The sequence below is a fragment of the Bidens hawaiensis genome, unplaced genomic scaffold (assembly GCF_021521415.1).
Source record: "Bidens hawaiensis isolate Kalapana, Puna unplaced genomic scaffold, B.hawaiensis_p1.1 tig00001369_1, whole genome shotgun sequence".
Classification (NCBI taxonomy): Eukaryota; Viridiplantae; Streptophyta; class Magnoliopsida; order Asterales; family Asteraceae; genus Bidens; species Bidens hawaiensis.
This window is the reverse complement of record NW_027491077.1, coordinates 3,855,354-3,927,442: the sequence shown is the minus strand read 5'-3', so window position 1 is coordinate 3,927,442 and position 72,089 is coordinate 3,855,354. Positions and strand designations below refer to the sequence as shown.

General features: G+C 39.4%; 1 protein-coding gene across 1 annotated transcript; it reads right to left on the bottom strand.

Moving 5' to 3' along the window:
• Nucleotides 1–25,764: 25,764 nt before the first annotated feature.
• Nucleotides 25,765–26,499, bottom strand: LOC143572365 (uncharacterized). Its single transcript, XM_077057553.1, has one exon. The coding sequence runs from the start codon at nucleotides 26,497–26,499 to the stop codon at nucleotides 25,765–25,767; it is 735 nt and encodes a 244-aa protein (XP_076913668.1).
• Between the last annotated feature and the right edge of the window lie 45,590 nt (nucleotides 26,500–72,089).

Genomic DNA, 72,089 nt, shown 5'->3' with positions numbered 1-72,089 from the left:
TACATTTGAAGGACATATACGCGTATATGTTTGGTCCTGATATTTACTTGTAAAAATTCAGGAAAGCCATTTACCTGACAACGGAACGTAGTTGGGGCGATTGTTATGCGTTTTACTTTATTCTCTCGCTGAAAAGTATGTCAGTTATTGAAGTTTGTGGAACATGCTTGCATGTTTTGGTCCTGATTATCTACTTGTAGATTGAAAGGATAGCAATTAATCTATAGACTGAAAGTGACTAGGGCGATTGAATTTTTTATTTTTTTATGCTCTTAAAAATTTGAGTTTTGTAGCAAAAGAGACAAAATGATAGTAAATTGATCATCGGTCCCATATCTAGAGAGAAATAAGCTTAAGAGACTGAGTGCTTAATTGCATTGGTGCATTGATAAGTCTTAAACAAGCTACTAGAGTAAAGTGTGTGATATAAACATAAAGAAATGTCAAATTGAAAGAGGTGTTAGTCTCTAACAAAAATCTCGGTAAGGATGGCAGAAATGTAATAACCTATCATACTCAAGCCTTATATTTGTCTAATCACCAAAAATAAAATAAAACAAATAACAAGCGTTAGGGTTCTGGACACTGTGAGTCTTTATGCGTAATCATCAGGGTATTCATATGCATGAATATTTCAATCACTTTTAGAGCAAACCCAAAGTCATTAAACTTGATCACTGATGTACATTTTACAAACTAAACTACTAACTAGATCAAAATTCGATGTTAGTCATACATTTGTTTCTCCCTAGCGCGCGTCTCAATACCAGTAAGAAACGGACCCCAAGAGATACAATGTATGTAAGCCAACAGATTGCTTAAAAAGTTCTATAAATTCAAATTTTGAACGACAATATAATGATTTAAGTCAAGTTGGGATGATATGGTAAAAATCAAATTAAGTTTGAAACGAGATTAGAGGCTGATAGTTTCTGATATTCTGTGCTCTAATTAAAAAATTAATCATATCACAAAAACGCTTGAAAGTTTGTTATAAGATTTAAGTGGATAACAATATCAATGACCGACTTAACACCAGTCATAATATCGCTGAAATATAAATGTGTGAAGGAAGGGCAATTTGGTCAATATGATTCTATGCTTAAACTCACCAAAAATACAATATTATGTACTGCTTTTGAAAAATATACAAAAACACAAAAATATTTTATTTTCTACTTTATGTATTATTTTCTGATATTTTACCTGTAAATATTCTAAAACAAAAAAGCAAAATACCAAAAATATTTTACTTTTTCAATTACATATTATTTAATTCACATTAAGTTATGTGTTTTGAGCGTAAAACACGTTAAGGTATTACAATTTACCACATTGGGTAAAAAATTTTAAGGTATTTGATCATCGGGATACGGGATTTCGTTGATTTATTTATTGATTTTATATATTCTTTTATAAATTTTAAATTAAAAAAACATTAACTTATTTAATTATTTTTTATTTAATTTATTTATTCAATTTAAATTAAATCAATGTAATTCGTTACACATATATAACGAATGAAGGTTATTTATAACGAATTAATTTAATTCGTTACACTTCGCTCCCGCCACTCTGTAACGAATGACCTTAGTTCGTTATACATAACTTCACGAATTAATAGCATGAATTATTAACGAATTAACTTTTGATTCGTTTTCCACGTGTAATAATTATGATAACGAATCAACTGATTCATTATTTCAAATTTAAACGAATCAAATGATTCGTTACCTTGGAGACTGTGCCAAGTTGTTACTTATAGAGATTCGTAAAACCCCTTCGTTTCATTCACTATTCATTTTCTTCTCACTTAAGCAAAGAACCTCTGGCCAAATTTTCCAGAAAATCCGAACATCACTATACCCTACTTTGATTCGTATTTCAGATTCACAAGGTAATGGGGATCAAAACGTGACGGTTTTCATCAAATTATATAATCGTTTATGGGTTAATTGATTGATTATTTCATCGGGTTTTACCTTATACATATTACTGATAATTTATATGCTTTAATCCATGAATCAGTTACAATGGATTACATTAATCTTGTTTCGCTGTATTTCCGAGATCCTTAGGATCATTTAATTGGATTTACATCGTCGATTATGTGATAATTAAATCAGATTCGACCTTTGACTGTTCATGTTCTTGTTAATTTTGACTTGGACCTTGTTGGTAAAACATTAAGCTTATTATTGGCCATTCGTTATAATGTAACGAATTGAAACTACTTCGTGTTCAATTCGTTACTAAGATCTAACGAATCATCTCTTTCATGAAAATTGATAACGAATCAATACTTAATTCGTTATCTCTTCACCACTGATTCGCTAAGTCTAACTCGTATAATTTACTTGATAACGAATTAGTCGATTCGTGATAACGTCACATCAGTTTGTTATAACGAATCAGACTATTTAACGAATGACATTTCCAATTTAATATAAAATCAAGTTTTAAATTAATTTAATATTTTTAATCAGAAATTACTATTAAAAAAACTTTCTTAATTGTTACTAAGTAACGGGTTTATTTATTATTAGTTATGGCTGACAATATGGATCAAGATCCTCCTACTGCTGAGCCACAACAATAAGAACAAAATCTTCCATGGCTCCCATATGACAAAAGGCATAACGTTTGTGTTTTTGTTGGTACAAAATTTGCTGATGAGAATCTATTTGGAGATATGCTATCTTTCTTGAGGCGATCTTGTATACATTATGCTATTTCTGCTAGACCGAATGTTCATTTCAGCATTGTTCGTCCTTTTTGGAATTCAGCACGATACATCAAGTCCGAAAATTACATCGTAGCTGAAGTTTAAGGACAGTCTATCACGATTACTCATGGTGTGATCCGACGGGTTCTGCAGTTTGGGGATAACATGGATTGTCCGTGTGAATTTGACAAAGGTTTGATTAGGGTACTATTTAATCGTGTGTTTTACGCTGGTGATCTCGACATGTCCATGTACAATAAGGCATACTTGTGTCCCACATACAAGTATTTACTGCATGTTCTCATACACTGCCTTGATGGACTGAAATGTGGATTCGACGAGTGTCGTATCATGCTACAATCGGCATTCGTCGCGCTAATATTGAACAAGCCTTTCAATTTTTCGGAGATGATCTTCTATCATCTCAAAGAGAATTGTCTTGTGGTGAATCGACGCAAGAAATTCTTAATGTATCCACGTTTTATCCAAATGATTGTTCAAGACTTGATTCAAACTTGGTGATTGATTGAGATGTACTTGATGATGTGTTGCCTCTGGAACACATGACTGCTGCTACCATCAAGCGTATGAAGTCATATCGAAAAGATCCACGTCCTAGAACTAAACGCTAGATTGGTCATCTAGCTAATCCTGATTATGTATGTCCTTCTGATGATTGTTGGATTCACGATGATTCGGATTCTGAGCATGAAGAGGGTCAAGGTGGGAACAATGATGATGGTGATGATGGTGCTGAAGGTGGAGATGATCACCAAAGTCGTTCTGAGGTTGAGGCAGCTGCTGCTCAACGCTGCTCAACGCAAAAGGAAAGGGAAAGAGGTGGCTGATGTGATGAGAACAGTCAATTAAATATTAACTAAACTAAACAAGTAATAAAAACTAGACTTAAGACTCAACTACACAAAACACCGGCAAGTGAACCGGTCAATTGTACTAAAGCTAAGTAAGTCCGGAATATCGAACCCACAGGACTCTATAAATTACGTTAATTAACTAATTAGACTCGACTTACGACACGACTATATATTACTAATGTTTAAAGGGGGTTTTTTGTGACACCCGGTAAATTCCCAATCCCTTAAACTAAGTAATCAACCTAATAATTAGGTGATTGTAAATATTATGCGCGCCATATAGAATCAGCGCGGGCAATTGTTATGTTCGCCCTGCGCGAGCGCGCTATGTTAGAATCAGCGCGGGCATTTGTTATGTTTGCCCTGCGCGAGCGTGCCATGTTAGTCAGCGCGTGCATTTGTTATGTGCGCCCTGCGCGAGCGCACCATGTTAAGAACCAGCGTGAGCATATGTTATATGCGCCATGCGCGAATGTTTTGGCTTTATGTTTTCATGAAACTTAACGTTATGTTGTCTATGGGTTGACCATCCCGCATGATGCTAAGGCGGGTGCATCCTAAATCGTTTATGCGCGTGCGGAAGGGAACTAACCTCCCCGCATGGCGGGAACATTGAGAGCTAGTTTGTCTGAAGCTCCAAGATGGAATTGACTTCAACATGACTGATCACTATGTTGAAATACCAAGACCACCTGGAGAATCTACAAATGAAACTCAATATCCCTAACTGCGAGAAGGTTACGCACCTACCCGCAGCAAAGAAATGTCCTTCACGCAGAAAGCTATGCGCACAAAGTGATGCGCACGGAACACTTAGTCTATTCTCCAGACATAAGGAGATTACTCCCGCCCAAAAGGAAACAGTAGCGTGTTTCAGAGATTTTCCACTTTTTACTGTACACTGACAAAAGTACCTGAAAAAGCACACTGTAACATGAAAAGTCAACTGTCAGCCACCCTATTCTCACCAACCCCAGACCTGCATGTCCTGTCCAAATCAAATCAAGATCTTTTTTCCACTCCTCCACTTTTAAATAAACAATAAACAATAATAATTTCCATACTTTATCATCATTACACCTAGATATGAAAAGATTTCAATCCCCTAAAGCAAGGGATTGTGTTCCCTTGAGTTTGCCTATAAATATGTAACCTAAATTATCACTCAAAACACACTTCAAAGAACTGCAAACTTGCACTAATCATCTCCCGAGCATCCGTTATTTTCGATTCTGTTCCAGTTACTAGGTAAGCCGAGGTTATAAACTTGAGATCTACTTTCCAAACCTTATATTCTCCTATTTCTTGATCTTAATATATATACTTCTTGTTATTTAATCGTATTCTAGACCTTCGATTCCGAGGCCAACACCAAGAAAACCCGAATCTCGATTAATCCCTTAACAAGAACCACAGGTGAGTCTCACAGCCCCTATTTTCACTGTTTTCACTATTTTTAAACTGTTTTCGGGGCGAGGGACACGTACTTAAATAATGTTTTATCATGGTATACTTACAAGCTATGCAAGCAATTATGTGTTTAAGTTATGTTTCATGATGAGCAATGCAAACGGTTATCTAAGGTTTTCGATGTATGTGCGCTAGAACTCGAGTAAGTGATCACTTTACCATTGGAACTCTAAGGGTAGGGACTGCTGGTTTGATCCACCCACTCGTAGGGGTCGCACCTCTTTGCATGGACGAGTGCCTAGTATGGTCATGGGGCAGTACTATGGGTTTGAGCCCGCTCGTAGGGGTCGCACCTCTTTGCATGGACGAGCGCCTTGTTTTCCGGCACAACGTCCGCGCGTAACCCGCGGGACGGAATTATTGATTAGCTCGTAGTGGCAGCGCCACTTTGCGTGGACGAGCACATTTTCCTGAAACGTTCGCGCGTAACCCGCGGGACGGTATTACTTATTTTAGCTCGTAGTGGCAGCGCCACTTTGCATAGACGAGCACAGTTCCCTGAAATGTTCGCGCGTGACCCGCGGAACGATTTTATCAGAATATGTTGATAGGACTATGTTTTACCAAGCATGTGTTTTAATGATGCTATCAGAATTATGTTTCAGAATGATTTGTATCAAGATTATGATGCAATACGATTTATCAAGTTACTAAAACTTGTGAACTCACTCAGTTTATACTGATTCAAATGTTTTTACGTGTCTTTCAGGAGATAACTAGGTAGCGCATGGAGTCACACTTAGAGCACCTCACGCTGAACATCTAAAACTAGCTTTTTGGAAGATTTTAGTTCTATCCCTTCGATGCGCGTGGTTGTTCCCGCCGCGCAAGGGGATATGGCGTGGAAATCTTCAACAGTTTTTATACTTGGATGTTTTTATGTAATTTTTAAACAATGTAATGTATTTGTATTAAACATTTCATGCGCAATAAAAATCTTTGAATGTTTGCAATGGCCCGTGCTTAATTATCAATCCCCACTCGCGCGCGCCCGGCTGTTTCCGCCGCTCAGGGCCGGGTGTGACAGATTGGTATCAGAGCACTGGTTATAGCGAACTAGGAAAAGAAGTTTTAACCTAGACTATAACCGTTGGGGAATCGCATGAAATATTTTTCAAAGAAAATATTTTCAAAAGAAACTATACACACACTTAGGAACACGGGTCACACAGTGTAGTAAATAAAGAAAAACATTATGTGCTCAGAGTACATGCGCTAAGTTTAATATATTTTCACTCTTTTAAAGCGAGAATGCCTCCAACTAAAGCCAAAGGAATTACCATGACACCCGAGGAACTCGCGGAAATAATAGCGCAGGCGATTGCGACACATGAGGCCAGCAAGGCCGAATCAAGTCAGGGTCGTCAGAACGAGACCCCAGAACCCGAATCAGGAGCCTTGGACAAAGGATACTCCTATAAGACATTCATGGCCTGTAAGCCTTGGCCATTCAAGGGTACCGAAGGGGCCATTGGGCTCTACAACTGGATTGACAAGATGGAGACAGTTCTCTCCATTAGCGGATGTAGTGAGAACCAGAAGGTCCTTTACGCGACCTGCATGTTCCAAGAGGCAGCTTCGTCTTGGTGGAAGCTTCAAACAAAAACATTGGGGCGAGAAGTTGCTCTTCACAAGACCTGGGAGGAACTGAAGGAGATGATGATGAGAAAGTTCTGCTCTCGCGCAGAAATCCAGAGTCTGCAGCAGGAATTCTGGAACCACACCATGGTAGGAACGGATATCGACGCCTACAACAACCGGTTCAACGAGCTTTGCCAGTTGGTGCCAGACATGGCAAACACGGAGGAAAAGAAGATCGAGAGGTATATTTTTGGGTTACCTCCTGTTGTTAGGGTTCCGCTCAACGCCGCAGCGCCTCCAACCTTTGATGAGGCGGTAGCGCGGGCCATCACCCTTACAAGGGATACGGTCCGTGCGGGTATGTTGACTACGCGCGGAATCGAGCAGCGAACCTCTGATCCCAAGAGGAAATGGAACTCTCACCACCGAGGGTCCGACTCCAAGCAGCCACCGTTCAAGAAGCAGGAAAGCGCAAGGGTTTACGCGATTCAGGCCGCGGAGCCACCACGAAAAGGATACAGCGGGCCTCGCCCATGGTGCAGCAAATGCAAGTATCACCACGAGGGTGAATGCGCAAGAATCGAATGTGCCAAATGTGGCAGACCAGGGCACAAGACGATGAATTGCCGTGTCAGAGAAGCTGGAGCAAGCGACAACTGCTACGCATGCGGGAAGCCAGGGCATTTTAGTCGGGATTGCCCGCAAAAGGGGAACCAAGCTCGCGGGAGAGCTTTTGTGATCGGCGCAGGCGAAGCTAAAGAAGAGCCGAATGTGGTAACCGGTACGTTTTTGCTTAACGGACATTTTGCATCTGTCTTATTTGATACTGGCGCTGACCTAAGTTTTATATCCGCTGAGTTTAAAGACTCCCTAGGCTTAGCAACCAGTAGGCTAGACACGCCTTATACTATAGAACTAGCCAATGGTAGGCAGTTATGCGCGAACGAAAGAACTGAACAATGTGTTATAGTCATGGGAGGTCACGGGTTCAATATTAACTTGTTGCCAATAGACTTGGGAAGTTTTGACATTGTGGTAGGTATGGATTGGTTAGTCGAGAACCGCGCGGAAGTTATTTGCCATGAGAAGCAGGTTCGGATCCCACTGTTGAACGGAGAAACCTTGGTAATTCAAGGGGAAAGAAGGGGAGTTGCGACGAAACTGATTTCGTGCCTAAAGGCGCGTAAGTGCCTAAGGAAAGGGTGCTACGCCTTCCTGGCGCATGTAGTAGAGAAGAAAGGAGATGAGCGAAGAATTGAAGACTTACCAGTAGTGCGCGAATTTCCAGAAGTTTTTCCTGAAGATTTGCCCGGATTGCCGCCGCCGCGACAAGTCGAGTTTCGTATTGATTTAGTCCCAGGACCTGCGCCAGTAGCTCGAGCGCCTTATCGATTAGCTCCATCTGAGATGCAAGAGCTATCCAATCAGTTACAGGAACTATTGGATAAGGGTTTCATACGCCCAAGCTTTTCACCTTGGGGAGCTCCAGTACTGTTTGTTAAGAAGAAGGATGGTTCGTTCAGAATGTGTATTGACTACAGGGAGCTGAACAAGCTGACAGTCAAGAATCGGTACCCCTTACCGAGGATTGATGACTTATTTGACCAGTTGCAGGGATCCAGTTATTATTCGAAGATAGATCTACGGTCAGGATACCACCAACTTAGGGTCCATGAGGAAGATGTGCCGAAAACAGCCTTCCGAACTAGATACGGCCATTATGAGTTCTTAGTGATGCCTTTCGGGCTAACTAATGCGCCGGCTGTGTTCATGGATCTGATGAACCGCGTGTGCAAACCATACTTGGACAAGTTTGTGATTGTGTTTATAGATGATATTCTGATTTACTCTCGGACCAAGGCCGAGCATGAGCAACACCTGAGATTGATTTTGGAATTGTTGAGGAAAGAAAAGTTGTATGCGAAGTTTTCCAAGTGCGAGTTTTGGCTTAGAGAAGTTCACTTTCTCGGTCACGTTGTAAACGAGAAAGGAATACACGTTGATCCTTCCAAAGTCAAGGCCATCGAAAACTGGGAAGCGCCAAAAACCCCAACTGAGGTGAGGCAATTCCTAGGACTAGCTGGCTACTATCGACGCTTCATTGAGAACTTCTCCAAGATAGCTCTACCTCTGACCGCGCTAACTCAGAAAGACAAGAAGTTTGTTTGGGGCGAAAATCAGGAAGCAGCATTTCAAACGTTAAAACAGAAGTTATGTAGTGCGCCAATTCTGTCTCTGCCCGAGGGGACGGATGACATTGTTGTTTACTGCGACGCTTCACATCAGGGACTCGGATGTGTCCTTATGCAGCGAGACAAAGTCATAGCGTATGCCTCACGCCAACTCAAGACCAATGAAAAGAACTACACAACGCATGATTTAGAACTTGGAGCGGTTGTCTTCGCGCTAAAGATTTGGCGCCATTACCTCTATGGTACAAAGTGTATAATCTTTACGGATCACAAGAGCCTTCAACATATATTTGATCAAAAGGATTTAAACATGAGGCAACGAAGATGGGTGGAGTTGTTGAATGATTATGATTGTGAAATTAAGTACCACCCTGGAAAGGCGAATGTGGTAGCAGACGCGCTAAGTAGGAAGGAGCGAATAAAAACGCTACGAGTCAAGGCTCTAAGGTTGACCATTCACGCAGATCTCTCTACCAGCATCCGAGACGCTCAGCAAGAAGCCTTGAAACCAGAGTTTGTTAAAAACGAATCCCTTGGGGGTATGATTAAGGATTTGGAGCTCAAGGAGAACGGCACTCGGTATTTTGCTAACCGCATATGGGTCCCTCTCAAGGGAGGATTGCGCGAGAAAGTATTAAACGAAGCTCACAAGACGCGGTATTCCGTACATCCTGGCGCAGACAAGATGTACCAAGATGTTAAAACGCTGTATTGGTGGCCCAATCTTAAAGGCGCCATCGCGACGTATGTCAGTAAGTGCCTGACGTGTTCGAAGGTGAAGGCTGAATACCAGAAACCATCAGGGTTGCTTCAGCAGCCAGAAATTCCCATGTGGAAGTGGGAACAAATCTCTATGGACTTCATCACCAAATTGCCAAGGACACCTGGGGGTTACGACACGATCTGGGTTATTGTGGATCGGCTAACTAAGTCAGCGCACTTCCTGCCGATCAAGGAAACCGATAAGATGGAAAAATTAGCCCGATTGTATATTCGAGAAGTAGTTTCAAAACATGGAGTCCCAGCGTCCATCATTTCTGATAGAGATAGTCGGTTCACATCAAGGTTTTGGAGATCGTTACAAGGAGCTCTAGGTACTCGCCTTGATATGAGTACAGCTTATCATCCTCAAACGGATGGGCAAAGCGAGCGAACAATCCAGACGTTGGAAGATATGCTGCGCGCGTGCGCGATCGATTTCGAAGGTAGCTGGGATACTCATCTCCCATTGGTTGAATTTTCTTACAACAACAGCTATCACACAAGCATTAAGGCTGCGCCGTTCGAAGCTTTGTATGGGCGCAAGTGTAGATCCCCACTGTGCTGGGCTGAAGTAGGTGACAAGCAAATGACTGGTCCAGAATTGATCCAAGAAATAACAGACAAGATTTTTCAGATAAGGGATCGCCTTAAGACAGCGCACGACAGACAGAAGAGCTACGCAGATGTGCGAAGGAAACCATTGGATTTTCAAGTAGGGGATAAAGTACTTTTGAAAGTCTCTCCATGGAAAGGAGTCCCCCGTTTCGGCAAGCGAGGAAAGTTGAATCCGCGCTTCATTGGACCATTTGAGATCCTGGAAAGGATCGGTCCGGTTGCTTATAAACTCCGTTTACCCGCCGAACTCAGTGGAGTTCATGATACGTTTCATGTGTCCAACCTCAAAAAGTGCTTATCTGACGAAACGTTGATTTTGCCGTTGGAAGAGATTCACATCGACAAACAGCTGCACTTCGTAGAAGAACCTATAGCAGTAACCGATTGGAAAGAACAAAAGTTACGCAGGAGCAAAATCAAGTTAGTAAAGGTTCAATGGAACTCGAGGCGTGGGCCTGAATTCACTTGGGAAAGAGAAGACCAAATACGCAAGAAATACCCACACCTCTTTCAGAGCATGGCTTCTGCCAGCAACGTCTCCTAAATTTCGGGACGAAATTCGTTTAACAAGGGGAGAATGTGACACCCGGTAAATTCCCAATCCCTTAAACTAAGTAATCAACCTAATAATTAGGTGATTGTAAATATTATGCGCGCCATATAGAATCAGCGCGGGCAATTGTTATGTTCGCCCTGCGCGAGCGCGCTATGTTAGAATCAGCGCGGGCATTTGTTATGTTTGCCCTGCGCGAGCGCGCCATGTTAGTCAGCGCGTGCATTTGTTATGTGCGCCCTGCGCGAGCGCACCATGTTAAGAACCAGCGTGAGCATATGTTATATGCGCCATGCGCGAATGTTTTGGCTTTATGTTTTCATGAAACTTAACGTTATGTTGTCTATGGGTTGACCATCCCGCATGATGCTAAGGCGGGTGCATCCTAAATCGTTTATGCGCGTGCGGAAAGGAACTAACCTCCCCGCATGGCGGGAACATTGAGAGCTAGTTTGTCTGAAGCTCCAAGATGGAATTGACTTCAACATGACTGATCACTATGTTGAAATACCAAGACCACCTGGAGAATCTACAAATGAAACTCAATATCCCTAACTGCGAGAAGGTTACGCACCTACCCGCAGCAAAGAAATGTCCTTCACGCAGAAAGCTATGCGCACAAAGTGATGCGCACGGAACACTTAGTCTATTCTCCAGACATAAGGAGATTACTCCCGCCCAAAAGGAAACAGTAGCGTGTTTCAGAGATTTTCCACTTTTTACTGTACACTGACAAAAGTACCTGAAAAAGCACACTGTAACATGAAAAGTCAACTGTCAGCCACCCTATTCTCACCAACCCCAGACCTGCATGTCCTGTCCAAATCAAATCAAGATCTTTTGTCCACTCCTCCACTTTTAAATAAACAATAAACAATAATAATTTCCATACTTTATCATCATTACACCTAGATATGAAAAGATTTCAATCCCCTAAAGCAAGGGATTGTGTTCCCTTGAGTTTGCCTATAAATATGTAACCTAAATTATCACTCAAAACACACTTCAAAGAACTGCAAACTTGCACTAATCATCTCCCGAGCATCCGTTATTTTCGATTCTGTTCCAGTTACTAGGTAAGCCGAGGTTATAAACTTGAGATCTACTTTCCAAACCTTATATTCTCCTATTTCTTGATCTTAATATATATACTTCTTGTTATTTAATCGTATTCTAGACCTTCGATTCCGAGGCCAACACCAAGAAAACCCGAATCTCGATTAATCCCTTAACAAGAACCACAGGTGAGTCTCACAGCCCCTATTTTCACTGTTTTCACTATTTTTAAACTGTTTTCGGGGCGAGGGACACGTACTTAAATAATGTTTTATCATGGTATACTTACAAGCTATGCAAGCAATTATGTGTTTAAGTTATGTTTCATGATGAGCAATGCAAACGGTTATCTAAGGTTTTCGATGTATGTGCGCTAGAACTCGAGTAAGTGATCACTTTACCATTGGAACTCTAAGGGTAGGGACTGCTGGCTTGATCCACCCACTCGTAGGGGTCGCACCTCTTTGCATGGACGAGTGCCTAGTATGGTCATGGGGCAGTACTACGGGTTTGAGCCCGCTCGTAGGGGTCGCACCTCTTTGCATGGACGAGCGCCTTGTTTTCCGGCACAACGTCCGCGCGTAACCCGCGGGACGGAATTATTGATTAGCTCGTAGTGGCAGCGCCACTTTGCGTGGACGAGCACATTTTCCTGAAACGTTCGCGCGTAACCCGCGGGACGGTATTACTTATTTTAGCTCGTAGTGGCAGCGCCACTTTGCATAGACGAGCACAGTTCCCTGAAATGTTCGCGCGTGACCCGCGGAACGATTTTATCAGAATATGTTGATAGGACTATGTTTTACCAAGCATGTGTTTTAATGATGCTATCAGAATTATGTTTCAGAATGATTTGTATCAAGATTATGATGCAATACGATTTATCAAGTTACTAAAACTTGTGAACTCACTCAGTTTATACTGATTCAAATGTTTTTACGTGTCTTTCAGGAGATAACTAGGTAGCGCATGGAGTCACACTTAGAGCACCTCACGCTGAACATCTAAAACTAGCTTTTTGGAAGATTTTAGTTCTATCCCTTCGATGCGCGTGGTTGTTCCCGCCGCGCAAGGGGATATGGCGTGGAAATCTTCAACAGTTTTTATACTTGGATGTTTTTATGTAATTTTTAAACAATGTAATGTATTTGTATTAAACATTTCATGCGCAATAAAAATCTTTGAATGTTTGCAATGGCCCGTGCTTAATTATCAATCCCCACTCGCGCGCGCCCGGCTGTTTCCGCCGCTCAGGGCCGGGTGTGACATTTTTAAACTATTATTAAACTAAGAAAGCAAATAAACAAGTAAACTAGAAGACAAGCAAACCAACACAAGATCGAAACCAATAAGATAAGGAATCTACCTAGGTAAGAATCTCATGCATCAACAATCATCAAGCAATGGACATCTAACATGATTATGGAAACTTATTTCTAAACATATTCATCTAACAATACCCTAAGGACCCTTGACTGAATCAAACGAAATCCCAAAGAACAATTATTAGATTATTAAGCAATCAGTATTATTGATTTCCGCAAAGTCATCAATTAGAGTTAATTAATAGTATCTAAAGCAAGCAATCTTACGAAACACTAAACCCTAGATAACTTGATAAACTTAACTTAACATCATGAACACGGATCAACACAATAAGTAAGAATATTGTCACTACTATCCTAGCATGCAACTGACCAAGACACATGAACAACTCCTCACCTCACAGCTGTTGGAATTTAGCAAAACATTCAAAACCCTAATTAACGATTAATAAGCTTCTGTGATCTAATAGGCCTATTCAACCATAATAAACAAAAAACCAAGTAATGATTAAACATCCTAATATCTAAAGTAGACGTGCACAAAAAACCCGTACCCGGAACCGGACCCGAAAAAATACCCGGAACCGGTTTTTTTTATGCCCGGGTATTCTATACCCGAAAGCGGAACCGACCCTACCCGTAGGGTATGGATAGGGTATGCATTTTGAGGTCAATACCCGTACCCGGAACCGTACCCGATTTATACCCGTAAATACCCCGACCGGGTCATACCCTATACCCGATACCCGGTTATACCCGATACCCGATACCAATTTTCTAATACCCGAAATAATACATGAGTTTTTATAGTATAGTTTTATATTTACTTCACAACTTTTATGTTTATGTTTTTGTAAAATGCATATTACCCAGTAAATAATTCGTAATTAAGTAGATTTATGGTTTTTATAATATAGTTTAATTATTTTTATAAATTACAAAGCAAATTTAAATTTTAAACAAATTACAAAAATGCATAAAAAAATTACAAATTCAAAACCGGGCATTAATACCCGGTCGTACCCGGTTCCAATACCCGAACCCGATCATACCCTACCTGGGTACAAAGGGTTGAGTTTTTCTCCTCAATACCCTACCCGAACCCTACCCGATTTCTCTTAATACCTGATTTTCCAATACCCAATCATACCCGAAACCGGTTCCATACCCAAACCCGGTATTAGAAAAAACCCGATTTATGCACCTCTAATCTAAAGAACACAATCAATAGAAAGCAAGATCCATGTGAAGCAATAATTAATAATCAACCAAGATAATGAACATTCATATGCATCATGTAAACAAAATCAAGTCTTTTACTATTAATAAAACGAAACCATAATCAAAGCATAAGCCCAAAGCAAGAATCAAGTCTCAAACATGTTCATCAAACCTAGGTAGACATGAAGTCTAGCCTAGAATCATTATTGAAAACAATCCTAAACAAGTATTGAAAACAAAGAGAAACATCATGAAAGATAATGAAGAGGAACAAAGATAAAGAATGAGATAACCCTTCTTAATCGATCCTTGAACAATTGTATGAAAGCTGATGATCCTCCTTCTTCCTAGCCTCCAAAACTTCTCCAAACTTAGCTTAAACCCGTAGAAAATCGGCTGCCAACTTTTCTCCCCGTTTAGGTTTGATAAGAGATGTTTATATAAGCGATAACCGGGCTTGGGCTTGCAAAATCGGCTGACCAGAAGGCCTAGGCGCCACGCGGCCCCACTCTGAGCTTGCCTTCGCGCGGCGCGGCGTGGTCCTTGGATGGGCTACGGATTTTTGTTTATTATTTCTTGTTATTTGTTGCCAAATCTTGATATTTATCTTCCTTGAACTCCAAGTAATGCTTAGAACCTTCTAGACCTTTCTTCCCTTTCTTCTCCAAGTCACCATATACATGAAAACATAACAAAACATTAGTGAAGTAATCATGTAATCGTTAACGAGCAAAACAAGCATAAACTTCGCATGAAAAGATAGAAAGAATTAAGTTTAACATGCAAGACACCAAAAGGGTTAAAACACGATAAATGTATATAAACTTGACTCAAAAACCTTAAATAATAAAAGATGAACTAAACATGAACTAAAACGAACTTAAAACATTAAAGAAACACAACTTTACAAGGGACTCGAGATGTATAAATAGATGTATATCAAATATCCCCACACTTACTCTTTTTTCGTCCATGAAAAAGTCTTATGCAGTTGGATCAGAATCGGAAAATATAGTTTAACAAACATATAGCTTAATTTTTAAAGCTCGGAAAAACGCAAAAACTGCGATCACCGATATTGTTGTCCACTTAAACCCATGCCTTGATCTTTACCGGGACAAATAAGATCCGACAATTTTTTACTCAGTGGTTTACACAATTAAGACCCGCTTATTTTCTGCTTTTACCGGACCAGACCACCCCAACTTGACTTAAACCTCAAAATTAGCAGATTAAAAACTTTTGTTGCTCTATTTTTTTATGAATAGATAAGACGATCAAGGGTATTGTTAATCCACCTAAGCTTAAGCATCAAAGTCTACCAAGCAGCCATTAGATACGATTAAGGTTCAATTGATTAATAGCTAGTGCTCCCCACAACATGACATACCCCCGTTATCAAGCAATACCCCGAACCCATCACCATAGGTTAGCATGCAAAATTTCATCTGTAGGGCTTACATGTAGCGTGTCCCTTGTGGTCCGTTTCTTAATGGTAATGAGACGCGAGCAAGGGAACCCCACATGGCTAACAGCGTGGATGATCAAGTCTGTAGTGAATTTGTCCTTTTGTACTCTTGTGATCATGTTTATAGACTTATAAGGGTTTGCTCTTTTTCGCTTTATTTAAATATCCACAACCCCACTTAGGAATTGTGAATACCCAGATGAATAGATTGCATACAGACCCATGGTCTCCGGACCCGAAGCATCCCATCAATACAAGATTTAAGGTTATAAAACCATATGCCAAAGAGGTGTAAAACACTAAACTAGCAGTTTAAGATTTATATCACAAGCTACACGGCATACTCTAACGTTAAACCTACCCAAGCATCATATGATAATGTATTCAGATTTTAAAACTCATAATATTTCCATTTTTCATACCAAGAATTGAGGCTTGAGTATGGCCCGACCTTTCATTACATATTTTCTACGGACAAAACGCTTTACCCACAAGAGATTTCCGACCCATTTTATCAAATTGCCCTTTCATTTTCAAGGCTGAGCCTACCGACACATCCCAAGTTAAGTGCGCTTTCTTTTATTTATCTCATATTATTAGTAGTTTGAAAAACCAATTTCCCGATAAATATCACCATCTCCCACTTTAACGCAAAAAAACTAAAATCAAGGGACAATTTTAAATATATTTCATTTTTTTTCAAATTTAAAAAAAATTTAATAATTTTTTATTTCTTTTTCTTCTTTAAATTTAAACTCGATTTAAACTACTACTCAAATATCCTATCCCCACACTTAAATTTTGCATTGTCCTCAATGTAAGGATAAAGACAACTTAAAACAAAAAATAAAATAAAATAAAATAGGAATATAAAAATTAAGACTCTAAAAATTAAAAATAAAAGCAAAATAAACAGTTAATAAGCTAGATAAATGGAAAAGACTTAGCTGCTAATATGCGAATGGAACATGATGCTAAGGTCTTCTTCCATGGATGCCCTCCAACTAGGAACGTGCTCAGCAAATGGTAACTCCTTCTCTCACGAACGTAAGCGGCAAAACAAAACAAACATTTCTAAAAATGTATCTTATCGTAACGATAGAAATTAGGCAATTAAAGTATTTCACTAATAAATATATAAAATATAATAATCAAGAGCAAATAAATAATCATGAAGTATACGGCTCCACTGCTACTCCATCCCCACACTTGTCTTTTTTAGTAAAGTCTTCATTGGGGGATCTTCTCTCTAGCTCATACAGTCTCACTTTTACCTAGCAAAACTCAAAAACAACGACGAACTACAAAATACTACGTTAGCGACTTGATGACTCAACGAAACTAAGAAAATAAAAACTAAAATAAAGGAAAATCTACAAACTCTACACTTGAGTTTTCACTCAAGAACCTATGTTTATGCGAATCACGTGGAGGACCGAGTGGAGCTTCCGCCACCTCGGTAGAACTCCAATGCCCTTAAAGATACCGAATCACGATCCGACCAGTCGTCAATCTTGGTCTTCTTCTTTCTAACACCACGAACCTTCTCAATATTTCGCTTACCACCCCCTTTTACTCCAACATGCTTCACCATTTCCCGGGAACTAGAAACCGCTTGCTCCTTCCCCACACTTAAACTTTCAGAACGGGAATCGTCAAGACTAGGGCTCATGCCCGAAATAACTGATTCAGTCGAGTAAACTGGGTGAAATGGATCAATAAGACCATCTTGACCACTCGGATTTCTCATGGACTTAGCCAAATAGGTGGCACTATCATCACCGGCTCTAAGAGTAATCATACCTTCAAACACGTCAATGACCGCCTTAGCAGTACGTAGGAATGGACGACCTAAAATTATAGGAACTCTCTCGTCGGCCTCCATATCTAAAACAACAAAATCTATGGGGAAAACCAAATTAACTACCTTAACGAGCAAATTCTCTACGACACCCCTCGGGTACTTAACGGAACGATCAGCTAAAGACAACGTCATACGAGTGGGGGTGAGCTCTCCTAGGTCTAGCTTTTCATATAAAGAATATGGCATAAGGTTTATACTAGCTCCTAGTTCGGCTAATGCTTGACATGTCGTATCACTTCCGAAAAGGCATGGAATGGTAAAAACACCGGGGTCAGGTAATTTCTCCCGAACTTTATTGAGCACTACTGCGGAACACTCTCCATTTAGGTGGCACAGTCGACAGCTCCTCCAACTTATCCTTTCTTTTAAGAAGGTCTTTCAAAAATTTGGTGTACTTAGGCATATGCTGAAGGACTTCGACGAACGGGAGGTTAACATTCAATTGGCTAAATATATTAAGAAAATGTCCGTAATCTTTCATATACTTTTGATTCTTTAAACGAGCGGGATACGGGACATAGGCTAGGTCAATGGTGTGTGGTGGTGGTCGGGCTCCAACCGGCTTCTTATCGGTGTTTTTCTTAACTTGCGGCTCTATGATTGGTGTTGTACTATGTGACTTTCCTGGAGCCTCTAACTCTTTCTCCTCATCTATCAACTCATCGTCCCTATCTTTCCTAATTTCTCTACTAACTACCTCCGGACCAAAAACCCTACCACTACAAGTGGAGATGGCTTTCAATTGAGCAGCCGGATTAGTTTGAGGGATACCCGAAAACTGACCTGGGGGCCTTTCTTCTAAATGACGAGCAATATCACCAACATTCCTTTGAATATCGAGAATAGAAGATTGTTTATTCTTGAAGAGCAAATCATGGTCGGCTAACTTTTTCTATGTAACTTGATCTCTCTCCAAGATTAGCTTCATCATCTCTTCCAACCGCCCAAGTCCACCATTCGGATCCTGCACATTATTTTGAACATTAGTACCATCGGTGTTATTATTATTATTATACTGACCTTGTTCTTGATTATAATAGTTTTGAAATCCGGGTGGGGCACCCGACGGACGCCAATTAGCATTATTCTGATTCAGGTTCTTATAAGTGTTCCAATTCTGACTGTTGTTGTAATTGCTGGGAAACCTATTCTGACCAGCAACAAAATTGACCTGTTGATTCATCACCGGGCACTCCAACGTACCATGTCCACCTATACAAAACTCACACCTGTCCACCTTGTCCTTCAGTTCCTTAACCTCCCTAGTAAGTTATTCCAAAGCAGCAGCCATACTAGTATCTAGATTAACCAGGTGTACACCTCGAGCGGATGAGGATGTACTGCTGACGAGAGTGGAATTCCCGCGATGTGGCTCTTTGGCAAGGTCCGACTGAGCGAAGCTCTCAAACATCTCGTTACATTCGGGGACATTCTTCCTAGCCAGTAGACTTCCTCCCGCGGGCGTGTCGAACCGAACCTGGGTTTCGTAGTTCAACCCATTGTAAAATTTTTCCACGAGATCCCATGGTGTGAGACCATTCTGTGAGCATCGAGACAACAAGCTCTGAAAACGCTCCCAAGCATGACAATATCGCTCCCCCGGTTCCATGTGAAACGAGTGAATCTTATCGCGAAGAATAGCCGCTTTAGCCGGTGGCAAATATCTCTTGATAAACGCAGAACGTAGTGGTTCCCAAGTGGTGAACGTGCCAGGCGGTTGAGTGTCAAGCCAGATAGCCGCTTTACCTGCTAGTGAAAACGAAAACAGATGTAAGAAAATAGCATCTTCAGTAGCACCTTGTAAATTAAATGTTTTAAGAACGCGGTAAACTCGGTTAATGTGAGCCGGTGCATCCTCATCATCACGCCCCGTGAACTGATTAGTTTGAACGATGTCGTTCATGACGTATGACGAAATTTGCCACGAGTTGGGATTGTTGATTACGGGAACGACGATGCATGACTGGTTTCCGGTTAAGCCATCGAAGGCTTGAGTAGCAATTGTTCTATCGTCGGCCATCTGAACGTCTGGTTGACTTCTCGGACTTTCCGGTGGCGAACTGTGCAGAGATGAATTTTGTGACGATTGAGAAAATTCAAGATCAGCTGATGGTGGTCCTTGTGAACGAAGATGTGGCATAAACCTTAAAGACGCAACGGACTAAGTGAGTAGACTAAAAATAAAAACTAAAACTAAATTAAAATAAAATTTAATTAGACTCCTAAGACTCAAACAAAAATAAAAGAAATAGCGCGTATATATAAAATAAGTCCAATTAACGCAAATAACGCAATTGCCAAGAGTCCCCGGCAGCGGCGCCAAAAACTTGATGTGATGAAAACAGTCAATTAAATATTAACTAAACTAAACAAGAAATAAAAACTAGACTTAAGACTCAACTACACAAAACACCGGCAAGTGAACCGGTCAATTGTACTAAAGCTACGTAAGTGCGGAATATCGAACCCACAGGACTCTATAAATTACGTTAATTAACTAATTAGACTCGACTTACGACACAACTATATATTATTAATGTTTAAAGGGGGTTTTTAAACTAAGAAAGCAAATAAACAAGTAAACTAGAAGACAAGCAAACCAACACAAGATCGAAACCAATAAGATAAGGAATCTACCTAGGTAAGAATCCCATGCATCAACAGTCATCAAGCAATGGACAAATAACATGATTATGGAAATTGATTTCTAAACATATTCATCTAACAATACCCTAAGGACCCTTGACTGAATCAAACGAAATCCCAAAGAACAATTATTAGATTATTAAGCAATCAGTATTATTGATTTCCGCAAAGTCATCAATTTGAGTTAATTAATACTATCTAAAGAAAGTAATCTTACGAAACACTAAATCCTAGATAACTTGATAAACTTAACATGACATCATGAACATGGATCAACACAATAAGCAAGAATATTGTCACTACTATCCTAGCATGCAATTAACCAAGACACATGAACAACTCCTCACCTCACAGCTATTGGAATTTAGCAAAACATTCAAAATCCTAATTAACGATTAATAAGCTTCTATGATCTAATAGACCTATTCAACCATAATAATCAAAACACCAAGTAATTATTAAACATGAACCCTAATATCTAAAGAACACAATCAATAGAAAGCAAGATCCATGTGAAGCAATAATTAATAATCAACCAAGATAATAAACATTCATATGCATCATGTAAACAAAATTAAGTCTTTTACTATTAATAAAACGAAACCATAATCAAAGCATAAGTCCAAAGCAAAAATCAAGTCTCAAATATGTTTATCAAACCTAGGTAGACATGAAGTCTAGCCTAGAATCATTATTGAAAACAATCCTAAACAAGTATTGAAAACAAAGAGAAACATCATGAAAGATAATGAACAAGAACAAAGATAAAGAACGAGATAACCCTTCTTAATCGATCCTTGAACAATTGTATGAAAGCTTGATGATCCTCATTCTTCCTAGCCTCCAAAACTTCTCCAAACTTAGCTTAAACCCTTAGAAAATTGGCTGCCAACTTTTCTCCCCGTTTAGGTTTGATAAGAGATGTTTATATTAGCGATAACCGGCTTGGGCTTGCAAAATCGGCTGACCAGAAGGCCTAGGCGCCGCGCGGCCCCACTCTGAGCTTGCCTTCGCGTAGCGCGGCGTGGGCCTAGGATGGGCTACGGATTTTTGTTTATTATTTCTTGTTATTTGTTGCCAAATCTTGATATTTATCTTCCTTGAACTCCAAGTAATTCTTAGAACCTTCTAGACCTTGCTTCCTTCGCTTCTCCAAGCCACCATATACATGAAAACATAACAAAACATTAGTGAAGTAATCATGTAATCATTAACGAGCAAAACAAGCATAAACTTCGTATGAAAAGATAGAAAGAATTAAGTTTAACATGCAAGACACCAAAAGGGTTAAAACACGATAAATGTATATAAACTTGACTCAAAAACCATAAATAATAAAAGATGAACTAAACATGAACTAAAACGAACTTGAAACATTAAAGAAACACAACTTTACAAGGGACTCGAGATGTATAAATAGATGTATATCAGTGGCTGGTGAAGGGTTATCTAAACGTCGGGTGACTGCTGCTGGAGCTGGTGTTTCTTTTGTAGTTCATCCTCCTAGGTCGTCTGGTATTCAAAGATCGGTGGTGCCGCTTACTACTAGCACCCCGGAACTCACATTGACGACCACACTCACATCTGATCCTAGACTTGGTATGATTCCGCAATCTGTTTTATCTACATTGCCAAGGCCTACTACTGCAACATCGGTGGTTTCACCAACACCGACGATGATTCCACCACCGCCTATGGATATTTAATTTATGAGGCTTAATCACCCTCAAGGTCCTGTCCAGCCGATCCCTCCATCGTTTCATGCTATGCCACAGGATCAACAAATGAACATGCTCTTGAGCTTAATTCATCTTTATGAAAATCAGATGGCTGCTAACTGTCTGGCTCAAGAGTGTATGATGGATAATCAACGAAGGCTGATGGGTTATGTCTCCTATTGTCAAAAAGAAACTAAGGAGCTCCGTGAGATAGTATGTCTCAAGGGGTGAAAATAAAGGAGCAAGAGGATCTCATTCTACAGCTGACATGCAAGGATGATGCACTTAAGAAGCTTAACAATGACGATGAAGATCCTGATGCTTCGGGGGCTGGAGGTAGTGAGCCGAACAACCTCACGGCTCATCCTCAGATGCCAAAACAAGTGAGGCTTCTTGTGATTTGAACAAGAAGGTGGTCGTTTATCAGGACTCGGCGAACGTAAAACCAATTGGGTCGATAAAGGCCAATATTGTCATATTTGTGGATAGAACGGGGATGATTAGGAGCATTGTGAATGCTGATGAGATAGAAGTGGGACAGTTTGTTGGTCGGTCCTTGACACGAGAGCAGATTTCTATAGTGTTGGGCTTAAATAATGAAGAACTGGATGTGTTAGAGGCTTAGAATGGTGTGGAGGTTGAGAATGACGAGGAAATCTTGAATGATCCAACGATTTCTTTGAATACGTTATTTATTTATGAAGATGAGGAGGTCGAAATTGAGGACGTGACGGCTGAGGAATACCCTGATCTATTTCAACGATCAAATGTTGATCAGGGTGCTCTGGTATTTACTGAAGAGAACATTAAAGAAACCGAAGATCATATGGATAAAGTTTCAAAGGGTAAAGGCAAGAGCTTTGAATCGAATCCTGATCCAACTGTTGCTGATTCAAGGATGGTTTGCATACCGAGATAAAAGAGCTCGTAATATTATCAAGGCATACATGTATGTAGGTCAAGAACAGGAGTAGGAAGCCATTGCACGTGCTAGAGCTAATCAAATGACTTTATTCAAAGCCGTGTCAAAAGTACGAGTTGATATTATTTCATGTCTTTACGATTCTAACTTAAAGGTCTGTATTGTGAAATGGGAGAACGGCGTCCAGTATTGTGAAAACATTACAGACGTTCTCTCATTACCGCGTTGGGATGTACGTACCCTCGCATGTCGACCGTTTATAAATCGTGGTGGAAATCACCAAGCAAATTGGTTCCATCAACATTTGCTTTTTGAGGTGAACCACGGGTTTAAGTATATTAAGCCGCATATTCCAATTCGTAAATGTATTGACGAGATTGATCCAAGAACGGGTTGGAGGAAGCTCACGCTTAAAGTAAAGCCGCCAAAGACGATGAAGCGTGTAGCAGTCAAGACGCTTAATCAGCATATTTATTTATCGTTCAACCGTTGGTATTACGACAATTGTATTGGCGAGACCGTTATTGTTTTGGGAAATGGTTTAAATACCGAGCTGATTAAGATTATTGATCCTATGTGGCTTGTGAATTTAACTGAGACTAACAATGACATGCTATTCAAGAATAAAATATTGATCGAGCATCGTGAAGACTATGACCGAGCGATGCAGTTTCAACATGTCGTTCGTGTATATCATGAATATGGAATTCATAGCTGTCGAGACTGGCAGACGAAGCGCTTCAAATAAAAGACAAAGAGCACAAGACGAGTGGGTTTCTGTTAGTGCACGGTTTTGCATCTTGAGTCTTCGTATTTATCATTTTGTTTTTATTATTATTATAATGGAAAAGATATTTATATTTAAGTCTAGTTAGTTATGGTAACTCTTGTTCGTTAAGAGTGTTTAACGAACTAGTCTGTTAAGTTAAGGTTTCTCCCATTCATTAAGGATGTTTAATGAATGGGATCTTAGTTCGTTATGTAGTTTATTATTGGTCTGTAATGTAACGAAGTGGAGGCTAATTCGTTACGAAATGTGTAACGAATTAGCTCCATCTTCTAAATATAGAGGTTCATATCTCTATTAATTTAAGTTTTGGAATTAATGTAACATCACCCTATCCAATTTCTCTCTCTATCCAAACTTCATTAATCTATTACTAATACACCTAATTTATTATATGTACTAATATCAATTAAGAGTAATCAATGAACTAGATCCGTTTAATAGTATTAATAGATCTTAGATCTGAATCGATAATTATCATATCTAAGGTAACAACAAAGATGGCAAACATGCCTACTACATCATACACTGATGCGGTTACTACTATTCATGTTGTAGCAGGTTCATAGGTTTAATATTTATCATGTTTTCAATTGCTTACATAAAGAACTGATTAACTGTATAACCAATATAAATGTAATGTTTAATTATAATAAACATGATACAATAACATATTAACATTCATAAATTAGATTATAACATGCTACTAGTTTAAAATATGTTTAGTGTGTCAGTTATGGGTTCACTAGCAGTGATTGGGCAAGTAAAGTGATAACTGTAAAAGTGTTTCAACAAAAGTGTTCTTTTGAGGTAATGTTGCGGTTTCATGGTCTTCAACGAAGCAGCCCACAATGGTTTTATATAGGTTTAATATTTATCATGTTTTCAATTGCTTACATAAAGAACTAATTAACTGTATAACCAATATAAATGTAATGTTTAATTATAATAAACATGATACAATAACATATTAACATTCATAAATTAGATTATAACATGCTACTAGTTTAAAATATGTTTAGTGTGTCAGTTATGGGTTCACTAGCAGTGATTGGGCAAGTAAAGTGATAACTGTAAAAGTGTTTCAACAAAAGTGTTCTTTTGAGGTAATGTTGCGGTTTCATGGTCTTCAACGAAGCAGCCCACAATGGTTTTATATATCTAGTACTGAGGTCGAGTATGTGGCTATGTGCTCCACTGCCACTACCTACCAAGTTACTTTGCTAAGAAGAATACCGGAAGATTGAGCCTAGCTAAAGCAACTTGAAGCTACTAATTAATTTATGTTCGCTAGCATTTGCTTTTCTAAAAACTCTATAATGCATTGAATGTCTAACCATGTGGAGCTAAAGTATCACTATATTTGTACATGGTTAGCTGGTCAAGTTAGCTAATGAACAAGTTGCTAACATACTTAGAAATCCAGAAAGCCTCAATCTCGAGAAAAGTTTGCTTACTGTGATACGTGCTCGATCAGAGTGATGTAGTTTGAATCATGGGACTTGGTTGTTGAGATCATTCAAACTAGTAGGTCATGATGTTCGGAATGAGACGGGTGAATTTGAAGTTTAACTTTTAAGTTTGACTATAAATCATGAGAGTCATGGGTTCCTCATTTCTTGCTTTAATTCTTTGAATCTTCCATATTACTAGTTCTTTAAGTTCATTTTGTTATCTATTTATTGTTATCTTGTGAATCAGTTGTATTTATGCGATGATTATTCTATTGTGTTCTTTATATCATGAGTTGTGTGTTCTTTTATCATCAATTTATATATAAATAATAATTTCTGTAAATAAATTCAGTAACATTCATTATTTCTAAAAAAACTTAATATACATGATATAAAAAAACCACATAACTTGATACTATTTGGTCTCTCTCAGGTGTTATACCTTGGAAACCGTTGTTCAAACAAAAAACATAACTTATCATCACATGAACCAACTAGACTACAACAGTATCTACTATATATAAATCTTCTTATGTATTGAAAGAGAATCTTCCCAGAATACCTTGCTTGTATGGCAAGTATGTCTTCTTCTTCATATCAATCGAAACCGCCCGATTCACACTATAATGAAGCTCATGAGCTGATAGCAGTCGCCTCGACATGGAACCCGAGTTTCTAACATCTTTATCATGTTTTCTAAAATTCGCCGAGTATTTCTTAAGCGGGTCTGAGTCCATTGCTCGACCATCTGAAGAACTTCTGAACAACAAAAGATTAATAAAGCTCCATTTTCTTGAACCAGTTTCAAACGAAGGTGCAGGTGAAGACGGCGCCATTGGGTTCCGAGGTGGTGGCAATGATCTTGTTCTTCTACTTCTGCTTGATTGTAACCCTCTTTCTCTTCCTCTTTCTCTTGTTATCTTATTTTCTTGTTGCTTTGGATCAGTGGTTCTGATTACTCCTCCGCAGAATAAATCTTCAGCTGGGACCGAACTGTTGTCCAACTGACAACTCACATCAAATGAGAAGTCATCTTGGAATAAATCAGCGGTTCTGTCAACCATTTTTGGAACCCCGGGTTTCTCCTCCCATGCAAAGGGAACAGCGGCTAGAGAACAAGCGCGGTTAGCACCGTCGTCAAGGTGCTCAAACTCTGACCAATACGACTTCGGCCATCCATTGGGGCTTGACTGACTACCGGTGTAATGAAAGCCACCGTGTGTTGAAGAATTAGAGTTGAAATTTATGGCGGGGGCGACGTCCATAATGGCATTCGATCGATAATATGTATATTATTGATCGATGGATACAAGGAGTTATGAATTTGGGTTAATAGTTTATATGCAAGATCAAGGTCGGGTTTGGATTAAGGAAGGAGATGAGAAGGTTCACGGAGATAGATTAATTTGACTGAAATTTTAGATTAGTTCATCGAGTCTAATTTGCCGCCTTGTTGTTTTCATTGGTTAAAAAGTAATGTTTTTCTTTGTTAATATTGTAAAACACTATCAAATAATCTACAATTGTTTGATTGATTTGGAATAGAGAAATGTAAACAAAGAACCATGTGGTGTATTTAAGTTCTAAAAAAAGAACATGTTTTTACATGGATGTGACATATTAGGTTACGAGGAATTTTCTGAAATACAACTTGCATAACTTTGTAAGACTTTTCACTTTGGAAAAAATATTTTCATAATTGTATAATTTGGACAAAGTGGATTACGGCTAAAAATATTAAAAAAGTATATCAAACATTGAATCTAATTTAACATTGTCCAACTAAAACATGTCGTGCACAAATTGAAACTCACATGTGAGACTAATGTTAGTCTTTGTTACCTTAATCACGAAGAACAAATAGTTACAATTATCTAAATATAGTCTTTATTTTTATTTTATTTCCGGGGGAGGAGGGGGGGGGGGTGGCCACCTCAGTAGAGACTGAAAGGTCTTCCCGTGGGCGACGGAATGGAAAAAATTTTAGCCTGAGCAAGGTACTAATGCGGCTTATCACACTCACCTAGTCTTCTCTTTCTTTTTAAACAACAAACTAACTTTGGTTGTGGTGTTGGAGGAGCAATGATGATGGTGGCGCCATGGTAGTGACCCTGAATCCTGATGAAGAAAATGAGAGTTGAATAAGCTAAGGTTTTTTTATGCGATGTATACCAAATTACCAGTTGGCCCAAAATCATATCCAAAAGCTAAATTAATTTTTTTGAAACGTTTTAATAGACCATATTGATTTTTAATACATAAAAAGTTATGTAAAATTTTAAACTAATGATTTTTAATTTTTAAAAATATGTTAATTTAGCTTTTAAACTTTATTTATGTTTTTTATCTAAGTCTTGTAGTTTTTTTCTTTTTAATTCACAGAATTATTTATATACATGTTTTTATTTTAAAATATTTAGTCAATTTAATTAAAGAAAAAATATAAAATGGTTTAATGAGATTCGGATATATATGAACAGTATTTTTTTTTAATGATAGTTAATAATAGAATGGCATGACGTTCATGTGGAGCATATACATGATACAGAATGATGAGAACGACACTCTCAAAAAAAACTAATTAGTTTACATTAATTTGAAAGATTTTTTGATCCAATCATAAAAAAATGTTCACTTTATATTAAAAAAAAAAGAGGTAAGATTCGGTCAGTTAAATAATTACTCTAAATGTTATATAAGTTCCATTAACCCAAGGTTTATAACCTATTTTATCATTTTTATTCGGTTGTAAACATAATAAGAACTAGGTTATTGACCCGTGAGGTGTTATGGGAGGACAAATTTAAATATTACAATAAACACATAATATTTAAACGAAAGAATCAATACTTATACACTCTGTTGGTGATGTTTATTTATATGTAGAAGTGGATGCACATGCTATTGTTATTGAACCTGACATAAATTGTTTTCTTCGGTGATTCAACAACGATATCAAATGATAAGTAGATGAAACAATCGGGCATAAAAATATTCATAACTTCAAAAAAATGTACATGTAACAATATAAATATTTAAAGAATAAAACACAAACACAAAATAAAATTGATTATGATTATATATAAAAATAATAGTTTTTGTAGGTGTCTTATTAAACAACAAAATGTATTGGTGTACTTCGTTCAACTGTTGATGATTGTTGTTTCTCCTTCATCAAAAAACATTGTCCTTTGTGTTCGCTTATTAATTGAAGAGATTTATAATTTATTAGTAGGATCAACTACAAAATTGTGTAATGATTATAGATTTTTACAGAATAACATGCACTGACAAATACACGAATATTTAAATAATCAATAATATTTTAGGGAAACAAATATTACTTAACTCGCCCAAACTACTTTGAGTGGAACAATTATATGCACATAAAGTACTTAAATATTGATTGTGTTGTCCAATTTATGATGAAGTTAGACAATACGTTTATGTGTTTTATTAGCATACCCGTTAAGCACATAAAAAATATGACAATTAGTAAATAAATATATTTTATGAATGACATGTATGATTAGAGGTGGTCAAAAAAACCGGTCCTCGAACCGGTTTGCCGGTTTAAACCGGAAACCGGTTATTTAAAAAACTGGTTTTTTTAAAACCGGTTTGACCGGTTTACAAACCGCCGGTTTGTATATCGGTTATACTTTTTAGAGCCAAACCGGTTTTCAAACCGGTTATAAAAAAAACCGGTTTTTTTAATTAACCGGTTACTAAAAAACCGGTTAACCGGTTTTTTTTAAAACCGGTTTATGACCGTTTTAGAAAAACCGGTTAACCGGTTTTTTAGTAACCGGTTAACCGGTTAAAAACCGGTTTATTGCCGTTGTGAAACGGCTATATAGCCGTTTTTTTCAATTTTGACCGTTTTTTTTTTATTTACCATTCTACCCCCACAAACATCTATATATAGTTTAGGTTGGGTATTGGTTAGAACACACTCGATTATACAACTCCAAACGCTCCAAACGCTCTAAACGTTTATTTCATACGCGATTATTTTGTTATCTCACGCTCTATTATACCACATTACCACTCCATACGCTCTTATTTCGTAGTCGATTATCATGGCCTCCCAAAGTGCTGCTTCATCCGTCAACATGGGTGCCTCGAACACGGGAGAAACGGTCGTTCGGGTCATCCCCACGAAACGAAACCAAGATGTTTGGCAACATTTCGACCTATGCGAAATGTCTAACGGTAGCCAAAAAGCTCGATGCAAACATTGTTTGAAGTTTTATGGCAAAGATGCAAACTCCACTTTAAAAGCGCATGTACAAAGGCCCTTTTGCAAGGCCTTGAAGGACGAATCGGGAAGTAGTTCGCAGCCGGAGATGACGAATCAAGGAACGGTGTTTACGTACGACCTTGAAGCGGTACGTCAAGAGTTTTCAAACTTTGTGATTCAAAATACACTTCCTTTCAACCACTTCGACAACCCTCAATTCACGGAGATGATGCAAAAGTATGTTCAACCACGCTACCAACACGTAAGTCGTTCGACCCTTAGAAGAGATTGTCTTAAAGCTTGGAAAAACGCTAAATCCGAACTAATTTCATACTTTTCAAACTTACAAACTGGTGTAAACTTAACAACGGATGTGTGGTCGGTACCTAATGGTTCGCCCGACTCATACATTTGTGTGACGGCTCATTGGGTTGACCCCGAGTCGTGGCAAATGATGAAACGAACCGTTACGTTTCAATTGTTTGATTACCCGCACACGGGTAGAAATATTTTTAAACTCTTGGATAAAGTCATTCGACAATACAAGATTGAACATAAAATCTTTTCAATTTCGTTTGATAACGCGTCCAACAATACGGCCGCGGTTGGCCATTTAAAATTAAAGTATAAACCTATTTGTGATGGAGCGTTTTTTCATAGCCGATGCATTGCACATATTATCAACTTGGCCGTGCAAGATGGGTTAAACGTGATCGAAACGCAAAGAAACAATTTTAAAAGAATGTTACGAGATGTTTTTAGCAACAATAAAACATTTTCAAGATACAAAAAATTTTGTGTAGAAGCTAATTGTCAATGGTTGGGGCCAAATTGGGATTGTCCAACAAGATGGAACTCAGCTTGTGATATGTTTGAGAAAGCCATCCAACAAAAAGAATCACTAGTTGCGTTTCATCAAATTTTGTCAAGTAGGGGTAAATGTGCACCGTACGATCCTAGAAACTGGTTATTGATTGAGATCGTTACGGAGGTCCTTCAAATTTTTAAATCTTGCACAACTAGTTTATCCGGGGTTTACTATCCAACAAGCCCCATTGCTTTACCAAAAATTGCTGTCATGTGCACAAAGTTGAGTGAACTTCATTGTAGGGGTGCACCTTATTTTGATATGGGTGTAAAAATGAAAGAAAAATTTAGAAAATATTTTCAACAACTACCCGCTGTTTTGACATGTGCTGCTACGTTAAACCCTTGCATCAATGTTGGTGGTGTTGAAGCTTTAATAGAAAAAATTTGTGATGAGCTAGAGTTAAACGACGATCAAAACCCCTATTATAACCAAACTTTAAAGAATGCTTTCAACACCACCTTGTCTAACATGTATGATGTTTACCTTACAAAATACGGGTCGTCTTCCCAAATTCATGACTCGTTAAGAGCTGTTGCCCAATCCCAATCCCAAACCGACCTTGAAATGGGGATGTACTACATGATTTGGGAAGACGCCGGTAAACGTCAAAAGGTAAACACCCCAAGCAGTGAACTTGGAAGGTATGGTGGTACCACTTTGTGAAACACATGACTCCGGATGAATTTAGAAGTCTTGATTTGCTGGCTTGGTGGAGAGGTAAGAAGGATGAGTTTCCGATCCTCGCCGCCATGGCCAAAGATTTACTAACGGTCCAAGCTTCCACGGTAGCTTCGGAGTCTGCTTTTTCTGTTTCTGGCAGGGTTATATCGATTAGGAGGACTCGACTCACTCCACCAGCTGTAGAGATGTCGATTTGCTACAAGGATTACTTGGACTCTTTAGATAGGGCACAACATCAACGCTCACTCGAGGGGGAAATGGACTATGAGGCGGGCTTGTATGAAGACGAGGTCAATCAAGGACACACTCAACCAATGACCGATGAAGAAGCCGCGTACGACGATTACCTAAGGAATAGCTCGGGATCGGGTAGCGAAGAAAATAATGAGTAAGAAACAGCAAGTTGTTAATGTAATCGTGTCTAAGCATTCTTTAATGTTTGTATTTTTGAGTTACGAATATGCGATAACGATTTAATGTTTGTATTTTTAATGTAAAAGCTATAAATGAAAGTTATGTGTTTTTAATCTTCCAAGCAAAGAACCCTAACAACGAAAGCAATGAATGGAGTCAGTCCGTTTTGCCTTGTAGTTACCGGTTTGCCTTGTAGTTACCGGTTTGTTTATACTGTGAAAAAATAATGGTTATTTAAAAAAAAAAAAAAAAACCGGTTAACCGGTTAGACCGGTTATTAAAAAACCGGTTAATAAAAAAACCTGTTTATTAACCGGTTCTAACCGGTTCCTAAACCGGTCCTAACCGGTTAGACCGGTTTGGGTTTTCAGATACAAAAACCGGTTAATAACCGGTCCGGTTATTAACCGAACCGGTTTTTTTCCGGACAAAAAAAAAACCGGTTCGGTTAATAACCGAACCGGTTTTTTTAAAAAAACCGATTTGTGCACCTCTATGTATGATGTTAAGATGCATGTTATTAACGAAAATGTGTATATTAAAACTATGAAATTATTATCTTGTTGATCAAACATAATTTAATCACTAAACCTCAACTTAACAACATATTGTCAAAATTGTATAACATTGTTAGCATTCTAAATCTAGTCTACTGATTTATGTTTGTATACAAATTACATTAAAAATTATAAAAACAATAGTCATAACAACTTTAGTAAACAACAACCGTTAATGAAGATAATGTAACAACTCGGGCTTGTAAAATTAAATATTTTTACTAAATACCCGACCCATTTTGATGTTCGGGAAATTTCACCACATTTATCGAGAAAATTAACAATTACTGTATTATTATTTAATTCATTATATAAAACATATTTATAACTTTCAAATTTTGGCAATTTTAGCCCAAACATAAACATTTTACCCAATTATGTTTTCCCTTCAATCTCCAGGGACTAAAATGCAAAAATTATATATAAATATTTTATAATCCTATATTTAATTAATCTGGGCCCGTTAACCCATTATCTGACCCTTATACCCGTACCCGTTTAGTTATTTGATGCTTAATTCTCATAACAAACATAGAAATCAAATCATGCGTCTGATTATCCTTTTCCTAAACGAATTTGCCGACAATGTAAATTAGGAATTCAGATCATATCATATACGTATTGGTTTATTTCGCTCATCGTCTCAAACCGTTTATGGATATGCATCATAACAAACATAATAATTCAATTAAACACACATATTCAACCCTCATACCAGTGACATCAATAGCCCCCATACTAATTGGATTATAAAGTCATGGAGGTACATGTTCGTCATCTTACTTGTCGCCCATGTTGGTTCCAATCTAACACCCCATTTAATACTCGTTAAGGTAATTAAAATACATGTTTATGTTCGACGTCAATCACTCTGTAATAACCCTAAGATTTATTAACTAAACGCGATCGGGATTGATGGATTTGATTTTTAGGGTTCATATGTATAAACTAGGTACTTGGTCTGCTGTATATACATAATTTGCTCCAAGTTAATACCAACTGCAAGGGTAGCGCAGCTGGTTGCGTTTTGGTGGTAATAGACTGCTTTGGCTGGGGGCGCAGGTTCAAGCCACCCCCAGCCCATTTTGATGATTTTTTTTAAAACAGTTTTATTATATACAATATATTAATTCCTTAAAACATATTATAAACATAATAATTAATTAGTTAATCATTACTTTTACAAACCGACACATTAACCGATTTCTTTTCCGAATCTTTGTTTAAGCCAGATGTATGTGTATATATACATATGTGTGTGTGTGTATTAGATTATTTAAAGATTGTTAAAGGTTTTATTATTTAAAAAGAGGGTTAAACTAAAATTATATTTAATTAAACATGTTCAAATATATAAATTCGAGTATTTTATAAAAGATTATAGTTTATTCAAATATTATTAATAATTATGGATTATTTACAATACTTATTTAAAAATTACATATTAAATTTATTTTCGTTTAAAATAGATATTTTAAAACAATATCTTATCCTAATCTTTCCAATAATTTTATAAACTTTTAGCTAAGTGTTTTTATGCATTTTATATAATTAAAACATATTATATATGATAAAACTTTGATAATAAAATTAATAATAAATCTATTTTTTTAACTTTCGCAAGAACCCATTAGGTCATTAAATCCCGAATCCCTATCTAGTTTCAGTTTCTTTATACGATCCATATTTATTTCCTCAAGTATTTTTTATTAGGACTTCTCGTTGGTAACATTCCTGATGAGTTTCTTTTACTGCTTTCTTACCTAATCGTTATCTCTTGCTTATTTACTAAGGTGAGTATTTCACTCCCTTTCTTTTACTTATTTTTAACCGTTTTCGGGACGCGTTCGTAGATATTTTCTATTATATAGTATTAAAACGCAACTGTTTTCTTTGTGTGTTTATCAGTCTGCCTAACTTGCTATTTGCTTACTTGCTTTATATGAATGTTATTTGCTTACATCGGCAACCGATGTCCACTTTTATGGCATGGTTTAGTCATTGCTTAGTAAGCAATGTCCATTTATATGGATTGGTTGAGCCCTTTTTTATGATTTGATTGACTGTGTTATGTGCTATGGCTTAACTGTATATCTCACAGGAACAGTTTGCACTTTTACTTAATATTATTATTATAGTGTCTTAAATCTGGTGTTATACTTGCTCAACCTAGTGTTGACAAAACCTATTTGTATTTTTAACGCATATGCAGGTTATCGTGTGACATGGTTATCAAGATTGTTTAAAGCAACTTAGGATGCATGTTAGAGAAGAAGAAGATAAAAGAATTTAATTTTAGATGCTTATTTTATTTGTTTAATTATGAGTTTGACGTACATGACAATTTAATTAAATTTAATAGATATTGACACTTTTAATATTGCATAATAGTACCTTGAGAGCAGTGGGTAATCAGCTCACGCCCCGGCATTTCCACCGTAGGTTGGGGTGTGACAGATTGGTATCAGGGCCGAATGTTTAAGATAGGTCATTAGTAGTGCCTTAGTAACATGCTTAGGAGCCCCATACGTGCTTATCTAGTTTCCCAAAATTTCTAAAAATAATAATAAATATATTATTTACTTACGGTGGGAAAATTTACTTGGATTAGTAGATAAATAATTAAAGAGATATGGGTAATGGACTTGGATTAGAAAGGAAGGAAGATAGACCATGGGCTCAAGCCTATGGCCCATTGTATATAAACCATAATCACCCATTAATCCATTCATTTTTCAAATATTCCTTACACCACCCAAAACACACACCTAAGCTATCTCTCTTATTCTCTCTTTCCCTAACCGAAATCAAGGAGAAGAATCGATTCCCGAACTGAGGTAATTATAATATTATATTGTATGAATCCAAACCCGCTATATTTAGTCACGAAACGACGAGTCGACACCCTAAAAACCGTTAAAGTCACGAGATCCGGGTGGAATCAGTTATAAACCGATCAAAATATGAGCTTAGGGGTCACCCTAGCTCATATCTCGATTGAACGGGATGAAAAAACGGTGAAAATGGTGGAAAATAACTGAGATCGCGCTTTTCCGGCGAGATCCCGGTTTCGGGAGATGACGGCGCCGGAAAAGGTGGGTACGAGGAAGGGAATTTCAGGGAATGTTTCTAACATTCTCTGACCTAACCCTAATTCGTTAGCGGGGAAATGACGAACTAACAGTAGTTCGTTAAAAGAGGGAAATGACAAACTAGCAGTAATTCGTTAACGAAGAATAACGAACTAGCTTCATTCGTTAAGCAATTCATTATGTCAATTCGTTAAGGAAAGAATGATAACCAAACCCTAATTCGTTAAGGCCATTCTTTAAGTAAGGGACGAATGAACCCCATTTGTTATAGGGTTCATTTCTTAACCAGACCAAACGAAAGAGTCCAATTCATTACGAACATCAGTTCATTATAAGGGGATCAATTCGTTATGGAGGCAGATTCGTTGTAATAGTCAATCGATATAAGTTCAATTCGTTATTAACCCCCATTAGTTAAGGGCTGGATAACGAAATAGGAGTTTGACATAAAGACAGAAAGGTCCCTAGACTTGAATAAAAATAGTTTAATTGCATGGAAGCCCTTGGGCTTTGCTAATTAATGAAAGATACCCTTAAAGGTTAAGGAATAATGATTAACTAACTGGAAAGGATCAATGAAGTAAAACCGGATTAGACGATTAAGAATAAATAACAAAACGGTTAAGAATGGCTAGAGCGGTATTTAATATTGTGGTTATTAAACAGTCAGCCGCGCACAGCTAAAGAAAGGGATAACCATTATCGGTGAACAAAACAGGACTCAGGTAAGTTTATAGCCCCACTTCCTTGTTATGTTTTCGGGGTTGTGTGCATACTCGATGTGAAGTGTGAATACACTTACCTTAAGTGGTAAGTGTATGTTATAATGTTTGATATGATATATATAGATGTTACGAATGGATGTATGTCGATGCATGAACGATCTTCGGATTTTGCACGTGTAGACAAGAAAAGTAATGTTTGTCGGTGCGTGAACGATCTTCGGATATTGCACGTATCGACAGGGAAAGTAATGTTTGTCGGTGCATGAACGATCTTCGGATATTGCACATATCGCCAAAGAGAATGATTGCCAAGTAATAAGCAGTGTGTTTGAATGATATGTTGTGACTTGTTTATTATAAGAAGCGTGTTGTAGGTACGTTGAGTTAGAGTGTGGTAGAAGTGGTAACAAGTTGGTAAGGGTGTAAGTGTCATGACGATAGTACGTGGTAGGGTAAGCCTATACGTGTCTTCGTTATTAAGTGACACAACGATAGTACGTGGGAGAGCAAGCCTCTACGTGATTCGTTTATTAACTGGAAATACGTAATTACGTAGGAGGGCAAGCCTCAATGTGCTTCCATAATCAAGTGGCTAAGCTGTAGGGGTAATAAAGAGATTAGCGGAGAGGTGAGCAGGTTAGATAGACGGATATGTGTCTTCGGACACGTATATAAATGCATGTAGTGGTTTTATGGTAAGTTGTTTGATTAACTAGAACTCACTCAGCGTAGCTGACCTTTTAGTATACACGTAGGTAAATACGCTTGAGGAGCTAGCATGAGAATGGAACATGGCAAGGATTGAACAACTGCATCTGAAGACGAAAGAAATGATGTTTTAAAGATGATGTATTATGATACGTTTTAAAGACAATTTATATGTTTTGTAACAAATGATTGAAGTTAACATTTCCGCGAAAAGTTTTAATTAACTCTGATTTGTAGAACTATGTTTATGAGTAAATCCGACATGAAATGTAGGGCACCGGTGACGGGGCGTTACAAGTTGGTATCAGAGAAAAGTTCGAGAGATTTAATCACCCTACATGCTTAGACTCGAACTGGGAATGGGATTTAAGTAAGAAAATAAAGAAGATGCCAGTTCAAGATAGTCATGTGTCACTCAAGCAAGCTCAGTAAAGGTTGAGGTATGGTTAAATAATGAATGCTAATATTAGCTTAATTGCTAAAGAAAGGATATGTGTATGATAGGGATAGGATTAATTGATTGTTTGATTGATTAACTGTTTAAAAGTATAACTTAGCACAAATAGACTCATAAAGGGAACTGTATAGAACACGGAAAGTAACGTGAGCAGCTAATCACAGCTGGCCACTGTTATTACCTGTTAACATTACTATCCTTGTAATAAATAGTTCCTTGAGTGATGGTATTTGTGCTTCCATTTAGAATACAATGGCTGGAGCTAGAGAAGTTGTGGGAGCAGGAGGTCGCACCGGACGTCGTGGCAGGCCTCGTCTTGTCCAACAACCTTCGGTAGAAACAGCTTCAACACAGGAGACGAAGGAAGCACAGCTGGGCGAAACCCAAGCAAAAACGAAAACGAAGGGTATCAACTTGACCCTGCGGTTCAGACAGCCATTGTTCAAGCTGTAGCCACTACTGTGAAGAAATTGACTCCTTAGGGGTCTGCTAGGAGCCAGGGAAGAGCTGAGAAGTCTGGGGAGGAGAGTAAGAAGGATGATGAGAGAGAGAAGCTGTGGTCAAGTCAGTGAAGGTTGATGATAGGAAAAGAGGCCGAGGTGGGTGCAACTATAAGTCCTTCAAAGGATGTGACCCACCAAAGAAAACCGGTTTGGGAGACGCAATCGTTACTCTCAAATGGATAACCGCTATGGACAAGGTTATCCGCATTAGCTAGTGCCGTCCCGACCAAGCTGTGGGTTATGCTACCCAATCGTTCTATGACGAAGCAATGTACTGGTGGGAATCGATTGAGCAGAGGAAGAGTCAAGAAGAGATCAAGGCAATGAAGTGGTAGGATCTGAAAGAGTTAATTATGAAGAGGTTTTGTGCTGACTCCGAAGTTGAGAGAGCGGAGATGAAGTTTCTGAACTTGAAAGCTGGAACGATGACACATCGGGAGTATACCACAGAGTTTAACCGAATGTCTAGGTTGGTGCCCAATATGGTTAACACTGAAGCGAAGCGGATCAAGTGTTACGTCAGAGGACTTCCACAAAATGTCCGCACGTTATTCAAGGCTAGTAAACCGGCAACCTTTGATTCTGCTGTTGGGCTCGCAGAAATGTTTATGACGACCTGGCTGTGGACGATATGGTAGTGGATGAAAAGAAGGAAAATAAAGGAGCTACCCCTGATAAGCGGTCTGGCGATATGGTGACAACAATTGCTGAGAGGAGGACTAAAGCTGGATACAAGGATGCATGCAAGATGTGCGAGAAGATGCACTTGGGAGAATGCAAGGCTGGTCCAAACCAGTGCTACCGATGCGGGAAGTAGGGACACATCTCACGTGAATGCACCGAGGACCAGAAATGTTACAAGTGTGGTAAGTCAGGTCACATAGATAAACATTGTGGAGAAGCCGTAGCAGTGGAGGGAAGGAGGGGAGAAGCGTAAGAGGATGGTTTATCAGTCACTGCGAAGGTTGCAGGAGGATAAGTGGCTTGACACAATTGTTCTATGCTAGTATTGTTAAGGGTGTTTTATGATACCATTTAAACCTACGTTTCTCTGGCAAGCTGGAATGATTTCCTTTTTCGCCTTTATGAATGACTTGTGATTTCTTGTGATTTTGTATGAATGACTTATGAATTATCTTGAATGCATGTTGGTTATGAAACTAGTTATGTTGTGATAAAGTGTCGCCTTAGGCTTTAGCGTTAATATACATAAAACAACGCAACTTGGAAGGACGAGACGAGACTTGGTACATCGAGGGCCCCATGGACAAGCTACCTCGAATACCTAAAACCCATGAACATCACTCGGCAACTGCAAAGTCAGGAGTAAGAAGGATAACCCAGAAAGCAAAGGCGATTCAATAAAGTGTGTGAATATAAGAAGTGTTCATTTTACAATGAATAAGTTAGGTTTCAGGGACGAAACCTCTTTAAGGGGGGAAGACTTGTAACATCCTAAAATTTCTAAAAATAATAATAAATATATTATTTACCTACGGTGGGAAAATTTACTTGGATTAGTAGATAAATAATTAAAGAGATATGGGTAATGGACTTGGATTAGAATGGAAGGAAGATAGACCATGGGCTCAAGCCCATGGCCCATTGTATAAAGGTGGGTACGAGGAAGGGAATGTCAGGGATTGTTTCTAACATTCTCATACCTAACCCTAATTCGTTAGTGGGGAAATGATGAATTAACACTAGTTCGTTAAAAGGGGGGGAATGACGAACTAGCTTCATTCGTTAAGCAATTCGTTATCTCAGTTCGTTAAGGAAAGAATGCCGAACTAACCCCAATTGGTTAAGGCCATTCGTTAAGTAAGGGACGAATGAACCCCATTCGTTATAGGGTTCATTCTTTAACCAAACCAAATGAAATAGTCCAATTCGTTACGAAGATCAATTCGTTACAAGGGGGGCAATTCGTTATGGAGGAATATTCGTTATAATAGTCAGTCGATATAAGATCAATTCGTTATTAATCCCCATTAGTAAAGGACTGGATAACGAAATAGGAGTTTGACATAAAGACAGAAAGGTCCCTTGACTTGAATAAAAATATTTTAATTGCATGGAAGCCCTTGGACTTTGCTAATTAATGAAAGATACCCTTAAAGGTTAAGGAATAATGATTAACTAACCGGTAAGGATCAATGAAGTAAAACCGTCTTAGACGATTAAGACTTAAAAACAAAACGGTTAAGAATGGCTAGAGCGGTATTTAATATTGTGGTTATTAAACAGTCAGCCGCGCACAGCTAAAGAAAGGGATAACCATTATCGGTGAACGAAACAGGACTCAGGTAAGTTTCTAGCCCCACTGCCTTGTTATGTTTTCGGGGCTGTGTGCATACTCGATGTGAAGTGTGAATACACTTACATTTGTGGTAAGTGTATGTTCTAATGATTGATGTGATATATATAGATGTTACGAATGGATGTCTGTCGATGCGTGAACGATCTTCAGATATTGCACGTGTAGACAGGGAAAGTAATGTTTGTCGGTCCGTGACGATATTCGGATATTGCACGTATCGACAGGGAAAGTAATGTTTGTCGGTGCGTGAACAATCTTCGGTTATTGCACGTATCGCCAAAGAGAATGATTGTCAGGTAATAAGCAGTGTGTATGAATGTTAGGTTGTGACTTGTTTATTATAAGAAGCGTGTTGTAGGTACGTAGAGTTAGAGTGTGGTAGAAGTAGTAACAAGTTGGTAAGGGTGTGTGTGGCATGACGATAGTACGTGGTAAGGTAAGCCTCTAAGCGTCTTCGTTATTAAGTGGCACAACGATAGTACGTGGGAGGGCAAGTCTCTACGTGCCTTCGTTTATTGTGGCAATACGTAAGTACGTTGGAGGGAAAACCTCAATGTGCTTCCATAATCAAGTGGCTAAGCTGTAGGGTAATAAAGAGGTTAGCGGTGAGGTAAGCAGGTTAGATAGATGGCTATGTGTCTTCGGACACGTATATAAATGCTTGTAGTGGTTGTATGGTAAATTGCTTGATTAACTAGAACTCACTCAGCGTAGCTGACCTTTTAGTATGCACGCAGGTAAATACGCTTGAGGAGATAGCATGAGAACGGCACATGGCAAGGATTGAACGGAAGGTATTTGAAGACGAAAGAAATAGTGTTTTAAATATGATGTATTATGATACGTTTTAAAGACAAGTTTATATGTTTTGTAACAAATGATTGAAGTTAACATTTCCGCGAAAAGTTTTAATTAACTCTGATTTGTAGAACTACGTTTATGAATAAATCCAACATGAAATGTAAGGCACCGGTGACAGGGCTTATAGAGATTCTAACCCTCTTTGTGATATGTGCACTTAGATTATCCTAACTAATCAAGTTCAAACTTAGTTACACCCTACTACATGACCCATCAAGTCCAATTCTATCAATCCCACGTCCTTCAAGCTCCTCCCATCAATCAAAGCCTACCTTACTTAACCCAACATATCGAGTTTGCACCCACAGACTCAAGTTTACCAAGCCTACACTAATCAAACAACACTCTTGCAACCCATTCAAGCTTAAGTTATTCAAGCATGCCGAAACAATTTACTATGAAGGCTCAAAACCCAAGGCTTAAGTCATGCGCAACTGGGGACTCAAGTTATTAGAAGACTTTGCCGCTCGTCGTATTCTATCTTATATCGACTCCTTAATAAAGTTTGAATTAACGTTTTTATGAAGTATTGAAGTACTAACTAAGATTTTCTTTTATTATGCCCCTCGAATAAAATTTAAAAATTATCGAATGGTGGTTTTATAAAATTCCCCATTTTTAATCATCAAACTATAAACTTTTGTTTATTTAAAGACATATCGCTTAAAAACTCCTTTCCCTAAAGGATTTCTGTTTTTAAAATTATATTTTCAAATGTTTTGTAAATCCACACGATGGGAGAAATCATGTGGACCATCCGACGATCTAAATAATTATGGTCCGAGACATAATTATCAAAATCCTCGCATGGAAATCATGATGCGTAATATTGTGTGTCATATTATAGAATTCAAAGTAGTTGGGATAACGGTACAAATGTAAAGATGATAAGGACATGGTGGATACGCCGCTGTACATCCTATATATAAGTGCCCTTATCGGATTTTCATTTGAAGCGGTGTTTTGACTATTCAAAGTTCTGTGATATGATAAATTTTTTTGAATTTTATTTTAAAAAATTATTTTCTTCAAACTTTAATGGTTTTGTTATAATATCCTTTAATTTCGGGACGAAATTCCGTAAAGTATGGGAGAATGTAACAACTCGGGCTTGTCAAATTAAATATTTTACTAAATACCCGACCCATTTCGATGTTCGGAAAATTTCACCGCATTTATCGATTAAATTAACAATTATTATATTATTATTTAATTCATTATATAAAACATATTTATAACTTTCAAATTTTGGCAATTTTAGCCCAAACGTAAACATTTTACCCAATTATGTTTCCACCTTCAATCTTCAGGGACTAAAATGCAAATATTATATATTAATATATTGTAATCCTATATTTAATTAACCGGGACCCGTTAGCCGACCCTTATACCCGTACCCGTTTAGTTTCTTGATACTTAATTCTCGTAACAAACATAGAAATCAAATCATGCGTCTGATTTACCTTGCCTAAACGACTTTGCCGACAATGTAAATTAGGAATTCAGATCATATCATATACGTATTGGCTTATTTCGCTCATCGTCTCATCCCGTTTTTGGATATGAATCATAACAAACATAATAATTCAATTAAACACACATATTCATCCCTCATACCAGCGACATCAATAGCCCCCATACTAATTGGATTAAAAAGTCCTGGAGGTACCTGTTCGTCATCTTACTTGCCGTCCATGTTTGTTCCAATCTACCCCCCCCCCCAATTTAATACTCATTAAGGTAATTAAAATATATGTTTATGTTCGTCGTCAATCACTTTGTAATAACCCTAAGATTTATTAACTAAACGCAATCGGGATAGATGGATTTGATTTCTAGGGTTCATATATATAAACTGGGTACTTGGTCTGCTGTATATAAATAATTTGTTCCAAGTTAATACCAACTGCAAGGGTAGCGCAGCTGGTTGCGTTTTGGTGGTAATTGACTGCTTTTGCTGGGGGCGTGGGTTCAAGCTACCCCCAGCCCGTTTTGATCATTTTAAAAAAAAACAGTTTTATTATATACAATAATTAATTCCTTAAAACATATTATAAACATAATAATTAATTAGTAAATTAGAACTTTTACAAACCGACACATTAACCGATTTCTTTTTCAAATCTTTGTTTAAGCCAGATGTATGTGTGTGTGTGTGTGTGTGTATGTATGTTAGATTATTTAAAGATTGTTAAAGGTTTTATTATTTAAAAAGAGGGTTAATCTAAAATATATTTAATTAAACATGTTCAAATATATAAATTCAAGTATTTTATAAAAGATTATAGTTTATTCAAATATTATTAATTATTATGGATTATTTACAATACTTATTTAAAAATTATATATTAAAGTTATTTACGTTTAAAATAGATATTTTAAAACAATCTCTTATCCTAGTCTATCAAATAATTTTATAAACTTTTAGCTAAATATTTTTATGCATTTTATATAATTAAATCATATTATATACCATAAAACTTTGATAATAAAATTAATAATAAATCTATTTTTTTTTAACTTTCGCAAGAACACATTAGGTCATTAAATCCCGAGTCCCCAACTAGTTTCAATTTCTTTATACGATTCATTATTTCCTAAAGTATTCTTTATTAGGACTTCTCGTTGGTAACATTCCCGAAGAGCTTCTTTTATTGCTTTCTTACCTAATCGTCATCTCTTGCTTATTTACTAAGGTGAGTATTTCTGTAACGATTCCGGCAAAATCAGGTATACCCTAACCGGTATATACTATTTATGTGTTATTTAATAATAAATATGCGAATTATGATGCGTTTATACGAGTATGTATGATTCATAGTACGAATTATACTCGATTATACAGTTAATCGTATTGGAAATACGATTAACCGATTAACGGTTATTGAAGCCCGAACGATCGGGGATTGCATTATAGACGAAACATATAATATTTGGTGATTTTTGCGAAGTATTAAAGCTTCGGGATAAGTGAATTAAAGCACAGAAAAAGGATTTCGATTTAATGATACGTCGGTACGTTAAACGAAACCTTTAATACCAAACCAAGCAAGAGACGATCGATCAAGCCGAAAATGATGCACAATTATTAATACTATGATGTTTTAAGTCCATGAAAGTCATGGTTTAAGTTTTTAAAGTTTTTTAAGTCGGTTTTATATAAATTTCATTTTTAAGCCGAAAAACGACCGTTTTAGCCTCGTTTTAAGCAGAATTAAACGTTTAACCGAAAAACGAACTGAACCAGATTATCCAAAACATTATCCGGATTTCTAAAATCTAAATATGTGGCTTATAATGAAAAGGTGGGTCCCACCCCACCCCTCCATTATGCCGATCGGAACTTAAGGGTTCCTCACCCTTATCATTTTCTTTTTTTACAAACACAATCCATCAATATTCATTTTCTCTCAAGCTCTTGAACCAAAACCCGAGACCCTAGCAAGAAAAACCAAGGTAAAGATCGTGTTATGTACGTGTTTATGTTCGTTTCTTGAGTTTTCTTGCAAGGAAATGAGGTTTCCAAGTGAAAAAGGGTGAAAACCCGAGATGGAACCGATTCTTGCATGATCAAGTGATGTATACGGGTTATACAAGGGATCTTGGTCCAAGAAAGGAGTTAAACGAACCAAAAACGAATTTTTACGGTTAAACATTTGTTTTTAAAGCATAACCGAAACCATGAAAGAAATGGCTTGATTGTGGGTGTAACTTGCTTGGTGTGGTGTTATTGTGCTTGTAGGTGTTGTATCTAGTCGCTAGCAAAGGCTAGAAAGTGAGATTCTTGCGGTTTGAAGCTAGAAACACAAGGTAGTTCGGTTTTGTGTGATGTTTGTATTTTTGGACAGATTGTGATACGTGTAGAGTTAGGTCATGAAATTTTACAGAGGTATTAGATATATGAAAATATGCGTTCTGTGAATTTTTGGTAATTTTTGGACAAAGGATGAATATTTGGTGAATTTAATGCTCGGTTTTGGCCAAAAATGGTGAAAAATAGTTAATTATCATGAAAAATTCTGGAAAATTGTGGATAAGCTTTATATATCATGTATAAGTCACACACAAAATTTGAGGTCAGTTGGAGAAGTCTAAGTAGGCTTTTCGGTTAAACGAGTTCTAGGGTTTTCTAGCTCGGTTTTAGTGAAAACGGCATTTAAAAATGGATTTTGGTTCTGGAAAAATTAAATGGGACTATGGAGATGTCAGGGGTCTTCCAGGAAAAATTTGGGATTTTTCTAAGATCGTTTGGTATTTACGACATATTTAGTGTTTAAATGGTGTTTCAAAATAGATAAATAAATGTTAAATATAAAAATTAATTCTGAAAATATTTTTATAAAATTCCCCACTGTCAAAAAGTGATTTGTGCAAAATTTCAAGATCCGAGACTAAACGGATAATTATTTGTGCTAAAACAAACTTTTAAAGCTTAAAACGCGTAAACCGGTAAAGTTCACATAAGCGAGCTGACTGGTGTATAAAAACCTAAAAATGAACTATTTTCATATAATTGAGTTAAACAAGTAAAAATGAATCATCCGAAAATAATTTGGATGATTTGAGTGTTTTTAACCTATTTAACAGTTTCCGGTACGATAATGACGGAAACGAGTCCCGCGGCCAATCGGGACGTCTAAACCGAGCCCTAATTTCACAACTTAGTTAAATTATCAATTAACCACTATTTTCGGGTCGGGTGTGACCAAACTCATTTTTGAAACATAAAAATGGATAACCGTGCTAGTCACGCAAAACGGGAAAAACGACTAACAGTAAATCTGTCTAGTGAACTCTAAACGATATCACAATCTGAGTCCGGAGAAGTGTTTCTGGGTTAACATTGCCCCCAGAACGGATACAGTACTGGGTTAACAGTGTCCCCAGATGTACCGATTAACACGGTTACAGTTATATTAATAGTGATTATAAAGTAACGAATTTAGGGATCGTATTACAGATCCGGATTAATAGCTGTGTATTGTGTACTGCTTGCTACGTTGAGGTGAGTTTCACGAGCCCCTTTACTGAATTGTTTTTAAATAATTTCCCGGGGCGGAAAGCATGTTGTTATTGAAATGTTTAAATACATACTGAACGCATGGATTGCGTGGATTATATATGTTTTATTGTACGGGAATCGTACGGAAATGTACTAAGATGGTAATTGTCTGAGTTGCTAACATTCTAAGGCCCCGAAACACGAGTGATTAACTGAAAGCCGGTAGAGTGTGGATGGTACTATTGGTCTGACAAACCCAACTGGTCCGGCATGGATTTGCGGATGTTTCCCAGCCAGTTGCACATGTCTATTTTGTTGATATTTATTTTGCTATGTAATGTTAGACATAGCGGTTTGGGGCAGTTCCGTGGACGGGGGATATGTCACGGGCCCGTGGGCGGGGGATATGCCACGGGGGTTGTGTGTGATAGTCAGAGGTTTCACTTGTGGGCTCAGCATAATTACATCGCTAATATATGATTATTATAATGATTTGTCACTGTTGTTTAAATTAGTGAAACTCACCAACTATTCGTAGTTGACCCGTTTTCTTTCCATGCTTTCTAGGTACTCCCAAACTGGAATAAGTGCTACCTGCTTGATGATGCGTGTTTTTGTGGAAGCTTAGTGATCATTTTGTATTAATTATGTTAATGTAATATTGGTAAAACTTATGTGCTATCGCCTAGACGGTAACTAAACTCGGGACAATGTAATATGATGTAAATTAATGTAGTGGTGTTTTCTTTATAAGCAATGCTGTTGATATCAGATGTGTCTGTTGCATCCCGTTTATGTTTCCGCTGCGGTTACGGGGTGTTACAATTTCACTCCCCTTCTTTTACTTATTTTTAACCGTTTTGGGGACATATGCGTTAGTAGATATTTTCTATTATATAGTATTTAAACGCAACTGTTTATCCTTGTGTGTTTATCAGTCTGCCTAACTTGCTATTTGTTTACTTGTTTTATTTAAATGTTATTTGCTTACTTCGGCAACCGATGTCAATTTTTATGGCACGGTTTTGTCCTAGCTTGTTAACCACTGTCCATTTATATGGATTGGTTGAGCTATTTCTTAATGGTTTGATTGACTGTGTTATGTGCTATGGCTTAACTGTATATCTCACATGAACAGTTTGCACTTTTACTTATTATTATTATTATTATTATTATTATTATTATTATTATTATTATTATTATTACATTGTATTAAATCTGGTGTTATACTCACTCAACCTAGTGTTGACAAACCTATTTGTATTTTTAACATATGCAGGTTATCTTGTGACATGATTATCAAGATTGTTTGAAGCAACTTAGGATGCGTGTTAGAGAAGAAGATACAAGAATTTAATTTTAGATGCTTATTTTATTTGTTTTTTATGAGTTTGATGTACTTGACTATTTAATAAAATTTAATAGATAATGACACCTTTAATATTGAATAATAGTACCTTGAGAGCTGTGGGTAATCAGCTCACGCCCCTGCATTTCCGCCGTAGGTTGGGGTGTGACAGATAATAAGATACAAATTTACCATTTGGTTGCATATTTGTATGTTTTGATTTACTTTTTATTTCGCCATTGGTCTATGTACAGGCAGGGTACCAAAAAAGACCCAAATTCCCTTAAGTACCACCCACGGGTCACATAGATTCCTCTTATAAGTCACCCGAGGGACACATGGACCACCCGCATATCACGAGTGAGGAGGAACGTCCTCACAACACGCGCGGAAGCATCCTGGCATCCTCAAAAGTCATCCGCAGGATTGGATATCTGTCCGCCTAAACATCCGGAAGACAATGCCAGCGGGACAGCTGTCATCACTCAAATACTCTCTAGAAGAAGGTTCATGACTCTTACTTGGGGAATACGTGACTGAACAGCCAATAAATAAAGGACACCTGGCCAGTTTGTTATAACCGTGCACATGGCCAGGGTGCAATCCATCCTATCATTGGGCGACGCGTGTCCAGGTTGTTATACCCATGCACATGGGACGTATAGCTCAACCTATCACAATAGGACACGCGTCCAGGCAGTTATCAAAGATCTTCTGGAAGAGGACAGCTGGCCCAATCACCTTCCTACATCCTTCGGCTATAAATACCTTGTCAAACGGTATAAGGTATTCATTCACTCACCTACATTCTGACTACACTTAGTCTATTTACTTCAGTACTTTCTCCCTTACGAACGTTACTGATCCTCACGCCGGAGGGTGGTTACAGGAAGACCCCCCCCCCCCTCTTGTCCTTCCTGTAACGAGACTCACGGTGTCTGTTTTGCAGGTTCCTGTCACCGGACTTTGGGAAGTCTTAATCATATCTTAGTTGTGATTACCGTACTTTACCCTGTAGACTCATTGGATCCAGGACCCATACCCGGGGATTGGATCCGTGTTTCTTCATTGGCGTCATCCGTGTTGGTGTTAGAACTGCATAATTTTGCCTCTGTCGGTTTTTTGGTTCGTTCGTTATGAGTAAACTTCCTGAAGGGCCGATGGGAACCCCTGCACCCGATTCACGTGTAACTAACACAGAAGCACCTCTGGGTCTCAGTGTTTTTGCACGTATCACAACTCAGGGTGGCCGTGCTCTTGAGCGTATCACTGCTCCGGGGTCACGAATCACTGAGGTAACACATGGGGGTTTTTCCCTAGAAAATGTCACAGCACCAACCGATCCCACCCCCACAAACATGGGACGTGCCTTGGCACCGGAAGGTTCCAAGTTGGGTCAAAAACGAATTACAGAAAAGACTCGCCGGAAACGGCCAGAATTGGATCTAGAAAATGATTCAGGAAATTCTGATATCACGGGATCTCATCAACGTAATTCTAGATCTAGAGGAGCATTAACTCCTGAGGAGTGGCTCCACGTGCAACAACAAAGTTTGGTGGCTGAATACGAGCGAAGAAAACGTAATGAACGACTTTACGCTCGCACTTTGGATTATGAGGAATCTCCTAGGAGATCTCCTTACCCTCCACCAATAGTGAGAGGAAGTCAGATTCGTTACAGCCAACAAGCGGAGCCAGAATTTGGCGAATTACCGAGGCTACGCCCTCGTCCTCGCATAGACATGCGGATACCATCCTATTTGGACGAGTTTGATAGTTATGATTCATCTTATCACCCGGGAGATTACAGTATGTATACCGAGGATAGTAGGATGAGCTCACAGGCGAGAAGCAGTCGTCCGCATGACATAGTCCGCCGCACCGAGTACCATAGCAATGTTGAACGAGACTTTACCAAACCATACCGCCCCGCGGCTTTCGCTGAAAAATCAAAATTTATAGCGAGCATTGCCACATCACCCTTTCCTGTTAATGCTAAAATACCTACATCGGTAGGTATATACAATGGTATGACTGATCCAAGCGACCATCTCCAGAACTTTGTGGCGGTAGGTGATGTTAGTGGTTGGACGCTTCCCTATTGGTGTCACATGTTCGCATTGACACTAACTGGGGCAGCAAGAGAGTGGTTTGAAAAGTTACCTGATGGTGAAATTTCTAGCTTGGACGATTTGGTGAAAAAATTTTCTCTGCAGTTCAGTCAGCAGAAGAAAACATACGCGGGACCAATCAGAAATTTTAGATGTCGTTCGGCGCGATAACGAGTCTATAGAAGATTTTATTACCAGGTTCAACGATTAGAGCCTGAACATCGGTGGAATTAGTAAAGACATGCTTCGGGGCACCTTCCGCAAAAACGTCAGATGTGATGATTTAGTCCGCACACTTACTAGTAGAGATGGAATGCCAAAAGAGTGGGACGATCTCATGACTGCGGCAAAGGTGTATGCTAACATTGAGAAAACATTGAGAAGTGGTAACCCGAAGCAAAAGTTCAAAGTCGAGTTTCAAACTCCAAGACCTAATAGATAGGAGAAAGGCCCTATCTGGTCAAGGCTTCAGCCAAGTGCGGAAGTATCGAAACCCTTCGATGCAAGATCTCTCATAGGCAACAAGAACAAAGCGGGACCCTCAAATCGAGGCCTCAACATTTGGACTCCTCTTTCAAAGACTCCTGCTGAAATCCTCACCACAGAAAATATAAGTTTCAGAAAGCCACAACCACTAACAAGAAGATCATTCTTAGATGCCACGAAGCGTTGTTCGTATCACGATGACATCGGTCATAATACGAATGAATGTAGAACACTAAAAAGTGAAATTGAGGCAGCTATGAAATCTGGAAAACTCAAACATTTAGTGAAAGGGGGGAAACCTGACAATGGTTAAGCTCCCGCACGGGATATCCAAGGCCCGAATAAAAAGCAAATCAGAGATTTAAACGTCCATATGATATAAGGCGGGTACTATACAAGGAAAAAGAGGAAGGAGTCCGATGATGAGGACTGGAAGAATGAGCCAGTGATCTTTCCTCGTATCAAGGGGGTCCGAATAACAAAAACCCCTTGATCATCACTGCCCAATTCGGACACTACCGTTCCCAATACGTCTTCTTCGACACCGGTAGTACTTCCGACATTATGTATGAACAATGTTTTGAACAGCTTGACGAGGAAGATAAGGAAAGATTAAAACCCATCCATGCTCCAGTATCAGGGTTCGGAGGGGAAATAATGCATCCGCGAGGTGTAATTTCCTTCCCAGTCACCTTAAGTGACGGAATTCACTCTAGGACCGAGGAAGTCAAATTTTTGGTTCTGCCAGGAACATCAAAACATGACATTATTCTTGGACGAGAAGCGATTGGTGACTTTAATGCTCATCCGTCCACAGCACACGGTGAAGTAGGAGTTCCAACTTGCACTGGCATAGCAATAATTTATGTTAATCGGCATTGCTTTGCAACCGAGAGCTCAAAACCAAGCAAAATTCCAAAACAAACTGTGAAGACTGAACCAGAGAAATGGGTTTTGAACAAAAAAATTTCCTGATCAAACTGTAACAATAGGACCTGCTATTTCCGAGATAGTGCGGACCTTCTTGAAACAGTTATTATCAAAGAATATTGATGGTTTTGCATGGCAACCCGCGGATATGACAGGTGTTCCGAGAAACTTTGCAGAACACAAATTAAGGGTAAACCCGTTGTTTACGCCAATTGTTCAGAAACAACGTAAGATAGGCCCGGAACAAACAAAAGCAATGAATGAGCAAGTCCATGACCTCTTACAAGCTGGAATCATCCGCCCAATTCGTTATTAGACCTGGGTTGCTAATCCAGTTATTGTTCCTAAAAGCAATGGGTCATGGCGGATGCGCATTAATTTCAAAGATCTAAATAAAGCATGTCACAAAGATTGTTATCCCTTACCCGAAATAGATCTCAAGATTGATGTTGTAGCACCATTCAAATTCAAATTCTTTCTGGATGCTTACAAAGGCTACCAAGAGATCCGCATGGCAGCGGGCGATGAGGACAAAACAACATTTCGTACCGATCAACGCACTTTTTGTTACAAAATGATGCCTTTCAGACTGAAAAAATGCGGGAGCCACATATCAACGATTAATGGACATAGCGTTCAAAGATCAAATTGGCCAAAATTTAGAAGTGTATATGGATGATCTCGTAATAAAAAGTGTTGAGGAAGACCAAATGTTGAGAGATATTGAAGAAACTTTCGAAACTCTAAAGAGCATCAACATGAAGTTGAATCCGGCCAAGTGTTCATTTGGAATGGAAGAGGGAAAGTTTCTGGGAGTAATTGTCACGGATGCGTGCTTCAAAGCTAATCCAGATAAAGTTCAAGCTATAGCTCGAATGTCTTCCCCATCTTCCCTCAAAGAAGTTCAGACATTAAATGGTCGAATGGTTGCCTTGAATCGTTTTTGGCAAATCATGCAGCTAAGTCCCATCCTTTCATTTCAACTTTAAGTGAACCGCGGAGGCCGAAAAAGCTTTTTTGGAGGGTAAAAAATGTTTGATGGAACTTCCAACGTTAACAGCACCCCACGCGGGAGAATCTTTAATGTTATACCTATCAGCTTCTGACATTGCCATTGGGGCCGTCCTTCTGACCAATCGCAAGAATGTTCAAACACCGATCTACTACGTCAGCAGAACACTATTGTGACATTCGTCAATTTCAGGTTAACTCCGTTAACTCAACTCCGTTAATTCAAACTTAAAGATCATTGAATCTATAACGCACACCTCATTACATTTAAACTAGGGTTTAAATGACGCTTGACACTTACTACATGTGCAGTCTTTCGGGAATTGCACCGAAACGCAAACGAGTTGACGCAAACGATTGGTGAATAAACGAGAAACATTAAAACAATATTTATGTGTTAGGCTTATGTGTTATGTGATTACATTGTTTAAGAAGTTAACTCAAGATGCAAACTAATTACTTTGGGCTAGTAAACTAATAATTTGAAGTGGAGGGACCTAGATGTAACATGATTATTATTAATAATATTATAAACCCTAGCCTCTCTTTCTCTCCTCTCCCTCTACCCCGATCGGACCCCCCTCCCCCTTGCTCACGGCTGCCGCCAATCACACACACACATACAAGCAAATTTTCAAGCTTTTGATTGAAGATTAAGGTGCTAAGAAGGTATAAACGACTATCCCTTGCATCCTTTATACTTAATTTCGATTTTTAATGGGTTAATTAAAAACCCTAGGGCCGATTTTTGTATATAAGTTGTGTTCATATGTCTTGTTTGATTTGATGATGTATTGATGATGATTTGATAACTAGAATGGATATTATTACATGTTAATTGTTGTGTCTTTGATTTTGAGATCAAATAAAACCCTGACCATGTAGGTATGGTGTAATTGATATGCATGGATAGTGGTTATGGTGTCTAGAGTGTTATAAGAACGGATTATGGTCCATAGATAGTTAATATGTTGAGTTTGGATGCAAACAGTTTCTGGACAGATTGTGTTGTTGATGTTCAATTGACTGTAACGGGGTGTAAATGTGAAAATTTATTGAGATAATTGATACTACAGTAAACTAGGTTGAGTCTTGTTTCTAAAGAATATAAATTTGCAATTTTTGGAAGTGTAAAAGTTAACCTTTATGATTTTACAAAAACGTTGTGCAAAGCTGAGTTGTTAGACCTGCTGTTAGGTTGTTTTGTAAATGTTATATCTCATGAACTACGAGACCAATTGGGTTGGTTCCACTTCTGAAAGTTGACTTGTTGAGTTAGAAACCTAACCCAAGTGGTCTTGCATTTATTGGATTTTTCTTTTAACAGGAATTTCAAATAACATTCTGTTGCGCATAAATTTGACTGTTATGAGTTTGTTGTGGTAAATTGATCTTTGTGAGAAATATGTATGGAATAAAAATACAACAATATATGTTCTGGAAACCTAACAGTACATGCTTTTGTGATGATTTTTGGTAAATTAATTGTGATGCTATGATTGGTGGGATAGACTAATTTTTCAAGTAGAATTCTGTTGTTAAGAAACTAGTTGCTGAATTTTGTGAAAGTTGCATGAAACATGGTGATTACTAATTTATTATCGTGTTTTGACCAAATTGCCCTTGCGGGGGATAATTGCTAACTAATTGTCGTATTTTGACCAAATTGCCCTCGTGGGGAATAATTGCTAGTTAAATGTTATGTGTTGACCAAATTGCCCTTACGGAAAGTAATTGCTAGTGATGTACATTATGAATACATGACACGTAAATAATTGCTCACACATGTAACGTATCACAAATACACTTGTTAAAGTCACACACGATTCACAAACGAAACACGAAACATGTTGTGTGCATAGGTATTATGTGCCGAGTCTAGAGACTCGATAATAGTTCCGACACTTAGAAAATCTCTTTGTTGTTTTAGAACGCTAGAGAGTGTTTTTGTCGGTGACGCACGTTGTTTTAGAACGCTAGAGAGAGTTTTTGTCGGTGACGCACATCCTTTGGTGAATTATTTTGGGAAATTCTTCACAAACAGTGAGTTCACTTACCCCTTTTAAACTGTTTTCAAACGCTTTTCACTTGGGGAGATAACATACTCCGAAAACGCATTTAAGATTTTGTTAATATAGATTATATATCACTTGTAAAGACTAAGTGGCAAACGCAATAACTAAAGTCCTTCATTCACATCGAACCGTTTAATATTGGATAATAGCGAGTCATTGTTGAGTAGTACTACTGGTTTTGACAAACCCCACCCAACGCTAAACTCGACTGGAGGTCGAGTGGGTGTAATCTTGGCTAAACCCATACCATGGTCGGGATAGACCTGGTGGCAAGGCAAATGATAAACAGTCAGCTTCGGTGTCGAACACTTAGTAATACTTGTTTTATAGGCTAGCTACCTATAGATATATAATTGACATAACACTATCTGGTAACGCAAAACGCTTAACGCAAAACGCTGAACGCAAACGCTAAACGCTTTATTTTATATAAACTTGTGAACTCACCAACCCCGTGTTGACACTTTTAGTATGTTATTCTCAGGTAGCCGAGGCGGGCGCGCGATATAGGATCATGCATTGTTTGAAACGCTTTTGTTTATGCAAACTGATTTTTAACTGTTGTTATGGGGTGTTAAGTCGTCTTGCGTGACGCAACTTTTATCTTTTGGTTTTTACGCTTCCGCACTTATTTTCAATTAAACGTTTTTACGGTTTGATTATAACTAATGATTCCGATCCTGTTAGTTCACACCCTCTGATGGTAAAACTCCGTTTGTGGATTTTGAGGGTGTGACAGATTGGTATCAGAGCCATTAGTTATAGCGAACTAGAAATTGCATGCATACTAGACTATAACCGCGACGACCCATTAGTTATAATGATACGCACTGCATAGATTTGTGTAGTCTTTGTTATCTTATCTCTTTACCCCTTTCACTCATACGTGCGCATACACGGCTTACCTGTAGAGATGTCGACGCCATCATCATCATCATCCGATCAGATGACTCATGCTCATGGGAAGGAATCGTAGTTAACTACCTCGTCGCCACCTCGTGTAGTCCCGGAACTCGAAGCTCCTGCACCGAAGAGGTATCGCTTATCCGGAGGCTTGTACGAAAACGAAGTTAGCTGGGATTGGTACCCTAATATGATTAGGCGTATGGTCTATCGCGAACAAGTTCCCCCGCTACCCCACCCGAGCCATCCTGCTTACCCCAACACCCTACCACCTATAACCAAACCTGTAGAGCGTGTGCTCGCAGCTGTTGTTTCTTGTTTGGAGCGTGATGTTGGTTACATGCGCTATACGAGAGCGAACGTTTCCGGACTGTTAAAAGATGGAACCGAAACTAAGGAGGAAATTTCCCGCATGACAGCGGCCATGAAGGAGATGCAAGAGGGTAGCTACCAACAGATGAAAATTATGAGAAGGATGCAAGCCGAGATGATAGACTTGCAAGAGCAACTCCAAGTAGCAAGGACCCGAACAGAAATAGCACTAGCAACGTTTTCTTATCATCCAGCCGCTTCATGATCCATACCAACCGGCGGTCACCATCATCCACCCGGTCAAGCCGTCATTGTTTCAAGATATAGGAGATATCTAGGATTATGTTCCCTTTCTACTAGGTGGATGCTACTGTTTTACATGGTGTACGACTCCAAAGGCTAGTGAAGATGCTACCGATGGACTAGACTACTTTCATAAAATCTTATACACATGCAAGGTTGCAAAGATCGGTAAGCGAATCCTAGGCGACCGACAGAGGAGTTGAGTGTACTTGGAGCAGCCGGAAAGTACCCGGACAAGGAAATGGCAGGAAGAAACGCTGGACACGGACGTGGTGACATCAACTTGACTGCAGCAGAACTCCAAACTCTGCTGAACGACCATGGGGCGGCCGCTCTAGCCGCACATGTACAGAACCAAGCTGGAGGTCCAATTGGAATGTGTACCTTCAAGAATTACCTTGACTGCAAGCCTGGTACGTTTAAGGGCACTGAGGGAGCTATAGGCTTCCTGCGTTGGGCTGAGAAGGTTGAATCGGCGTTTGAGATGTGTAATAGTCCCCCTGCCAGTAGGGTCAAATTTGCTGCTGGAACACTTGAAGATTCTGCCCTCACTTGGTGGAATTCAAACGTGCAGATCCTTGGATTGCAACTGGCTAACGCTATGAACTGGGAGGAGTTCAAAAACATGATGCGAGAAGAGTACTGTCCGAGAGAGGAGATTGCAAAGTTGGAATCCGAGTTTTGGTCATTGAAGAAGGTGGGTTCAGAAATCGAAGCCTACACCACCCGTTCTCACGAGTTAGCTTTGATGTGTCCACGGATGGTAGACCCGCCGAGTAAGAGGATTGAAATGTATAATGATGGGTTAGCACCGCAAATTCAGGGCATGGTGACGTCTTCCAGACCAGCCACGATTCAACAAGCGATTCGGTTAGCTCACAAACAAACGGATCAAGCAGTGACCCAAGGTGCGCTACCACCTAGAGGTCAGCCACTAAAGCTCGTGACAACTCGATTACTGACAACAGCAACAACAACCCGAGCAATGGAAAGAGAAAGTTTGACAACACCAGATCCTCATCCTCGAACCCCCCACAGCAACAACACTACCGTAAACCCGAATTCACTCGGGGCTTCAACAATCAGGGTCACAATAACAATAACAACGGTGGCGGGCAGGGTTCGAGCGGATATGCTGGGAAATATCCGAAGTGCAACAGGTGCAATTATCATCATGCTGGGCCGTGTGACCGTGTCAAGTGTCTGAGATGCGGAAAGATGGGTCACCAGGCAAAGGACTGTAGAGGAGACCTGGCGGCAAAGGGTGCTCCTAAACCACCTATGACGGCTAAGGGATGTTTCGAATGTGGTCAGGAGGGTCATTTCAGGAAAGATTGTCCCAAGCTGAAACAGAACGACAACAATGGAGGTAATGGAAGTGGCAGTGGTGGTGGAAACAATTGTAAAGAAAGAGCTTTTGTTATTGGGTCGGGTCAAGCCCGCAATGATCCGTACGTGGTGACTGGTAAGTTCCCTGTGAATGATTGTTTTGCTTCTGTATTGTTTGACACTGGAGCTGATAGGAGTTTTGTGTCGAAAGCCTTTAGTCAACTCTTAGACTTAACTCCAACCCCGTTAGATGCTAAGTTTCCAGTAGAATTAGCCGACGGAAAGTCTGTAGAAACGACTCATGTACTTGCGGGATGTAAGTTAAAACTGTCAGATCATGTTTTTGATATCGACCTTATTCCTTTTACGCTTGGTAGTTTCGATGTCGTGGTCGGCATGGACTGGTTATCCGAGAACCGAGTTGAGGTTATTTGTCATGACAAGATAGTCCACATTACTACCCCTTCCGGCGAGATCATTTCGATCCGGGGCGAGAGAAGCGGCATGACCACCAGCGTTATCACCCTCATGAAGGCGCAGAAGTATCTACGAAAGGGTCATCCGGCAATTTTGGCGCAGATTGTTGAGAAACCCGCGGAAGAGAAGCGAATTGAAGATATACCGATTGTGCAAGATTTTCCGGAAGTTTTCCCGGAGGATTTGCCTGGACTCCCTCCTATTCGACAAGTCGAATTCCAAATCGAGTTGACCCCCGGTGCAGCACCCATAGCACGAGCTCCGTATCGGCTCGCACCGGCAGAGCTTCAGGAACTGTCCACTCAGTTGCAAGATTTATTGGAAAAAGGTTTTATCCGACCTAGCTCATCGCCATGGGAAGCCCCTGTCTTATTTGTCCGAAAGAAGGACGGGACTTTCCGAATGTGTATCGACTACCGGGAGTTGAACAAGGTGACGATTAAGAACCGTTATCCTTTACCCCGAATTGATGATCTGTTTGACCAGCTCCAAGGATCGAGTTACTACTCGAAGATCGATCTGCGATTTGGTTACCATCAACTAAGAGTGCGCGAAGAAGATATTTCAAAGACGGCATTCAGGACTCGGTATGGTCACTATGAGTTTTCAGTTATGCCTTTTGGCTTAACTAACGCACCAGCCGTATTTATGGATCTCATGAATCGTGTATGCAAGGCGTACCTCGACAAGTTTGTGATTGTATTTATCGATGATATTCTCGTCTACCCCAAGGACAGGGCTGACCACGAGGAACACTTAAGGGTAATTCTGGAATTATTGAAGAAGGAACAACTGTATGCTAAACTCTCGAAATGCGAATTTTGGCTTCGCGAGGTTCACTTTTCAGGACATGTGATCAATGAGAACGGTATCCATGTCGATCCCGGTAAGGTAGAGGCCATCAAAAACTGGGAAGCACCTAAGACTCCGACTGAGTTGCGGCAATTCCTAGGACTGGCCGGCTACTACCGGCGTTTCATCGAGGGATTCTCAAAGATTGCTCAACCCCTCACCTCTTTGACTCACAAAGGCACTAAGTACAATTGGGGTGACGCGCAAAAATCCGCTTTTCAGCTGTTGAAAACCAAACTCTGTAGCGCCCCTATTCTAGCCCTACCCGAGGGAACAGAGAATTTTGAGGTACATTGTGACGCATCGATACAAGGTCTCGGTTGTGTGCTGATGCAACTCGAGAAGGTTATAGCTTATGCCTCTCGACAACTACGGGTTCACGAGAAGAACTACACGACCCATGACTTGGAACTCGGAGCTGTGGTGTTTGCCCTTAAGATATGGAGGCATTACTTGTACGTTACCAAGTTTACCATTTACACCGACCACAAGAGTCTCCAGCATATCTACGATCAGAAGGAGCTGAACATGCGACAGCGTCGTTGGGTCGAGCTGCTTAAAGATTATGATTGTGCCATCAAGTACCACCCTGGCAAGGCCAATGTAGTGGCCGACGCCCTCAGTAGAAAAGAAACAGATAAACCCAGACGAGTGCGAGCATTGCAACTCACGATTCATACCAACTTACCCGATCAGATTCGCGATGCCCAACTCGAAGCTTTGAAAGATAATAATCTTCCATCGGAACTCATGCAGGGCATGAACAGGCAACTTGAAACCAAATCGGACGGGGTCCGATATTTTGAGAACCGGATTTGGGTTCCACGGTACGGAGAGTTGAGAACTCTGGTGATGGACGAAGCACACAAGTCCCGATATTCTATCCACCCTGGCTCAGATAAAATGTACCATGACTTAAAGGCACTTTACTGGTGGCCAAACATGAAAGCTGACATTGCCACCTACGTGAGCAAAATGCTTGACTTGTGCAAGAGTCAAAATAGAATATCAGAAACCATCTGGTTTGCTGCAACAACCGGAACTTCCAATGTGGAAATGGGAACACATCTCAATGGATTTTATCATGGGTTTACCTATGACACTGACGGGATGCGATACCATCTGGGTGATCGTTGACAGGTTGACTAAGTCGGCACACTTCTTAGCAATTAAGGAATCGGGCAAAATGGAAAGACTGACTCGTGTCTACATGAAGGAAGTAGTGTCTAGACATGGAGTGCTTGTCTCAATTATTTCTGATCGAGATTCCCGTTTCACTTCGCACTTTTGGAAGTCGCTACAGAGTGCCCTAGGCACAAGCCTTGATATGAGCACAGCATACCATCCTCAGACGGATGGGCAAAGTGAACGAACTATTCAGACCTTAGAGGACATTTTGCGTGCATGCGTGTTGGATTTCAGAAAAAGTTGGGAACCTCACCTACCTTTGGTAGAGTTTTCGTATAATAACAGCTACCACGCAAGTATTAAAGCAGCGCCGTTTGAAGCACTGTACGGACGGAAATGTCGATCACCTCTCTGCTGGGAAGAGGTGGGTGACAGCCAAATCACTGGTCCAGAACTGGTACTCGAAACTTCGGAAAAGATTGTTCAAATCCGAAACAGCATGGCAGCAGCACGAGATCGCCAAAACAGTAACGCCGACAAGCGCCGAAAACCTCTCGAATTTCAAGTGAATGACCAAGTGTTACTCAAAGTCTCACCTTGGAAAGGTGTGGCTCGCTTTGGAAAGCGAAACAAACTCAACCCACGATATGTTGGTCCTTACCGGATAACGGAACGCGTTGGTCCGGTGGCGTACCGACTGGACCTACCAACGGAACTCAGTGGCGTACACAATGTTTTTCACATATCCAATTTGAAGAAATGCCTATCTGATGAAACCCAAGTAGTCCCTTTGGATGAACTGCAAGTTGATGAACAGATACGCTTAATTGAAGAACCAGTTGAAGTTTTGGATTGGGAGACCAGAACACTCAAGCACAGCAAGATTCCAATCATTAAGGTTCGTTGGAACTCGAGACGTGGACCGGAGTTCACGTGGGAACGCGAGGATCAAATGATGAAAAAGTATCCTCAACTTTTTGAAGGGCTGACCAAACACCGGAGACCGCGAAACCCGACAAACCGTCAGAAATCACCAGGGGTACGAATTAAATTTCAGGACGAAATTTCTTTCTACTAGGGGATGATATGACAAACTGAAAATTTTTCTTACTTTTTCAGACACTCATCACGACTTGACTCAAATTTTTGGGACGAAAATTCTTTAACATGGGAATGATGTGACATTCGTCAATTTCAGGTTAACTCCGTTAACTCAACTTCGTTAATTCAAACTTAAAGATCATTGAATCTATAACGCACACCTCATTACATTTAAACTAGGGTTTAAATGACGCTTGACACTTACTACATGTGTAGACTTTCGGGAATTGCACCGAAACGCAAACGAGTTGACGCAAACGATTGGTGAATAAACGAGAAACATTAAAACAATATTTATGTGTTAGGCTTATGTGTTATGTGATTACATTGTTTAAGAAGTTAACTCAAGATGCAAACTAATTACTTTGGGCTAGTAAACTAATAATTTGAAGTGGAGGGACCTAGATGTAACATGATTATTATTAATAATATTATAAACCCTAGCCTCTCTTTCTCTCCTCTCCCGCTACCCCGATCGGACCCGCCCTCCCCCTTGCTCACGGCTGCCGCCAATCACACACACACATACAAGCAAATTTTCAAGCTTTTGTTTGAAGATTAAGGTGCTAGGAAGGCATAAACGACTATCCCTTGCATCCTTTATACTTAATTTCGATTTTTAATGGGTTAATTAAAAACCCTAGGGCCGATTTTTGTATATAAGTTGTGTTCATATGTCTTGTTTGATTTGATGATGTATTGATGATGATTTGATAACTAGAATGGATATTATTACATGTTAATTGTTGTGTCTTTGATTTTGAGATCAAATAAAACCCTGACCATGTATGTATGGTGTAATTGATATGCATGGATAGTGGTTATGGTTTCTAGAGTGTTATATGAACGGATTATGGTCCATAGATAGTTAATATGTTGAGTTTGGATGCAAACAGTTTCTTGACAGATTGTGTTGTTGATGTTCAATTGACTGTAACGGGGTGTAAATGTGAAAATTTATTGAGATAATTGATACTACAGTAAACTAGGTTGAGTCTAGTTTCTAAAGAATGTAAATTTTCAATTTTTGGACGTGTAAAAGTTTACCTTTATGATTTTACAAAAACGTTGTGCAAAGCTGAGTTGTTAGACCTGCTGTTAGGTTGTTTGTAAATGTTATATCTCATGAACTACGAGACCAATTGGGTTGGTTCCACTTCTAAAAGTTGACTTGTTGGGTTAGGAACCTAACCCAAGTGGTCTTGCATTTATTGGATTTTTCGTTTAACAGGAATTTCAAATAACATTCTGTTGCGCATAAATTTGACTGTTTTGAGTTTGCTGTGGTAAATTGATCTTTGTGAGAAATATGTATGGAATAAAAATACAACAAAATATGTTCTGGAAACCTAACACATACATGCTTTTGTGATGATTTTTGGTAAATTAATTGTGATGCTATGATTGGTGGGATAGACTAGTTTTTCAAGTAGAATTCTGTCGTTAAGAAACTAGTTGCTGAATTTTGTGAAAGTTTCATGAAACATGGTGATTGCTAATTTATTATCGTGTTTTGACCAAATTGTCCTTGCGGGGGATAATTGCTAACTAATTGTCGTATTTTGACAAAATTGCCCTCGTGGGGAATAATTGCTAGTTAATTGTTATGTGTTGACCAAATTGCCCTTACGGGAAGTAATTGCTAGTGATGTACATTATGAATACATGACACGTAAATAATTGCTCACACATGTAACGTATCACAAATACACTTGATAAAGTCACACACGATTCACAAACGAAACACGAAACATGTTGTGTGCATAGGTATTATGTGCCGAGTCTAGAGACTCGATAATAGTTCCGACACTTAGAAAATCTCTTTGTTGTTTTAGAACGCTAGAGAGAGTTTTTGTCGGTGACGCACATCCTTTGGTGAATTATTTTGGGAAATTCTTCACAAACAGTGAGTTCACTTACCCCTTTTAAACTGTTTTCAAACGCTTTTCACTTGGGGAGATAACATACTCTGAAAACGCATTTAAGATTTTGTTAATATAGATTATATATCACTTGTAAAGACTAAGTGGCAAACGCAATAACTAAAGTCCTTCATTCACATCGAACCGTTTAATATTGGATAATAGCGAGTCATTGTTGAGTAGTACTACTGGGTTTGACAAACCCCACCCAACGCTAAACTCGACTGGAGGTCGAGTGGGTGTAATCTTGGCTAAACACATACCATGGTCGGGATAGACCTGGTGGCAAGGCAAATGATAAACAGTCAACTTCGGTGTCGAACACTTAGTAATACTTGTTTTATAGGCTAGCTATCTATAGATATATAATTGACATAACACTATATGGTAACGCAAAACGTTTAACGCAAAACGCTAAACGCTTTATTTTATATAAACTTGTGAACTCACCAACCCCGTGTTGACACTTTTAGTATGTTATTCTCAGGTAGCCGAGGCGGGCGCGCGGTATAGGATCATGCATTGTTTGAAACGCTTTTGTTTATGCAAACTGATTTTTAACTGTTGTTATGGGGTGTTAAGTCGTCCTGCGTGACGCAACTTTTATCTTTTGGTTTTTACGCTTCCGCACTTATTTTCAATTAAACGTTTTTACGGTTTGATTATAACTAATGATTCCGATCCTGTTAGTTCACAACCTCTGACGGTAAAACTCCATTAGTGGATTTTGAGGGTGTGACAACTATCGGACCCAGAAACAAGATATTCCATGTTAGAAAAACTTGTTTTGGCACTAGTCTATGCTGCTCGACGCCTCCGCAGATACTTTCAGGGACACCCTATCAATGTCTTAACTGGGTACAAGCTCAAAAATGTTCTCAGCAAGCCAGAATTGTCTGGGCGATTGGCCAAATGGGCCATCGAGCTAGGTGAACACGCAATAGAATACTAACCTAGGCCAGCAATCAAAGGGCAAGTGTTGGCGGATTTCGTGACAGAGGTCCCGCATCACAAAGAAAAAGAATGTTTGATCGAGCAACAACCCCAAGCACCTCCGGAATTAGGACAGATTTGGTCCTTATTTACGGATGGAGCTTCAAGCGGTGAGGGATGTGGCGCAGGCCTCAGGCTAGTCAATCCCGAAGGCCATGAGTTTACATAAGCCATAAAGTTGGACTTCAAAAATACCAACAACGAGGCAGAATATGAAGCTTTCTTGGCAGGCCTACGGATAGCTAAAAAGCTTGGGGTTAAGCATTTGGAAGCCCGAGTGGATCAACGGTACATACAAAGCAAAAAATGATATCATGGCTTCATCTGTGTCACAGGCGAAAGATCTGATGCTCCAATTCTCTTCTTGCAAAGTCATCCATATAAAGAGAAGCGAGAACAAATCAGCGGATGCTCTCAGTAAATTGGCTTCAACAAACTTTGAACATTTTGCCAAAGACATCCGCATCGAAATATTAGATCGCTCGTCTGTTCCGCAGCATCAAGTTTTAGTGATTCAAACGGGAGTAGAATCCTTGATGACACCCATAATAGCATATTTGTCATCCGGAGCACTTCCGAAAGAAAAGGCAATGGCCCGGAAGATAAAGCACAAAGCCTTGAACTATCAGATGCTTGATGGTGTTTTGTACCGACGTTCCTTCCTCGGACCATTACTACGATGTGTGGATGCCGAGGACGCGAATTACCTAATCAGAGAAGTTCACGAAGGAATTTGTGGTCTTCACGTTGGCCCGCGCATGGTCGTTGCAAAATTAATGAATGTTGGATACTATTGGTCAGGGATGCACTTGGATGCAGTTAATGAAATCAGAAAGTGCGATTCTTGCCAAAGGCATGCCCCTAACACGCTGCGACCAAAGAACAAGTTAGTTCCAGTCACTTCAGCTTGGCCGTTCCAAAAATGGGCCATTGATATCATGCGACCTTTCCCTGAAGCCCTTGGACGGGTCAAATTCTTAATAGTAGCCATCGACTACTTTACAAAATGGGTGGAGGCCAAACCAGTTGCTTCTATAACAGCAGCGAGTGTTAAAAAATTCTTGTGGGAATTCATCATATGTCGTTTCGGCCTCCCCCTAGAGCTCGTTAGTGACAATGGAACACAATTCGCGAACAGTGGGTTACAAGAATGGCTAAAAGAATTACACATATCTCAAATCTTCACCTTTGTATCCCACCCGCAAGCAAATGGTCAAGTCGAAAGAACCCATCGGACGATCAAAGGGGGAATCAAAACGAGATTAGGGACAAAATGAACGGGATGGGTGGACGAATTGTCCCATGTACTATGGGCCTTCCGTACTCAAAGGAATTCCAGTAATTCTGAAACCCCTTTCAGTTTAACATATGGCACAGAAGCCATGATTCCCGCTAAGATTGGTATCCCATCCGCCAGAGTTCTTATGATTGAGGATAATGATCATGAACTAGGGATGAATCTTGACCTCCTCGAGGAAAGGAGAGAACTAGCATTAATCCGCAAGCATAATTACAAACGACAGTTGAAAAAATTATATATATCGCGGGTTCAAAGATGTGAATTCGATGCGGGAGACTTTGTCTTCCGCAATAATGAAGCTTCCGGGCAAGAGCCTCTGGGCAAGTTGGCCCCAATTTGGGAAGGACCTTATAAAATTCAGAAAGTTTTATCTAAAGGGGCCTACAAGTTGGAAAGGTTGGATGGGACTGAGATCCCTAGGTCTTGGAATGGGGCCCAACTGAGGAAATGCTACTTTTAGTTTGTCTTTTGGCCTGTGTGCCTAGCTAGATATTAAGAACCGTTGTAATTTCGTTCCCTGTAATTCGGCTTACGCCTCAGTTATGAAAATTTTCTTTACAGTCAAGTGAGACTTGTATTATTATGTAATCATTTATTGGCATACAAAGAAGATCCTACAAAACACTTATATTATGACAAATAAACAAAGTGTACCGGATACAAAATAAAACCTTCTTTATTTACACAAATGGGATTACAAACAAACAAAAAAGGATCAAGTTACAAGAACAGAAAAAATCATGGTGCAGCATCATTATGCTCCGCACCTTCGCCTCCCACATCATCAGCATGTTCGTCATCTTCTTCTTCCTCGTTTTCTTCATCAAGTTCAAGAAGATTGTTTAGCTGCTGGATGCTATCCTCCTTATCAGCAAGCTCGGATATCTGCTCCGTCAAAGAGAATTGCAAAGAATCAAAGTCCTTTGATTTCTGTTTGAGGATGGCAACAGTATCTTGGCTAGCCAAAACATACTCCTCAGGAGGCTTGGAGTTTAATCCAAACTAATAACCTTCTTGGAAGCCTAGTTGGCGACCGGCCTGTTTAAAAGCTTTGAAGAGGATAGCAACACAATTCCCAAGCTCATCACTAGCCCGGACATCAGCAATGACCTGTCAAAATTATCATGCATAAATAACTCTAAACACTTAGATTATTTATGGTTAGAATAAAATACATACCTTGGGAATAGCTTCCGCCAATAGCCATTTTTGATCCGCCTTGGCCTGAATAAGCTCCATCTTGTGTTTGGCGCATTCTAGGGCTTGAACACGGTTTCTGACATTAAGATCAGCCAGGCGCTTGTCCTTGGCTGCTGACTCAGCCTGCAGGGTCTCCAGCAACTTGGTCTGGTCAGCCATCATCTTGGATAGTTCATCCAGTTGCTTTTGGAGAGTGATCTTGGCTTCCTCGGCAGCAGATCGGGCAACCTTTTCCGCCTCCAGGGCCTGGCCGGTTTCTCTAGCTTCGTTTATAGCTTTAAGTGCTTCTTCTTTAGCATCGGAAACAGAGGCCGCCAGCTCATCCCATTGTTCATTCATGGGTAGTGGAAATAGAGTTCACCAAATAATAAGAATGGGAGTTTAGCAACTCTTGGCGAACACTAAGGCGACGCCTATCCTTTTCACCAGGTGGAAGTCACTCCCCCAGGAAATCAAAACATGCGTCCACATCACGGAATATTGAATCCCGACGTAAGGACCAGTTAGGTCGGTGTGGGGTAGGGTCTTCCCCCCTATGAGGAGGAGAAGTTGGGGAAGCATATGGAAATGTGCTCACACCCCCTTGTTCTCTAAAGTGGTGTACATTTTGAGAAGGCGACACTTTTAGCATGAACAGTAGTGTCGGCCTCCTCCTTCTTCAGTGGGGAGTCGTCCGCCACAATAACCGGATCTTTAGCAGTTTTAGGAGGCGGTGGTGGCGGACGAACAGGAGAATCCTTCAAACCGGAAATACCTTCAGAGAGGTTATCCAGGTTCACTGAAAAACATCAACAAATGAGTTGGAAACGTTCTAATTCGCAACAATTAACAAGTGAAAAGATTTAGCTTACCTAACGAAGGATCGTCAGCGTCGAGTTGATCCAAACGAGCTCCCAAAGCAGCAGGGTTTGTCTTTTTAGATTTCTTCTTCTTTGAGACAACCTTGACTTGATTAACCTTGCGTTTTCCAGCCGCTTTGGAGATGCCCATCTCACTCGCTCGACGATCACCCTCAGTAGTGACGTCATCAGACGCAGGTCTCTTACCTTCTGCTTCAATTGTAGCATCATCTTGATCCGCCGTTTGGCTAGACGCAGCCCTCTGGCGAGTGAGACCTGCAGATGAGTCCACAGCTCTATTAGCATCAGTTGAACAAGCTTCTTCACAAAGTGATGACTCCTCGCTAGAAGAGAAGAGCACAATCACTCCGCTAGAAGTAATAGCAGTCATAGGTTTGGGTTTCAAAATTCCCTCACCTTTCTGGATGCAATCTTTAACATATGCCTCACCATTGGCATACATCGCCTCAGAAACTTTAGGTTCCGGGCGGAAAGCTGTGGGGAATATAAAATTATGACGAGTGCGCTCAAGAAAAGGCGCATCCCTCTTATCGATTGGGCAGCGCACCATCATTCCCCCCTCGCGATCCAACAAAGTGCTAAAAGCGGAACCTTCACCTACACAAAACGAGAAAATAAAGTTAGAAAATACTTAATGACGAAATAGAGAAAACAACAAACTTACTCTTGTTGGTCTCCTCTTAGTACGGTTCAAAACTTGGAAACGGCCACAGGCGGCTCATCTTTGCACACACCATCGCCCCTTCATGAATTGGGCGTAGAGGAGTTGGCGTGGAGACCAGCGTTTTATACCACGCCTGATCCTCGTGAGCGCTGGCAAGAACTACGGGCATGGGAGCGTCCGCCTTATGTTTCGTCATCTTGAAAGAAATGACATCCTCATGAATCCAGAAAAACTTTGGCTTCCAGCCATGAAGGGTACGGAGCCACTCCGTACCCATAATCCTCATCTCGATGGAGGCAAAACTGTAACATCCATCACGAAGGGTCATTTTATAAAAAACGGCAAACATGCCAACAGTCGGTTCTAGGTTACGAGTTTGGCAACAAAATTCGAAATGTCGAATCTTCAACATCCCAAAGGGATGGATCTGGACTGATGTGCTAAAAGTAGTGATAAAATTATTAACTAAAAATAAACTAATCTAGACACTAAGTAATACTCTAGACCCTTAAACTTAACTTAAACTACTAACCGGCAAGTGAACCGGTCGACTCTAGTACAGCTAAGTAAGTCCGGATATCGAACCCACGAGACTCTTTTAATTTCGTAAACTAGCTAAATTAGACTCAACTACAAGACGCGACTATTTATTAATAATATTTGAGGAGGATTTAAACTAATTATTAAAACTCTAAATATAATTAACTAATAATTACTTTAATTAAACTATTAATAAACTAATTAATAAAATAATAAAACAAAACCTAATTATTTAAATAATAATAAAACATAATCATTACTTATTAATTAATTAATAAAACTTAAACCTAATTAATTTTAACTAATAAACAATTTAGAAAACTTGGATTAATTCAGATGATTAAAATAACTACCCAGGCCGGAATCCCCAAAGTTACGGTTATTAATTTAAATGGAAAAAATGCAAGTTATGGAACCGGGATCATAAAATATACCCTTGACAGAAAACCCGAACAGGACCCTTGAACTTCAAGAAGACGCCTATGGATTTCTAACAAGTTTTAAGACTCACAAGTTTTATATTAAACTTCCTTACGGTTATTTAATCGCTTATGTCTAAGTATCTTTTATGACGCAAACCTACCTTACAGCGCGGAATTCAAAAGATAGCAAAGCAGACTCAATTAATTTAATATACTAAGCTAACAATCAAACCTATACGGACTCCTTACGAAGAACTAAATCTAGCAATTCCGACAAGCAAAGATCTATCAACAACCTATCACCTTACAGCTTTCTAGGCTGGCATTTCACTTTTATCTATTTAATTGATTTTATTGTTTATATGATTTTAATGCATATCAATCATAAAACTAGTCAAGAACACACAGTAAATGACCTAACAAAACCCTATCCTATGAAACAATCACCAAGGATAATGTGAAACAATAAATCCAAGTAAATAAAACCAAGCAATCATACGCATCAATTAATTCAAACTCAACCGTTTACTTAGAACATAAAATCCATAACGAAACGAAAATCCAAGTAAAATCAAACTGAACTAAGGTTCATCACGACCTAGGCAGTCTATGGAATTTAGCCTAGCATATTAAAATCTAAATCAAACAAAACAAATAATAACGAAAACATGGTGAAAGTATAAGAAACGGGGAATCGAAGATGATAAAACCCGTAAACTATAACGTGAACGTGTAGCTCTTCACCGGATGTTCTCTCGCCTTCAAAATCACCAACAAACGCGTAAAATAGCTCCAAGAACTCTCCAAAATCGTCCGGTGGCTTCAGGTTATGTCAGGTTTAAGTTAAAGGTGTTTAAATAGCGAAAACAAGGCCCGACAATAAGCAAAATCGAAATAATTTTAGCCCAGTTGTGCCTAGGCTCCGCGCCTAGGACTTTTTGCCTTTCCCCTAGGCGCAGCGCGGCGTGCTCCTCCATGGGGGCCGGTCAGACTGGCCCGGTGTGACCGGTTCTCTGTCCGGTTCCTTCCTGATGCGTTCCGGATCTCCGTTTTGGCTCGTTTTAGCTCGTTTTTCACCCTTTTTCATCACGATCAAACCCCGGAACCTACGAAACATAAAAACATTAGTAGTATACAAAACTCGACTAAAAACGAACAAAAACTATTAAAATATACACAGGAAACATAAATATTTAGCATTATATCAGGGACAGATGAATCCCATAGGTTGTTCAGACCGATCCGACAAATTTGGTAATCGGAATCCGGAAGTTCCCCGTGGTAAAATGGTCCACGTAGACAGCCATTTTATTTGAAAGAGGACTAGTGGCAATAGAACCACTAGCAGGACGTTCCGGTTCCCACTCCGTCGTTAATCCGTAAATATTAACAACGTCATTATAATCTTCTTCTTTAAGGCAGAAGACAACGTCGTTGATGGTGGGGGTATTCTTCTTCTCTTTAGCCATTTCAGTTTCAAGAAAATTAAGAAATCTCAGAAAGTTGCAGAAAAGTTTTAAATATTTGAAAGAAATTATGAAAGTGATAAAGGTTAAATGGAAGTCACAAAGGTTATATTTATACTCATCGCAATTAATGCGACCCATAAAATGATAGAGGAGAGAGAAACCGCGGACCGCCAGATGGCTGACACGTCAGGCGGGAAATTCAAGATAGTGCTAACAGACTGTCAACGATGTAATACACGTCTTGTCAGTTGCTCTCAAGAAATTTCTCTCTCCGCCACGTCAGCATAGTTATCCGAAACTTTCAAACATTTCAAAAAGTTGAGGATTTCAAATATATCTTCTAAAAGATATTTTCTTTGAATAAAAGAATATCGACACAAGACAAGATTTTTTCTCATTAATTATTCAAAAAATAATTACAAAAAGAGAAAGGAAAAATTACAAGTAATAAAAACCTACGAATCTATTCTAAGGGTTTGTGGAAGTTTCGCCTTCTGGAGCCTTTGACGAGGTATCTTCTGAAGAATCGTCCTCAGACTCTTCACCAAGATAGATTTTCAAGAGTTGTAACTCATCATGTTCTTTCACCCGCGTAGCTCGGGCTTGCTTGACGTCAACTCCATGAAGCGAATGATCTTTAAATGTGCGGTTGTTTTGAGCATACTTCATCCCTTCATGAAATCCTATCACACACCCAAGGGAAGAAGAAGCAGTCATCACATTAGCAAAGCTGTCAGTAAGCTCCTTGCTTCCCTTGATATGGCGGACGACCTACAAGGACAAAAATACAAAAGCCTTCAATATCAAATAATAAGAAATAGACATTGAACATTCAAAGAAGGAAAACTCACAGCATCAATCCCTCGGGTGAGGAACCACTGACGATCCTGTTCCGCCTGCTTAGCTCGCGCCTGAAGCGTTTGAGATTCCGCTACCATATTCTCATGAGCCTGCAGGAGAGAGTCATAAGCAGTCTGAACCTCAAGGGTACTTTTGTCTTTAAGTTCATTTTTCTCCCTTTCCAACTTTAACTCGGCCTCAAGTTCCTGAATTTGAGTACTTTGAAGAGACACTTGATTTTCTAGAGTTGAGTTTGCTTCGTGTACCCGGGCCAAATCATCTTTTTCCTTTTGAGTTTTTGCCCGAGTGGCCTCAAGAAGGGAGTTTTGCTTTTCACAAGCTTCCTTCCATCGGCGAACAGCTACAGTGTTACGATCTTGCTCGCTCTTGAGGGTATTCTCCGCATCGACCTGTCTCCATTTGGCAGTTTAAGCCGCGACACGGTGCTCCTCAGCCTCCTTCTTTGCAGCTTCAGCAGCTCGGCGAGCATCCCCCACCTTCCCGCCTAAAGTGCGCCATTCACTTAAAACCTCTTGGCTGCCGGCCAAGGCATTAGCCAGATGATAAGCCACATTTGTGTGAAGATCATGGCGGGAAAGGTCACGTTTATATGCCATCTCAATGGGTGGCGTGCAATGCTCAACAAAATCCATGAAAGTCCCAGGGTGAGAAAACCGAGACCCATTAGTAATACCCCATGGAGGGACAAACAACTCATGTTTGTCACCCAGACCCGTATCCCCGTAATAACGGGAAACCGAAGGTTTAAGGCGAGCTGGGGTAGAAAAATGTTGTTGCGAAGGAGAACGAGGAGGAGATTCCACATTCCGGAACTCTTCTTCGGTAACAACAGGGTTGTACTACTGACCACCAACCCCACCCCCATCGTGAAAAAGATAGTCAAAACGAGTATCAGTTTCAGACTGGGTATTGGTTTCCTCCGTTGCAATATCAGCCAGTGGAGCCAGCATCCTATCTTCCACGATAGTCTCAGTTGGAGGAAGGGTCGATTGACTTCCCACATTAAGATCACTTGGTGGAGTAGGCTGCTTAATATCAACATCCTCAATTGGAGGAGGAGATGGTGGCTTTTCAGAATGACGAGTTGGCGTAGGTAGCTTTTCCGATATGTCCTCGCTAAAAAGAAAGGGATCTGCATAACAAAGTTATACTTAGCCAAACACTCATAAAAAGAATACAGTATTTAAAGAGGGACACATACCTTCAACGGTATCAATGCGGTCAGAAAGGCTATACTGTGGTTTCTTGGGACGGTGCACTTTTCGTTTTTTCTTCGATGGCCCCTCCTCAGTATCCGCAACCTTCACATTTGTGTGCTTCGACTGAGAAGCAACAAAAGCTCTCTTTTTCTCCAATTCTACTAACAAAGATGAGACAGATGAAAGTTCAGAAGCACCCGCGTCAGAGTCTTCTCGTTCATCCGAAGCGGAAAACTGAGAATCATCTCCATCATCATCACTCGATGATAAGATGGTAATCGTTCCGTCGGAAGTAACAGAAGTAAAGGGAAGAGGGTTTAGAACATACGCACCTGTTTCAAAGGTGGCATCAGAGGTGATGGGGTCAGCTCTAACTTTCTTGGGAAAAAGAAACCGAGTCTTAGTCTTTTCAAGAATAGGCTGATCTCCCGCCTCGCGGATACTTTTTTGGACACACCCCCTGTCTTCAAAGAGAGCGTTAATCATAGAATTCCGACCTGAAAAAGGATAGGAACTTAATCATGAATACACTCACAAAAAGCAAAGAGACAGTGAAAGGTAACTTACGTTCATTTAAATATACAAAAATGGGCTTCATAAATTCTGTTGGCCATAGACGACTCAT

Coding starts and splice junctions, on each gene's coding strand:
- LOC143572365 (XM_077057553.1), bottom strand. CDS start 26,499: ATGGACGTCGCCCCCGCCATAAATTTCAACTCTAATTCTTCAACACAC.